We start from the raw sequence: 71906 nt of genomic DNA, 5'->3' as shown, positions 1-71906 counted from the left end.
CCACATCGCCGCCACTCTATTAAATTTTTTTAACCCCTTATCTGCCGACCGCCACCTACGTTATACTTATGTACCCCTAATCTACTGCCCCTAACACCGCTGACCCCTATATTATATTTATTAACCCCTAACCTGCCCCCCACAACGTCGCCGCCAGCTACCTACAATAATTAACCCCTAATCTGCCGACCGCAAAGCGCCGCTATTTACGTTATCCTTATGTACCCCTAATCTGCTGCCCCTAACACCGCCGACCCCTATATTATATTTATTAACCCCCAATCTGCCCCCCACAACGTCGCCTCCACCTGCCTACACTTATTAACCCCTATTCTGCCGACCGGACCGCACCGCTATTATAATAAAGTTATTAACCCCTAATCCGCCTCACTAACCCTATAATAAATAGTATTAACCCCTAATCTGCCCTCCCTAACATCGCCGACACCTAACTTCAAACATTAACCCCTAATCTGCCGACTGGAGCTCACTGCTATTCTAATAAATGTATTAACCCCTAAAGCTAAGTCTAACCCTAACACTAACACCCCCCTAAGTTAAATATAATTTAAATCTAACGAAATTAATTAACTCTTATTAAATAAATTATTCCTATTTAAAGCTAAATACTTACCTGTAAAATAAATCCTAATATAGCTACAATATAAATTATATTTATATTATAGCTATTTTAGGATTTATATTTATTTTACAGGTAACTTTGTATTTATTTTAACCAGGTACAATAGCTAAAATAGTTAAAATAATTACAAAATTACCTGTAAAATAAATCCTAACCTAAGTTACAATTAAACCTAACACTACACTATCAATAAATTAATTAAATAAAATACCTACAATTACCTACAATTAAACCTAACACTACACTATCAATACATTAATTAAATACAATACCTACAAATAAATACAATGAAATAAACTAACTAAAGTACAAAAAATAAAAAAGACCTAAGTTACAAAAAATAAAAAAATATTTACAAACATCAGAAAAATATTACAACAATTTTAAACTAATTACACCTACTCTAAGCCCCCTAATAAAATAACAAAGACCCCCAAAATAAAAAAATGCCCTACCCTATTCTAAATTACTAAAGTTCAAAGCTCTTTTACCTTACCAGCCCTGAACAGGGCCCTTTGCGGGGCATGCCCCAAAGAATTCAGCTCTTTTGCCTGTAAAAAAACACATACAATACCCCCCCCCCCAACATTACAACCCACCACCCACATACCCCTAATCTAACCCAAACCCCCCTTAAATAAACCTAACACTAAGCCCCTGAAGATCTTCCTACCTTATCTTCACCATACCAGGTTCACCGATCGATCCAGAAGAGCTCCTCCGATGTCCTGATCCAAGCCCAAGCGGGGGGCTGAAGAGGTCCATGATCCGGCTGAAGTCATCATCCAAGCGGGAGCTGAAGAGGTCCATTATCCGGCTGAAGTCTTCATCCAAGCGGGAGCTGAAGATGTCCATGATCCGGCTGAAGTCTTCTATCAACGGCATCTTCAATCGTCTTTCTTCGGGAGCCATCATCTTCCATCCGACGCGGAACATCCTCTTCTCCCTTCCTTTAAATGATGTCATCCAAGATGGCGTCCCTTGAATTCCGATTGGCTGATAGGATTCTATCAGCCAATCAGAATTAAGGTAGGAATATTCTGATTGGCTGATGGAATCAGCCAATCAGAATCAAGTTCAATCCGATTGGCTCATCCAATCAGCCAATCGGCTTGAACTTGATTCTGATTGGCTGATTCCATCAGCCAATCAGAATATTCCTACCTTAATTCCGATTGGCTGATAGAATCCTATCAGCCAATCGGAATTCGAGGGACGCCATCTTGGATGACATCATTTAAAGGAACCGTCATTCGGCGAGTAGGCGTCGGGAGAAGAGGATGTTCCGCGTCGGATGGAAGATGATGGCTCCTGAAGAAAGAAGATTAAAGATGCCGTTGATAGAAGTCTTCAGCCGGATCATGGACCTCTTCAGCTCCCGCTTGGATGAAGACTTCAGCCGGATCATGGACCTCTTCAGCTCCCGCTTGGATGATGACTTCAGCCGGATCATGGACCTCTTCAGCCCCCCGCTTGGGCTTGGATCAGGACATCGGAGGAGCTCTTCTGGATTGATCGGTGAACCTGGTATGGTGAAGATAAGGTAGGAAGATCTTCAGGGGCTTAGTGTTAGGTTTATTTAAGGGGGGTTTGGGTTAGATTAGGGGTATGTGGGTGGTGGGTTGTAATGTTGGGGGGGTATTGTATTTGTTTTTTTTACAGGCAAAAGAGCTGAATTCTTTGGGGCATGCCCCGCAAAGGGCCCTGTTCAGGGTTGGTAAGGTAAAAGAGCTTTGAACTTTAGTAATTTAGAATAGGGTAGGGCATTTTTTTATTTTGGGGGTCTTTGTTATTTTATTAGGGGGCTTAGAGTAGGTGTAATTAGTTTAAAATTGTTGTAATATTTTTCTGATGTTTGTAAATATTTTTTTATTTTTTGTAACTTAGTTCTTTTTTATTTTTTGTACTTTAGTTAGTTTATTTCATTGTCTTTATTTGTAGATATTGTATTTAATTAATGTATTGATAGTGTAGTGTTAGTTTTAATTGTAGGTAATTGTAGGTATTTTATTTAATTAATTTATTGATAGTGTAGTGTTAGGTTTAATTGTAACTTAGGTTAGGATTTATTTTACAGGTAATTTTGTAATTATTTTAACTATTTTAGATATTGTACCTGGTTAAAATAAATACAAAGTTACCTGTAAAATAAATATAAATCCTAAAATAGCTATAATATAATTATAATTTATATTGTAGCTATATTAGGATTTATTTTACAGGTAAGTATTTAGCTTTAAATAGGAATAATTTATTTAATAAGAGTTAATTAATTTCGTTAGATGTAAATTATATTTAACTTAGGGGGGTGTTAGTGTTAGGGTTAGACTTAGCTTTAGGGGTTAATACATTTATTAGAATAGCGGTGAGCTCCAGTCGGCAGATTAGGGGTTAATGTTTGAAGTTAGGTGTTGGCGATGTTAGGGAGGGCAAATTAGGGGTTAATACTATTTATTATAGGGTTAGTGAGGCGGATTAGGGGTTAATAACTTTATAATAATAGCGGTGCGGTCCGCTCGGCAGATTAGGGGTTAATAAGTGTAGGCAGGTGGAGGCGACGTTGTGGGGGGCAGATTAGGGGTTAATAAATATAATATAGGGGTCGGCGGTGTTAGGGGCAGCAGATTAGGGGTACATAGGGATAATGTAAGTAGCGGCGGTTTACGGAGCGGCAGATTAGGGGTTAAAAATAATATACAGGGGTCAGCGATAGCGGGGGCGGCAGAATAGGGGTTAATAAGTGTAAGGTTAGGGGTGTTTAGACTCGGGGTACATGTTAGGGTGTTAGGTGCAGACGTAGGAAGTGTTTCCCCATAGACAACAATGGGGCTGCGTTAGGAGCTGAACACGGCTTTTTTGCAGGTGTTAGGTTTTTTTTCAGCTCAAACAGCCCCATTGTTTTCTATGGGGGAATCGTGCACGAGCACGTTTTTGAGGCTGGCCGCGTCCGTAAGCAACTCTGGTATCGAGAGTTGCAGTGGCGTTAAATATGCTGTACGCTCCTTTTTTGGAGCCTAAGGCAGCCATTCTGTGGACTCTCAATACCAGAGTTATTTTATAGGTGCGGCCAGAAAAAAGCCAGCGTTAGCTACGCGGGTCGTTACCGACAAAACTCTAAATCTAGCCGTATTATAGCTACAATGTAACTAATAATTACATTGTAGCTATTTTAGGATTTATATTTATTTTACAGGCAACTTTGAATTTATTTTAACCAGGTACAATAGCTATTAAATAGTTATTTACTATTTAATAGCTACCTAGTTACAATAATTACAAAATTACCTGTAAAATAAATCCTAACCTAAGTTACAATTAAACCTAACACTACACTATCAATAAATTAATTAACTAAACTACCTACAATTACCTACAATTAAAACTAAACTAAATTACAAAAAAAACAAAAAACTAAATTACAGAAATTAAAAAAGATTACAAGAATTTTAAGATAATTACTCCTACTCTAAGCTCCCTAAAAAAATAACAAAGCCCCCCAAAATAAAAAAATGCCCTACCCTAATCTAAAATAAAAAGTTAACAGCTCTATTACCTTACCAGCCCTTAAAAGGGCTTTTTGCGGGGCATGCCCCAAAGTAAACAGCTCTTTTGCCTGTAAAAAAAACATACAATACCCCCCCAACATTACAACCCACCACCCACATACCCCTAATCTAACCCACCCAAACCCCCCTTAAAAAACCTAACACTAAGCCCCTGAAGACCCCTGAAGGTAATAGAGCTGTTAACTTTTTATTTTAGATTAGGGTAGGGCATTTTTTATTTTGGGGGCTTTGTTATTTTTTTAGGGGGCTTAGAGTAGGTGTAATTAGCTTAAAATTCTTGTAATCTTTTTTTATTTTCTGTTATTTAGTGTTTGTTTTTTTTGTAATTTAGTTTTGTTGATTTAATTGTAGGTAATTGTAGGTAGTTTAGTTAATTAATTTATTGATAGTGTAGTGTTAGATTTAATTGTAACTTAGGTTAGGATTTATTTTACAGGTAATTTTGTAATTATTGTAACTAGGTAGCTATTAAATAGTAAATAACTATTTATTAGCTATTGTACCTGGTTAAAATAAATTCAAAGTTGCCTGTAAAATAAATATAAATCCTAAAATAGCTACACTGTAATTATTAGTTATATTGTAGCTATATTAGGGTTTATTTTACAGGTAAGTAATTAGCTTTAAATAGGATTAATTTTTTTAATAAGATTTAATTTATTTCGTTAGAATAAAATTATATTTAATTTAGGGGGGTGTTAGGGTTAGGGTTAGACTTTTGCTTTAGGGGTTAATACATTTATTAGAGTAGCGGCGAGGTCCGGTCGGCAGATTAGGGGTTAATACTTGAAGTTAGGTGTCGCAGATGTTAGGGAGGGCAGATTAGAAAAAAGCCAGCGTTAGCTACGCGGGTCGTTACCGACAAAACTCTAAATCTAGCCGTATTATAGCTACAATGTAACTAATAATTACATTGTAGCTATTTTAGGATTTATATTTATTTTACAGGCAACTTTGAATTTATTTTAACCAGGTACAATAGCTATTAAATAGTTATTTACTATTTAATAGCTACCTAGTTACAATAATTACAAAATTACCTGTAAAATAAATCCTAACCTAAGTTACAATTAAACCTAACACTACACTATCAATAAATTAATTAACTAAACTACCTACAATTACCTACAATTAAAACTAAACTAAATTACAAAAAAACCCAAAAAACTAAATTACAGAAATTAAAAAAGATTACAAGAATTTTAAGCTAATTACTCCTACTCTAAGCTCCCTAAAAAAATAACAAAGCCCCCCAAAATAAAAAAATGCCCTACCCTAATCTAAAATAAAAAGTTAACAGCTCTATTACCTTACCAGCCCTTAAAAGGGCTTTTTGCGGGGCATGCCCCAAAGTAAACAGCTCTTTTGCCTGTAAAAAAAAATACAATACCCCCCCCAACATTACAACCCACCACCCACATACCCCTAATCTAACCCACCCAAACCCCCCTTAAAAAACCTAACACTAAGCCCCTGAAGACCCCTGAAGGTAATAGAGCTGTTAACTTTTTATTTTAGATTAGGGTAGGGCATTTTTTATTTTGGGGGCTTTGTTATTTTTTTAGGGGGCTTAGAGTAGGTGTAATTAGCTTAAAATTCTTGTAATCTTTTTTTATTTTCTGTTATTTAGTGTTTGTTTTTTTGTAATTTAGTTTTGTTGATTTAATTGTAGGTAATTGTAGGTAGTTTAGTTAATTAATTTATTGATAGTGTAGTGTTAGGTTTAATTGTAACTTAGGTTAGGATTTATTTTACAGGTCATTTTGTAATTATTGTAACTAGGTAGCTATTAAATAGTAAATAACTATTTATTAGCTATTGTACCTGGTTAAAATAAATTCAAAGTTGCCTGTAAAATAAATATAAATCCTAAAATAGCTACACTGTAATTATTAGTTATATTGTAGCTATATTAGGGTTTATTTTACAGGTAAGTAATTAGCTTTAAATAGGATTAATTTTTTTAATAAGATTTAATTTATTTCGTTAGAATAAAATTATATTTAATTTAGGGGGTGTTAGGGTTAGGGTTAGACTTTTGCTTTAGGGGTTAATACATTTATTAGAGTAGCGGCGAGGTCCGGTCGGCAGATTAGGGGTTAATACTTGAAGTTAAGTGTCGCAGATGTTAGGGAGGGCAGATTAGAAAAAAAGCCAGCGTTAGCTACGCGGGTCGTTACCGACAAAACTCTAAATCTAGCCGTATTATAGCTACAATGTAACTAATAATTACATTGTAGCTATTTTAGGATTTATATTTATTTTACAGGCAACTTTGAATTTATTTTAACCAGGTACAATCAGTGGCGACTCTAGGAACAAAATATAGGGGGGGCACATAGATATAACAGTCAAAACTGGGGGGGCACTAATAATTAGGCGGCTGCCTCGTGTAGGGTTACCACCTTTTCTTCAAGCCAAACCCGAACATTAGCGCCACGCTGCAATTTTTGGTATATGTGTGTATGTCAGTGTGTGTGTGTGTGTGTGTGTGTGTAAGTCAGTGTATGTATGTCTGTCAGTGTTTATGTGTGTGTATATATGTCAGTCTTTATGTTTTGTGTGTGTGTGTATATATGTCAGTATTTGTGTGTGTATATATATATGTCAGTGTTTATGTATATGTGTGTGTATATAAATGTCAGTGTTTATGTGTATATATGTCAGTGTTTATGTGGTGTGTGTGTATATATGTCAGTGTTTATGTGTATGTGTATATATATGTCAGTGTGTGTGTGTATGTGTATATATATATGTCAGTGTGTGTGTGTATGTGTATATATATGTCAGTGTGTGTGTGTGTCTATGTCAGTGTTTATGTGTGTGTGTGTGTGTGTATATGTCAGTCTTTATGTTTTGTGTGTGTGTATGTGTATATATATGTCAGTGTTATGTGTGTGTAAATATGTCAGTGTTTATGTGTGTGTGTATATATGTCAGTCTTTATGTGTCTGTGTATATGTCAGTCTTTATGTGTGTATATATAAGAGTTGCCACCTGTCCAGGATTGACCCGGACAGTTTGGGTTTTGAATTATGTGCCCAGGTTTATGATGAAGTTGTGATCCAGATTTAGCCATTTTATTCAGTTTTTTTTGATGATTGCCCTTTAGTGTTCTGGTTGGGCTTGAAGAAAAGGTGTCAATTCTAGTGTATATGCCAGTGTTTATGTGTGTGTATAAGACAGTTGGGTAATACTGAGGACTGGAAGAAAAATTGCTCACATTTAGTGGAGCCCTTTAAACCACAGGCTACTGCCAGTAGTGCATTGATATTCCTGAGCCTACCTAGGTATGACTTTCAACAAAGGATACAAAGAAAATTAGATAACAGAAGTTAGAAAGTTGTTTAAAATCACATCCCATGCTCTGAAATATGAAAGAAAATGTTGGGGTTTCCTGTCCCTTTAATTAGTAGTCAGTGTAAAAAAATATATTCTCTACTGTAGGTGTAATTTAGGATATTTTTGTTAAATGTGAATGTATGTACTAGAAAATAAATAAATACACACACACATTCACACAGCATACACATATATACATACACTACACAGCATACACACACAGCATACACATATACACACACACATTCACACACACACTACACAGCATACACAGTCACACACACTACACAGCATACACATTCACACACTACACAGCATACACATTCACACACTACACAGCATACACATATACACACACACACATTCACACACTACATAGCATACACACACACACATTCACACACTACATAGCATACACACACACACACATTCACACACTACATAGCATACACACACACACACATTCACACACTACACAGCATACACATATACACACACATTCACACACTACATAGCATACACACACACTACACAGCATACCCATATACACACACACACATTCACACACTACACAATGTGTGTGTGTGTATATGTGTATGCTGTGTAGTGTGTGAATGTGTATGCTGTGTAGTGTGTGTGAATATGTGTATACTGTGTAGTGTGTGTGAATATGTGTGTGCATATGTGTATGCTGTGTAGTGTGTGTGTGAATATGTGTGTATATATGTGTAGTGTGTGTATGTATATATGTGTATGCTGTGTGAATGTGTGTATTTATTTTCTAGTACATACATTCACATTTAGCAAAAATATCCTAAATTACACAAATTCCATATACACACACATATACACACATTCACACACTACACAGCACACACATATTCACTCACACTATATAGCATACACACGCACACAATCACACTGCACAGCATACACATTCACACACTACAGAGCATACACATATACACACAGACACTACATTGCATACACATACACACGTTCACACACTACACAGCATACACATTCACACACTACAAAGCATTCCACACACACTACATATACACACACAGCATACACATATACATGTACACACACACTACACAACATACACATAGATAAACACAGATAAGCACACACTAATACATAAACACAGATGTGCAGAAGCACACAGACACACAAACAGAGGTGCACACACATATACAAGACATACAAACATAGCCACACATAACAGACACACACATATAGACACATAGACACTGACTGTTTACAAATAAAAACATGGAAAACAATAAAAACTTTATGAAAAGCTTGAGTGAGAAACAATATGAGGAATAAATCAAGCAGTACAGTCACCTAATCCAATTTAGTGACTCCAGGAGCATCACTACTTACATATACATTAGCAACCCACTGAACTGCATGTAATGAGATTGCAGTTTTATGGCTGCTGGACCCACCATAAGGGTGTTAATGTAGGTCACTGCCCTTATAGCACTGCATAACATACAGGTTTTCCATTCCTAACAATGTGCTGCACTGTCTTGAAGAGCTCCCAGTCTCACTCATTGTGAACTAGTTGTGCTCTGCCTTCTTTGTATAAAAATTAATGAGTGCTGGCATATGTACCTTTAAACGATCTTTGTGTGGGAGACTTGAGCTGTATCCCCTTACAGGACCCTGCACGTACCGCTCTTGACACTCAGGCTGTTTGTTTTGATGTACATTTTTTATCTATGGTGCCGGCTCAGACACACGCCCCCACAGCCTGCAAAACAATTCCTGACTTCTCCCCTTACAGGACCCTGCTGCCTGCACGTAAAGCTCTTGACACTCAGGCCGTTTGTTTTGATGTACATTTTTTATCTATGGTGCCGGCTCAGACATGCGCCCCCACAGCCTACAAAACAATTCCAGACTTCTCTTAGTTACTGAGCTGTTCATTTTTGTTCTTGAACTTTGCAAAGAAATTTAGACAGTTGATCCAAATAGAACACATTTTATAGCTAAATAAAAAAAAAGTTTGCATATATATTACAGGACAAAATGTATGTAAATTGACACTGTCACTGTGTATCACCCAATGTCAGCACTGCGATATTTTAAAATATTGTTATAAACACACTTTATTATAAAATGCTGGTGAAATTATACAAATATGTCACAAATTAAAATAAACGCACACATGTAAACTTCAATGAAGGGAGGGGGCAGCAGGACAATTACCATGATTATCAGTGAGTCAGTGACAAATTCAATCTACATAGAAAGAGTTATTATTAAATCCGGTATTAGCAGTGTGATTGTAATACAATCACATTGCTAACACCGGATTTAATAATATTAAATGTACCTCAAATGTTATGCATTTTTTTTTAAAACTATTTACATAATGTTATGGTGCTCACTGCTTCGTAAATACACACTCACACAGTCACTCTATGTCAGATACCCACCTCCTGGACTAAAGACCTAGATCACTGGCGTCATGAAAGCGTCCTCAGAGACACTTTGCCACATCTGTTCCCCAGCCGCATGCCTCGCTGTCCGCACTGAGAGAGTCAGGCCAGTTTACACAGCACATGTAGTCACATGCGCCAATAACTGCACTGACTGACTGCGCCGGTATTGGGTGAAATTGTGGTCACATGATGACCATTTGGTGGAGGGCACAATAGGAATTAAAACACTTTTTTTTTTTTTTAAATCAACAATACTGCAGCCTGGGGCTGGCGGGGGGGCAAATGGTGGGGCAAGCCATTTTCTAGGGGGGGGGGCAAATGCCCCCCCTTGCCCCCCTGTAGTGACGCCACTGGGTACAATAGCTATTAAATAGTTATTTACTATTTAATAGCTACCTAGTTACAATAATTACAAAATTACCTGTAAAATAAATCCTAACCTAAGTTACAATTAAACCTAACACTACACTATCAATAAATTAATTAACTAAACTACCTACAATTACCTACAATTAAAACTAAACTAAATTACAAAAAAAAACAAAAAACTAAATTACAGAAATTAAAAAAGATTACAAGAATTTTAAGCTAATTACTCCTACTCTAAGCTCCCTAAAAAAATAACAAAGCCCCCCAAAATAAAAAAATGCCCTACCCTAATCTAAAATAAAAAGTTAACAGCTCTATTACCTTACCAGCCCTTAAAAGGGCTTTTTGCGGGGCATGCCCCAAAGTAAACAGCTCTTTTGCCTGTAAAAAAAACATACAATACCCCCCCCAACATTACAACCCACCACCCACATACCCCTAATCTAACCCACCCAAACCCCCCTTAAAAAACCTAACACTAAGCCCCTGAAGACCCCTGAAGGTAATAGAGCTGTTAACTTTTTATTTTAGATTAGGGTAGGGCATTTTTTATTTTGGGGGCTTTGTTATTTTTTTAGGGGGCTTAGAGTAGGTGTAATTAGCTTAAAATTCTTGTAATCTTTTTTTATTTTCTGTTATTTAGTGTTTGTTTTTTTTGTAATTTAGTTTTGTTGATTTAATTGTAGGTAATTGTAGGTAGTTTAGTTAATTAATTTATTGATAGTGTAGTGTTAGGTTTAATTGTAACTTAGGTTAGGATTTATTTTACAGGTAATTTTGTAATTATTGTAACTAGGTAGCTATTAAATAGTAAATAACTATTTATTAGCTATTGTACCTGGTTAAAATAAATTCAAAGTTGCCTGTAAAATAAATATAAATCCTAAAATAGCTACACTGTAATTATTAGTTATATTGTAGCTATATTAGGGTTTATTTTACAGGTAAGTAATTAGCTTTAAATAGGATTAATTTTTTTAATAAGATTTAATTTATTTCGTTAGAATAAAATTATATTTAATTTAGGGGGGTGTTAGGGTTAGACTTTTGCTTTAGGGGTTAATACATTTATTAGAGTAGCGGCGAGGTCCGGTCGGCAGATTAGGGGTTAATACTTGAAGTTAGGTGTCGCAGATGTTAGGGAGGGCAGATTAGGGGTTAATAAAATTTATTATAGGGTTTGCGAGGCGGGAGTGCGGCGGTTTAGGGGTTAATACATTTATTATAGTGGCGGCGAGGTCCGGTCGGCAGATTAGGGGTTAATAAGTGTAGGTAAGGTAGCGGCGACGTTGGAGGGGGCAGATTAGGGATTAATAAATATAATATAGGGGTCGGCGATGTTGTGGGCAGCAGATTAGGGGTACATAGGTATAATGTAGGTTGCGGCGGTGTACGGAGCAGCAGATTAGGTGTTAATAATAATAATATGCAGGGGTCAGCGATAGCGGGGGTGGCAGATTAGGGGTTAATAAGTGTAAGATTAGGGGTGTTTAGACTCGGGGTACATGTTAGGGTGTTAGGTGCAGACTTCGAAACTGTTTCCCCATAGGGAACAATGGGGCTACGTTAGGAGCTGAACGCTGCTTTTTTGCAGGTGTTAGGTTTTTTTTCAGCCCAAACTGCCATATTGTTTCCTATGGGGGAATCGTGCACGAGCACGTTTTTCAAGCTAGCCGCTTCCGTAAGCAACGCTGGTATTGAGAGTTGAAGTGGCGGTAAATATGCCTGTACGCTCCCTTTTTGGAGCCTAACGCATCCCTTCAGAGAACTCTCAATACCAGCGTTATTTAAAAGGTGCGGGGGGGAAAAAACACGCGTAGCTAACGCACCCCTTTGGCCGCAAAACTCTAAATCTAGGCCAGTATTTGCAGAGTTTTGGCAACAGGTAAACATGCAGTTTGAGAGTTTCACAGAATAAACAGTCTTTGCAATGTTTGGCAACAGGATATCAAGCAGTTTGAAGGTTTACACTGAATTAACAGTATTTGCAGAGTTTTGGCAACAGGTAAACATGCAGATTGAGAGATTCACAGAATAAATAGTACTTGCAATGTTCGGCAACAGGTTATCAAGAAGTTAGAGGATTAACCAGGATAGTCAGTCTTTGCAGAGTTTGGCAGTTAGAGAGATTCCACAGCGAAGTCCTCACAGGAGCCACAAAGAGTAACAAACAAACGGGCACTGAAGAAACAGGAAGCCCGGAATAAAAAGCCTAGTCGTAACATCATCAGGAAGGGGCGGCTCAGACTACCTGTCAATCAAGCACACATTGAGAACTGCCAGAGCTTCCCAGGGGCTGAGCGTGACATTCGATTTTCATGAAAAGTTTCTAAGACCATCCAAACTTCTCTCGTCTTGCCTCTCTCTTCAATCATCTGCACGCCCCTCGGTGGTGCAATGCATGGAAGTAGTTGGTCTCATGCTGACTACCATGGACATTATTCCTTTTGCTCGTTTTCATCTGCGACTTCTACAACTATGTATGCTCAGACAATGGAACGGCGATCATTCTGACCTATCCCAACATAGGTTTCCCTTGGCACAAGGTAAGAGTGCCTCAAATTATTTTGTTTCTCCAAAAAGGTTTGGAGAAAGGTTTGTCTTCTAGTTCTCTCAAGGGACAGAGTTCTGCCCTTTCTGTGTTTTTACACAAAAAGTTAGATAATCTTCTGGACATTCAGTCCTTTGTTCAAGCTCTGATTAGAATCAGGCCTGTATTTAAACCTGTTTAATCCCTCTTGGAGCCTTAATCTGGTTCTTCGTGTTCTTTAACAGGCTCCGTTTGAGCCTTTGCATTCAGTTGATATTAAACTTCTGTCTTGGAAGGTTTTGTTTTTCTTGGCTATTTCTTCTGCTCTTAGAGTTTCATTATCTGCCTTAGAGTGTGATCCACCCTATCTGATTTTCCACCACACGGATAAGGTGGTTCTGTGTACCAAGCTGGGTTTTCTTCCTAAGGTGATTTCTGACAGCAATATCAATCCGCAAATCGTAGTTCCTTCCTTTTGTCCTAATCCTTCTTCTCAAAAGGAGCGTGTGTTGCACAATCTGGATTTGACACGTGCCTTGAAATTCTATCTCCATGCTACTAAGTATTTTAGACAATCTTCTTCCTTGTCCGTGGTGTACGCAGTTAAGGGCAAGGGTCAGAAAGCCACTGCATCTACCCTTTCTTTTTGGCTAAGGAGTGTCATTCGTTTGGCTTATGAGGAAGCTGGTCAACAGCCTCCTGAGAGGATTATGGCACACTCTACCTGTGCTGTGTCATTGTCTTGGGCTTTATAAATGAAGCCTCTATGGAACAAATCTGTAAGGCGGCTACCTGGTCCTCTTTGCATACCTGCAAACATTTATTGTATGTTTTTGCCTCAGCTGAGGCTTCCTTTGGGAGAAAAGTACTTCAAGCGGTGGTTCCTTCAGATTATTTCCCCTCCCGATTCATTCTGTGTCCTCTCTAGCTTGGGTATTGGATTCCCAGCAGTAATGAATGAATTTGTAACCTTGCACTTACCTGATAAATTATTTTCTTTCCAGGCATGGAGAGTCCACGAACCCGCCTTGCTCTTTTTAAGGCAGAGTTTTTTCCTAATCTTCAGTCACCTTTATATCCCCTGTGTTTCTCCCATTTTTCCATCTCCTTGGCTGAATGACTGGGGGAGTATGGGAGATAGGGGGGAAACTTAATGCTTTGGCTGGGGTGTCTTTGCCTCTTCCTGGTGGCCAGGAAGTGAATTCCCAACAGTAATGAATGGATTTGTGGACTCTCCATGCCAGGAAAGAAAATAATTTATCAGGTAAGCATAAGTTTTGTTTTCCAGCTGGTGGTCAGAGGTTCTGTATTTAGTGAGTATCTGTCTGTGCTTTGGGTTGGTGACAATTGTGAGATACTCAGCTAGTCTGTACTCTCTCTGTAGTGACCTGTAACACTCCAGCTTGTTCTGTTACCCAGTCTGTTCCTCCCAGTGCCCAGTGTACCTCTCCTTCAGAGCTGTTTGTAAGGTGTTTGGTGACACATGTGAGATACTCAGCTAGTCTGTACTCTCTCTGTAGTGACCTGTAACACTCCCGCTTGTTCTGTTGCCTTATCTGTTCCTCCCAGTGCCCAGTGTACCTCTCCTTCAGAGCTGTGTGTAAGGTGTTTAGTGACAGATGTGAGATACTCAGCTAGTCTGTACTCTCTCTGTAGAGACCTGTAACACTCCATCTTGTTCTGTTACCCAGTCTGTACCTCCCAGTGCCCAGTGTACCTCTCCTTCAGAGCTGTGTGTAAGGTGTTTAGTGACACATGTGAGATACTCAATTGTTACGGTACCAACCAGATACCAAGGGTTAATACCAGATGAACAATGTCCTGCATAGGGAATCAGCAATTCACAACCCCAATCAGTTTCCCCCTCAACATGAGACCAGGCTCCACATTTCAGGTTTAAAACAGAATGTACTTTATTAAAGGCCATATGCCCAGTATTTATGCAGGTCAGACCCCAGGTGGGGGGTTTAAAGAATGTTGTACATTAGATGGAGGGAACACGCCCTTTGACAGGCCACAATAGAATACCTTGCTCAAGCTGATAACAACTTAAACACAAGACACACACTTGGCTTTTCTTATCACTAGGGGTCTGCTCTCTAGATGTGATTAAACAATGGAATGTTTATTACTTAAACGTAATTATAGCACACAATAGCTGAGGCCAGCAAACCTGTCTTTTAGAAAACAGCTTCTCAAAGCTACACAAGGTCAATTCTTTTAGTTCTGACCACAGGGTCTGTCACATAGCTTCCCCCCTTGTGGAACACTCCGGCAGACCCGGCTTGACCCTTTGGCGGGTCAACCTGGGGATGACCGGACTAGGAGGTGGTAGGCATGTCAGTTTGCCAGGACAATCCATCTGTATTCCCGTTATGAGAGAGAATTCCTGTCCATACAAACAAGGGTTCAACTTCCTCAGTGCCCAGACTAGGGCTAAACAGTCCTTCAAAATCCCATCAGCTTCTTTACGAGTTTTCTGTACCTGCTCTTTATAGGTATCCACAATCCCTTCATACTGACATAGGGTGCCCTTGAGTTGCTGCACCTCACTATGAGCCAGCGTCAGCTTCTCCTCAAGTGTCGCTAAGTTTGTCTTTAATGTTTCATGTCCCACTCTCAAGCTGGTGTTTTCTGCAGTCTCTCGGTGCAGCTTGTCTAGCAGAGATTCACGTTCTAAACGTGCTTTTTCCTCTGAGCTCCATTGTAACGGGACTTCCACGTATCAATAGCGGATAGAGATTTACTGAGCTCAGCGTCCTGGGGCTTAGCAGCAGGTGGGTCAGTCTCTGCTGCACGGATCTGGGCACGGGTAGTCACAGGGTTAACATCAGCGGGACCCATAGGAGCGTAGGCAGAAACAAGGGGGGCCAAGTTATTTCCAAGGAGAACATCAGCGGGTAAATCCTTCATGACCCCCACATTCACAGGTCTAGCGCCTACTCCCCAATCCAAATGTACCCTGGCAACAGGTAGGCGGAACACAGCGCCCCCTGCTACCCTCACAATCACAGTGTCTCCAGTGTGCTGTTTCTCAGACACCAAGTTCTTTTGAAGCAAGGTCGTGGTAGCACCAGTATCCCGTAGACCACTGACCTCCTTCCCATTCACTTTAACCAGTTGCCGGTTATTCCGGCGGGCAGCTTGCACAAGGTCTGCTTCATGTAGGATGCCCCAGCATTCTTGCGCCTCTACGTAGTGGGCCGCAGGCTGAGGGTTACGTGGGATTCCGCCGGCGGGTCTTCTCCAGGACTGTGCTTGGTTCGCTGCATTTAGGGGACACTCTGGTCTTTTGTGCCCAAGTTGCTTACATCTAAAGCACCAAATAGGCTGTGAGTAGCCCCGTGAATTGAACCGGGCTCTCTGAGGGTAGTTTGTGGCCGGAGGCCGTGTGGTATAGCGGTGCGCCAGGGTTTGGTAACTGGCAGCAGCTGGGGTGACTGGGGGTCTGTACTCCACTCTAGCAGGGGGCTTAGTGGTAGCAGTGTCCAGTTTGCGGGCATCCATATACTCATCTGCCAGGCGAGCAGCTTCATGCAGAGTGGAGGGTTTACGGTCCCAAACCCACTCTCTAACTCCTGCTGATAACTTGTCAAAGCAATGTTCCAACAGGAATAGCTGCAGCACCTCTTCCCCAGATACGGCTTGGCACCCCGCTATCCAGTGAGCTGCTGTGCGGTGCACCTTACATGCCCACTCAAGGTAGGAATCACCAGCTAATTTAACAGTGTCTCTGAACCGCCTCCGGTATGCCTCCGGTGTAACCGCATACCTGGAGAGCAGAGCCTCTTTCACAGTATTATAATCCCCAACTTCCTCATCTGGAATGGCCCGAAAAACCTCACTGGCCCGGCCGGATAATTTTCCGGATAATATCGTGACCCAGTCCTCTGCGGGTACCTTGTGTAGTGCACATTGCCTCTCAAAATCCGCAAGGTACCCATCAATCTCTCCTTCTGTTTCCAGGAAGTTTTTAAAAGCTGCAAAATTTACTTTTCTCTTTTCCACTGGGGTTGCTGTGACTTGGGCTGCTGCAGCGCTGCTTTGGCGAAGTAGGTTGGCCTCCACAGCTGCTATGACCCGGTCGATAATTTCGGCAGATGGGTTGGGGCCATAATATGCCAGTCTTATTTTAACCGCCCGATCAAAGCTTGCTTCTTCGGGGGTTCTGTCTGATATGCTGGGCCCATTGGTTCCTTCTGTCCCTGGTACTCTTTCCATCTTAGTCAGTATTGTAATAATCCCCCTCTTCTTGAGGTTACTGGCTTGTGTAGTTGCTCTTCTGGGCGATAAGGTTCATTCCGTCACTTGCCACCAATTGTTACGGTACCAACCAGATACCAAGGGTTAATACCAGATGAACAATGTCCTGCATAGGGAATCAGCAATTCACAACCCCAATCAGTTTCCCCCTCAACATGAGACCAGGCTCCACATTTCAGGTTTAAAACAGAATGTACTTTATTAAGGGCCATATGCCCAGTATTTATGCAGGTCAGACCCCAGGTGGGGGGTTTAAAGACTGTTGTACATTAGATGGAGGGAACACGCCCTTTGACATGATACAATAGAATACCTTGCTCAAGCTGATAACAACTTAAACACAAGACACACACTTGGCTTTTCTTATCACTAGGGGTCTGCTCTCTAGATGTGATTAAACAATGGAATGTTTATTACTTAAACGTAATTATAGCACACAATAGCTGAGGCCAGCAAACCTGTCTTTTAGAAAACAGCTTCTCAAAGCTACACAATGCCAATTCTTTTAGTTCTGACCACAGGGTCTGTCACACTCAGCTAGTCTGTACTCTCTCTGTAGTGACCTGTAACACTCCCTCTTGTTCTGTTACCCAGTCTGTACCTCCCAGTGCCCAGTGTACCTCTCCTTCAGAGCTGTTTGTAAGGTGTTTAGTGACACATGTGAGATACTCAGCTAGTCTGTACTCTCTCTGTAGTGACCTGTAACACTCCCGCTTGTTCTGTTACCCAGTCTGTACCTCCCAGTGCCCAGTGTACCTCTCCTTCAGAGCTGTTTGTAAGGTGTTTGGTGACACATGTGAGATACTCAGCTAGTTTGTACTCTCTTTGTAGTGACCTGTAACACTCCCTCTTGTTCTGTTACCCAGTCTGTTCCTCCCAGTGCCCAGTGTACCTCTCCTTCAGAGCTGTTTGTAAGGTGTTTGGTGATACTTGTGAGATACTCAGCTAGTCTGTACTCTCTCTGTAGTGACCTGTAACACTCCCGCTTGTTCTGTTACCCAGTCTGTACCTCCCAGTGCCCAGTGTACCTCTCCTTCAGAGCTGTTTGTAAGGTGTTTGGTGATACTTGTGAGATACTCAGCTAGTCTGTACTCTCTCTGTAGTGACCTGTAACACTCCTGCTTGTTCTGTTACCCAGTCTGTACCTCCCAGTGCCCAGTGTACCTCTCCTTCAGAGCTGTTTGTAAGGTGTTTGGTGACACTCTCTCATGGGCTGTGCTTTTGCTGATGTGGTTTTGCAGGTCTGATGTATATTCTCTAAATGCTTTTGATGCTGGGTCACAGAGTGCTTGGTGGTGAAGTGTACTGGTGACACTAGAATTTGTAAACCCTTTTTCTCCTGTTAAGTGTAGTCAGTCCACAGGTCATCATTACTTATGGGATATTAACTCCTCCCCAACAGGAAGTGCAAGAGGATCACCCAAGCAGAGCTGCTATATAGCTCCTCCCCTCTACGTCACACCCAGTCATTCTCTTGCACCCAACTAATAGATAGGATGTGTGAGAGGACTGTGGTGATTATACTTAGTTTTTATATCTTCAATCAAAAGTTTGTTATTTTAAACGGCACCGGAGTGTGTTGTTTTCTTCTCAGGCACAATTTGAAGAAGAATCTACCTGAGTTTTGTATGATCTTAGCGGACGTAACTAAGATCCATTTGCTGTTCTCGGCCATTCTGAGGAGTGAGGTAAACTTCAGATCAGGGGACAGCGAGCAGGTTCACCTGCAAAGAGGTATGTTGCAGTATATTATTTTCTAAGGAATGGAATTGACTGAGAAAATACTGCCAATACCGATATAATGTAAGTACAGCCTTAAATGCAGTAGTAGCAACTGGTATCAGGCTGATATGTATGTATGTTTACACTTCAGTATTCTGGGGAATGGCACTTCACTGGGATAATACTGTATGCATATAACTTTTAGCCTAACTTGCAGTGTGAACGACTAGCAGCAGGCTTTTAATGACATTTCATAAATTAGATTTTAAACGTTTGCTGGCATGTTAAATCGTTTAATTATCTGAGGTACTTGGTGAAAAATTGTTTTGGGCGTTATTTTCCACATGGCTGTCGTTTATTTTAAATTAAAACAGTTTCACTGAGCTTCCCTCACTGTTGTATGTGAGTGGGAGGGGCCTATTTTGGCGCTTTTGCTACGCATCAGAAATTCAGTCACAAGTCTGCCTTCTCTCCCTGCATGATCCAGAACGTCTCCACAGAGCTCAGGGGTCTTCAAAACTTATTTTGAGGGAGGTAATCACTCACAGCAGACCTGTGAGACTGTGCTTTGACTGTGATAAAAACGCTTATATTTTCAATTATTATACGTTTTTTCTGATATTAAGGGTTAATCATCCATTGCTAATGAGTGCAATCCTTTGCTAAATTTATGCTTTTACCGGGTAAATTTGGTTTTTATAACTAATCCGGTTCATTGTTATTCAACTGTCATAGTTTTTTTCTGTGCTTCTTAAAGGCACAGTAACGTTTTACATATTGCTTGTAAATTTAGTTGAAAAGTATTTCCAAGCTTGCTAGTCTACTTGCTAGTTTGTTAAACATGTCTGACTCAGAGGAATCTCTCTGTGCAATATGTGCAAAAGCCAAGGTGGAGCCCAATAGAAATTTATGTACTAATTGCATTGATGCTACTTTAAATAAAAATCAATCTGTACATGTTGAACATCATTCACCAGACAACGAGGGGGAAGTTATGCCGACTAACTTGCCTCACGTGTCAGTACCTGCATCTCCCGCTCGGGAGGTGCGTGATATTGTAACGCCAAGTACATCAGGGCGGCCATTACAAATCACTCTACAGGACATGGCTAATGTTATGACTGAAGTTTTGTCTAAATTGCCAGAACTTAGGGGTAAACGAGATCACTCTGGGGTGAGAACAGAGTGCGCTGATAATGCTAGGGTCATGTCTGATACTGCGTCACAATTTGCAGAACATGAGGACGGAGAGCTTCATTCTGCGGGTGACGGATCTGATCCAAATAGACTGGATTCAGACATTTCAAATTTTAAGTTTAAGCTAGAAAACCTCTGTGTACTGCTAGGGGAGGTATTAGCGGCTCTGAATGATTGTAACACAGTTGCAATCCCAGAGAAAATGTGTAGGTTAGATAAATATTTTGCGGTACCGACGAGTACTGACGTTTTTCCTATACCTAAGAGACTTACTGAAATTGTTACTAAGGAGTGGGATAGACCCGGTGTGCCTTTCTCACCCCCTCCTATATTCAGAAAAATGTTTCCAATAGACGCCACCACACGGGACTTATGGCAAACGGTCCCTAAGGTGGAGGGAGCAGTTTCTACTTTAGCTAAGCGTACCACTATCCCGGTGGAGGATAGCTGTGCTTTTTCAGATCCAATGGATAAAAAGTTAGAGGGTTACCTTAAGAAAATGTTTGTTCAACAAGGTTTTATATTGCAACCCCTTGCATGCATTGCGCCTGTCACGGCTGCGGCAGCATTTTGGTTTGAGTCTCTGGAAGAGACCCTTGACTCAGCGCCAATAGATGAGATTTCACACAAGCTTAAAACCCTTAAGCTAGCTAATTCATTTATTTCTGATGCCGTAGTACATTTAACTAAACTTACGGCTAAGAATTCCGGATTTGCCATTCAGGCACGCAGAGCACTGTGGCTAAAATCCTGGTCAGCTGATGTTACTTCTAAATCTAAATTACTTAACATACCTTTCAAGGGGCAGACTTTATTCGGGCCCGGTTTGAAAGAAATTATCGCTGATATTACAGGAGGTAAAGGCCATGCCCTGCCTCAAGACAGAGCCAAACCTAGGGCTAGACAGTCTAATTTTCGTGCCTTTCGTAACTTCAAGGCAGGAGCAGCATCAACTTCCTCTGCTCCAAAACAGGAAGGAGCTGTTGCTCGCTACAGACAAGGCTGGAAACCTAACCAGACCTGGAACAAGGGCAAGCAGGCCAGAAAACCTGCTGCTGCCCCTAAGACAGCATGAAGTGAGGGCCCCCGATCCAGGAACGGATCTAGTGAGGGGCAGACTTTCTCTCTTCGCCCAGGCTTGGGCAAGAGATGTCCAGGATCCCTGGGCGTTAGAGATCATATCTCAGGGATATCTTCTGGACTTCAAAGCTTCTCCCCCAAAAGGGAGATTTCATCTTTCAAGGTTGTCAACAAACCAGATAAAGAAAGAGGCGTTTCTACGCTGTGTACAAGACCTTTTACTAATGGGAGTGATCCATCCGGTTCCGCGGTCGGTACACGGACAAGGGTTTTACTCAAATCTGTTCGTGGTTCCCAAGAAAGAGGGAACCTTCAGACCAATCTTGGATTTAAAGATCCTAAACAAATTCCTAAGAGTTCCATCGTTCAAAATGGAAACTATTCGGACAATCTTTCCCATGATCCAAAGAGGTCAGTACATGACCACAGTGGATTTAAAGGATGCTTACCTTCACATACCGATTCACAAAGAACATTACCGGTATCTAAGGTTTGCCTTCCTAGACAGGCATTACCAGTTTGTAGCTCTTCCATTCGGGTTGGCTACGGCTCCAAGAATCTTCACAAAGGTTCTGGGCTCTCTTCTGGCGGTACTAAGACCGCGAGGAATTTCGGTGGCTCCGTACCTAGACGACATTCTGATACAAGCGTCAAGCTTTCAAACTGCCAAGTCTCATACAGAGTTAGTACTGGCATTTCTAAGGTCGCATGGGTGGAAAGTGAACGAAGAGAAGAGTTCTCTCTTACCACTCACAAGAGTTCCCTTCTTGGGGACTCTTATAGATTCTGTAGAAATGAAGATTTACCTGACAGAAGACAGGTTAACAAAGCTTCAAAATGTTTGCCGTGTCCTTCATTCCATTCAACACCCGTCAGTGGCTCAATGCATGGAGGTAATCGGCTTAATGGTAGCGGCAATGGACATAGTTCCTTTTGCACGCCTGCATCTCAGACTGCTGCAATTGTGCATGCTAAGTCAGTGGAATGGGGATTACTCAGATTTGTCCCCTACTCTGAATCTGGATCAAGAGACCAGAAATTCTCATCTATGGTGGCTTTCTCGGCCACATCTGTCCAGGGGGATGCCCTTCAGCAGGCCAGACTGGACAATTGTAACAACAGACGCCAGCCTACTAGGTTGGGGCGCTGTCTGGAATTCCCTGAAGGCTCAGGGATCATGGACTCAGGAGGAGAGTCTCCTTCCAATAAACATTCTGGAATTGAGAGCAGTTCTCAATGCCCTTCTGGCTTGGCCTCAGTTAACAACTCGGAGGTTCATCAGGTTTCAGTCGGACAACATCAAGACTGTAGCTTACATCAACCATCAAGGAGGGACAAGGAGTTCCCTAGCGATGATGGAAGTATCAAAGATAATTCGCTGGGCAGAGTCTCACTCTTGCCACCTGTCAGCGATCCACATTCCAGGAGTGGAGAACTGGGAGGCGGATTTCCTAAGTCGCCAGACTTTTCATCCGGGGGAGTGGGAACTTCATCCGGAGGTCTTTGCCCAAATACTTCGACGTTGGGGCAAACCAGATATGGATCTCATGGCGTCTCGCCAGAACGCCAAGCTTCCTTGCTACGGGTCCAGGTCCAGGGACCCGGGAGCGGTCCTGGTAGATGCTTTGACAGCACCTTGGACCTTCGGGATGGCTTATGTGTTTCCACCCTTCCCGATGCTTCCTCATTTGATTGCCAGGATCAAACAGGAGAAAGCATCGGTGATTCTAATAGCGCCTGCGTGGCCACGCAGGACATGGTATGCAGATCTAGTGGACATGTCATCCTGTCCACCTTGGTCTCTGCCTCTGAGACAGGACCTTCTAATTCAGGGTCCTTTCAAACATCAAAATCTAATTTCTCTGAAGCTGACTGCATGGAAATTGAACGCTTGATTTTATCAAAGCGTGGATTTTCGGAGTCAGTAATCGATACTTTAATACAGGCTAGGAAACCTGTTACCAGGAAGATTTACCATAAGATTTGGCGTAAATACTTACACTGGTGCGAATCCAAGAGTTACTCATGGAGTAAGGTTAGGATTCCTAGGATATTGTCTTTTCCACAAGAGGGTTTAGAAAAGGGTTTATCTGCAAGTTCTTTAAAGGGACAGATCTCAGCTCTGTCCATCCTTTTACACAAACGTCTGTCAGAAGTTCCAGACGTTCAGGCTTTTTGTCAGGCTTTGGCTAGGATTAAGCCTGTGTTTAAGACTGTAGCTCCACCATGGAGCTTAAACTTAGTTCTTAACATTTTACAGGGTGTTCCGTTTGAACCCCTTCATTCCATTGATATCAAGTTGTTATCTTGGAATGTTCTGTTTTTAATGGCTATTTCCTCGGCTCGTAGAGTCTCTGAGTTATCAGCCTTACATTGTGATTCTCCTTATCTGATTTTTCATTCAGATAAGGTAGTTCTGCGTACTAAACCTGGGTTCTTACCTAAGGTAGTTACTAACAAGAATATCAATCAAGAGATTGTTGTTCCATCATTGTGCCCTAACCCTTCTTCAAAGAAGGAACGACTTCTACACAATCTGGACGTAGTCCGTGCCCTGAAATTTTATTTACAGGCAACTAAAGATTTTCGCCAAACTTCTTCCCTGTTTGTCGTTTATTCTGGTCAGAGGAGAGGTCAAAAAGCATCTGCTACCTCTCTATCCTTTTGTCTTCGTAGCATAATACGTTTAGCCTATGAGACTGCTGGACAGCAACCTCCTGAAAGGATTACAGCTCATTCTACTAGAGCTGTGGCTTCCACTTGGGCCTTTAAGAATGAGGCCTCTGTTGAACAGATTTGCAAGGCTGCAACTTGGTCTTCTCTTCATACTTTTTCCAAATTTTACAAATTTGACACTTTTGCTTCTTCGGAGGCTGTTTTTGGGAGAAAGGTTCTTCAGGCAGTGGTTCCTTCCGTATAAAGATCCTGCCTGTCCCTCCCGTCATCCGTGTACTTTAGCTTTGGTATTGGTATCCCATAAGTAATGATGACCCGTGGACTGACTACACTTAACAGGAGAAAACATAATTTATGCTTACCTGATAAATTCCTTTCTCCTGTAGTGTAGTCAGTCCACGGCCCGCCCTGTTTTTTATGGCAGGTCTAAATTTTAAATTATACTCCAGTCACCACTGCACCCTATAGTTTCTCCTTTCTCGTTTGGTTCTCGGTCGAATGACTGGTTGTGACGTAGAGGGGAGGAGCTATATAGCAGCTCTGCTTGGGTGATCCTCTTGCACTTCCTGTTGGGGAGGAGTTAATATCCCATAAGTAATGATGACCCGTGGACTGACTACACTACAGGAGAAAGGAATTTATCAGGTAAGCATAAATTATGTTTTTGCATTGGTAGCAGCAATGGGAATCTCCCCAGCTCTGCTCTTCACCCATTGTTAAGGGCACTTCTGTATACCCGCAGTGCATATTTACAGAACTGGAGATGTGCAATTTCAGTGAGAGTTTTGTCCAATTTTTGGTAGTTCTGAGTCAGTGTTGGGCCCCAGACCTCACAGCCATACAACAGGGTTGGTACAATGGTGGTTTAGACTGGCTAGCGGCTTCTTGATTGCATGGAAGGCTATTTATTGGCATTCAGCTTGTGGGGTATGCAACAACTGGAGGAAGCCGTATTTGTCATTGATAGTCTACATACAGTAGAAGATGCGGGCGGAGGATCAGCGGTATGTTTACCATAATGCAATGGTAAATATTTTTAAAATGAAATGTGTTTGTAAAGTTTAATGAATAAAAGTGTTTTTAAGATTATTTTTAGATACGGTGCAGTAATTCATTAAACTTTACAATCACTTTAAGAGACATTGTGCATACAGACTATGACACTGCTAGACCCAGTTTATTTACAAAACCGTACAAAAGAAAACCTTTGTATTAATTATATATAAGTTATACATAGACTAATTTCCTTTTAAGTCTGAATGAATACACCATGCAGGGGATGTTGTTACATTTGTCTCGCTCTATACAAGGTTTTGTCTTCTGACCTCACCACCAACTTTAGTGAATCCAGGCTGCTATGTACGGCTGTGTTTGCTTATCAGTGTTTTTTTCTATTCCTTTAGGTCAACACAACACAGCAAAGATGTCGTCTACATCACAGAAGCACCGTGATTTTGTGGCTGAGCCCATGGGCGAGAAATCCGTGCAGTGCCTGGCTGGCATCGGGGATGTTCTGGGGAAGAGGATGAAGGATAAAGGCTTTGAGAAGGTAGCTGCAGTGGGCTTGTCATATTTGTAAAGGCATAGGAATTAGGTACAGTATGTGCATTATAATCCTTAGTGAGGGTTGAATTCGACAGTAAGCAGCGGCTTGTTTCCTTCGGATATTTTCATAGCCAGATTGATTCCTGTAAAATATCCGAACTGTGCAAATCCAGATATTTAGAGTGGAGATCTTTAACAAGATTTAATCTGGCTACGTAAATATCCTAAGGGCACGAGCTTCCGCATTCGGATCCTCACAATGGATCCAAATGTACACCCCTAACAAGATAATGTTACTGGGATAAATACTAAACCCTCTGCCTTTTACTTACACCCCCATCTTCATGTGCTCCTGCCCACTGGGAGTAGATGCCAGGAGTGTGCCGCTGCTGGAAATGAGCGTAGTGTAGGTCTGATATGCCGGCAGCTTTACTGACAATAAAAACAGCTGCACTTATTCCTTTTTCTGTTGTTAAATGGTCACATTAAGAAAATAAAACAATTAGAGACCAGCGCAAAATGAATTGAATACAAACACCTATATATAAGGAAGATTCCCAATATTACTTCCAAAAGGACAAAAATTTAAATATAATACAAAATATAAGTGCGCAAAGTGGATGCTAAAGTAAACAATTAAAAAGGGGTTTTAAAATAAACTCAGAATTCTGAATGTTTGACCATGTGCAAAAATGTAAATCTAATATATTCAAATGCAGAGAGGTTTTTTATAGGTCCTCACACCAAAGGGTTAAAATTAATTCCCATATACTTCGATTCAATTAAATTAGTGGTGAATACAAACGTGAAACAAACCACATATGATTAAAATATATATTGTATTTTATAATGCTTAAAAACATGAAATAAACAATTTGAAAATACTCTTTCTAAAATTATGAATCTAACATTTATTTATTTAATACAATTGATAGTGACCGGCCCTAACTTATAAAACACATCTAAATTAATAACACATCTAAATTAATACCACATAAATTGATAAAAGGACAAATATGATCACAAAATAAAGTGTAAGTTTTAAGGACTCAGATGGAAACTTTGTAATTAGTCCCAAAAGGAAAGTCCCAAACGATGTCCTTCCCAAGCTTTCCACAAAAGCACAATGCACGATGATAAGCAAGAAAAATCTTCTGATTCCTCCCAGCTGGTCCTGAGCAGCGTCTAGGTGGGAGACAGAAGCGTCCACTTGAAATTGGTGTATATAGTTTATACAACAAACAAATATCGGTACTTACACATAGGTACCGAAAGATCAGCGCCGTGCCCGATTCTCATCAAACACAGGTGTCCCAGTGTGTATAGGATCCACACAGGCTCTTCTCACAGCCTTAACACCAGCTCACTACAGAGAGTAGCCCAGAGTGATGTAAAAATTAAGGCGCCAAACAGGATACACCTGTGAAAGGTGGATAAAAACTACAAAAAAGTTGTTTTAAAATTCAAATTCAAATTCATAAATTCAAATTCATAGAGTGACCAATGTTCAATATTAATATAGTTCAACTGAGCAACGCGTTTCAATTCCTTTTTCAAGTTTGTTGTATAAACTATATACACCAATTTCAAGTGGACGCTTCTGTCTCCCACCTAGACGCTGCTCAGGACCAGCTGGGAGGAATCAGAAGATTTTTCTTGCTTATCATCGTGCATTGTGCTTTTGTGGAAAGCTTGGGAAGGACATCGTTTGGGACTTTCCTTTTGGGACTAATTACAAAGTTTCCATCTGAGTCCTTAAAACTTACACTTTATTTTGTGATCATATTTGTCCTTTTATCAATTTATGTGGTATTAATTTAGATGTGTTATTAATTTAGATGTGTTTTATAAGTTAGGGCCGGTCACTATCAATTGTATTAATAAATAAATGTTAGATTCATAATTTTAGAAAGAGTATTTTCAAATTGTTTATTTCATGTTTTTAAGCATTATAAAATACAATATATATTTTAATCATATGTGGTTTGTTTCATGTTTGTATTCACCACTAATTTAATTTAATCGAAGTATATGGGAATTAATTTTAACCCTTTGGTGTGAGGACCTATAAAAAACCTCTCTGCATTTGAATATATTAGATTTACATTTTTGCACATGGTCAAACATTCAGAATTCTGAGTTTATTTTAAAACCCCTTTTTAATTGTTTACATTAGCATCCACTTTGCGCACTTATATTTTGTATTATATTTAAATGGTCACATTAGCAATCAGGTGATTAACCGTACCAAAATGACTAGGCAGATAGGCAGCTTCTGTAAACGACACTGAGCCTCATGTGTGCGCTGTTAGATGTGATCTCTGCTTTCTAATACAAGGAGAAGATGTTTGTCTTTGAATCACCCTTCCCCAAAGTATACAAAGGCTTCATAAATATCACATCAGAAAGTTTTCAGCATTATTAGCTACTCTGTAAACACGTACTGTTATCATATCACTAGTTCCCAAGCTCCTCCTTCTATTGTATACAAGTATATTACCCCTCTCTCTCTCCCTCCCCAGGCCTATGTTGTCCTCGGTCAGTTCCTTGTGTTGTATACAAGTATATTACCCCTCTCTCTCCCTCCCCAGGCCTATGTTGTCCTCGGTCAGTTCCTTGTGTTGTATACAAGTATATTACCCCTCTCTCTCCCTCCCGAGGCCTATGTTGTCCTTGGTCAGTTCCTTGTGTTGTATACAAGTATATTACCCCTCTCTCTCTCCCTCCCCAGGCCTATGTTGTCCTCAGTCAGTTCCTTGTGTTGTATACAAGTATATTACCCCTCTCTCTCCCTCCCAAGGCCTATGTTGTCCTCAGTCAGTTCCTTGTGTTGTATACAAGTATATTACCCCTCTCCCTCCCTCCCCAGGCCTATGTTGTCCTCGGTCAGTTCCTTGTGTTGTATACAAGTATATTACCCCTCTCTCTCCCTCCCCAGGCCTATGTTGCCCTCAGTCAGTTCCTTGTGTTGTATACAAGTATATTACCCCTCTCTCTCCCTCCCTCCCCAGGCCTATGTTGTCCTCGGTCAGTTCCTTGTGTTGTATACAAGTATATTACCCCTCTCTCTCCCTCCCTCCCCAGGCTTGTGTTGTCCTCGGTCAGTTCCTTGTGTTGTATACAAGTATATTACCCCTCTCTCTCTCTCCCTCCCCAGGCCTATGTTGTCCTCGGTCAGTTCCTTGTGTTGTATACAAGTATATTACCTCTCTCTCCCTCCCCAGGCTTATGTTGTCCTCGGTCAGTTCCTTGTGTTGTATACAAGTATATTACCCCTCTCTCTCTCCCTCCCCAGGCCTATGTTGTCCTCGGTCAGTTCCTTGTGTTGTATACAAGTATATTACCCCTATCCCTCCCTCCCCAGGCCTATGTTGTCCTCAGTCAGTTTCTTGTGTTGTGTACAAGTATATTACCCCTCTCTCTCCCTCCCCAGGTCTATGTTGTCCTCGGTCAGTCTCTTGTGTTGTATACAAGTATATTACCTCTCTCTCCCTCCCCAGGCCTATGTTGTCCTTAGTCAGTTCCTTGTGTTGTATACAAGTATATTACCCCTCTCTCTCTCTCCCTCCCCAGGCCTATGTTGTCCTCGGTCAGTTCCTTGTGTTGTATACAAGTATATTACCCCTCTCTCTCCCTCCCCAGGCCTATGTTGTCCTCGGTCAGTTTCTTGTGTTGTATACAAGTATATTACCCCTCTCTCTCCCTCCCCAGGCCTATGTTGTCCTCAGTCAGTTCCTTGTGTTGTATACAAGTATATTACCCCTCTCTCTCCCTCCCCAGGCTTATGTTGTCCTCGGTCAGTTCCTTGTGTTGTATACAAGTATATTACCTCTCTCTCCCTCCCCAGGCTTATGTTGTCCTCGGTCAGTTCCTTGTGTTGTATACAAGTATATTACCCCTCTCTCTCCCTCCCCAGGCTTATGTTGTCCTCGGTCAGTTCCTTGTGTTGTATACAAGTATATTACCCCTCTCTCTCCCTCCCCAGGCCTATGTTGTCCTCCGTCAGTTCCTTGTGTTGTATACAAGTATATTACCCCTCTCTCTCCCTCCCTCCCCAGGCCTATGTTGTCCTCGGTCAGTTCCTTGTGTTGTATACAAGTATATTACCTCTCTCTCCCTCCCCAGGCTTATGTTGTCCTCGGTCAGTTCCTTGTGTTGTATACAAGTATATTACCCCTCTCTCTCTCCCTCCCCAGGCCTATGTTGTCCTCGGTCAGTTCCTTGTGTTGTATACAAGTATATTACCCCTCTCCCTCCCTCCCCAGGCCTATGTTGTCCTCAGTCAGTTTCTTGTGTTGTATACAAGTATATTACCCCTCTCTCTCCCTCCCCAGGCCTATGTTGTCCTCGGTCAGTCTCTTGTGTTGTATACAAGTATATTACCTCTCTCTCCCTCCCCAGGCCTATGTTGTCCTTAGTCAGTTCCTTGTGTTGTATACAAGTATATTACCCCTCTCTCTCTCTCCCTCCCCAGGCCTATGTTGTCCTCGGTCAGTTCCTTGTGTTGTATACAAGTATATTACCCCTCTCTCTCCCTCCCCAGGCCTATGTTGTCCTCGGTCAGTTTCTTGTGTTGTATACAAGTATATTACCCCTCTCTCTCCCTCCCCAGGCCTATGTTGTCCTCGGTCAGTTCCTTGTGATGTATACAAGTATATTACCCCTCTCTCTCCCTCCCCCAGGCCTATGTTGTCCTCGGTCAGTTCCTTGTGTTGTATACAAGTATATTACCCCTCTCTCTCCCTCCCCAGGCCTATGTTGTCCTCGGTCAGTTCCTTGTGTTGTATACAAGTATATTACCACTCTCTCTCCCTCCCCAGGCCTATGTTGTCCTCGGTCAGTTCCTTGTGTTGTATACAAGTATATTACCCCTCTCTCTCTCTCCCTCCCCAGGCTTATGTTGTCCTCAGTCAGTTCCTTGTGTTGTATACAAGTATATTACCCCTCTCTCTCCCTCCCCAGGCTTATGTTGTCCTCGGTCAGTTCCTTATGTTGTATACAAGTATATTACCTCTCTCTCTCCCTCCCCAGGCCTATGTTGTCCTCGGTCAGTTCCTTGTGTTGTATACAAGTATATTACCTCTCTCTCTCCCTCCCCAGGCCTATGTTGTCCTCGGTCAGTTCCTTGTGTTGTATACAAGTATATTACCCCTCTCTCTCCCTCCCCAGGCTTATGTTGTCCTCGGTCAGTTTCTTGTGTTGTATACAAGTATATTACCCCTCTCTCTCCCTCCCCAGGCTTATGTTGTCCTCGGTCAGTTCCTTGTGTTGTATACAAGTATATTACCCCTCTCTCTCTCCCTCCCCAGGCCTATGTTGTCCTCGGTCAGTTCCTTGTGTTGTATACAAGTATATTACCCCTCTCTCTCCCTCCCCAGGCCTATGTTGTCCTCGGTCAGTTCCTTGTGTTGTATACAAGTATATTACCTCTCTCTCCCTCCCCAGGCTTATGTTGTCCTCGGTCAGTTCCTTGTGTTGTATACAAGTATATTACCCCTCTCTCTCTCTCCCTCCCCAGGCCTATGTTGTCCTCGGTCAGTTTCTTGTGTTGTATACAAGTATATTACCCCTCTCTCTCCCTCCCCAGGCCTATGTTGTCCTCGGTCAGTTCCTTGTGTTGTATACAAGTATATTACCTCTCTCTCCCTCCCCAGGCTTATGTTGTCCTCGGTCAGTTCCTTGTGTTGTATACAAGTATATTACCCCTCTCTCTCTCTCCCTCCCCAGGCATATGTTGTCCTCGGTCAGTTTCTTGTGTTGTATACAAGTATATTACCCCTCTCTCTCCCTCCCCAGGCCTATGTTGTCCTCGGTCAGTTCCTTGTGTTGTATACAAGTATATTACCCCTCTCTCTCTCCCTCCCCAGGCTTATGTTGTCCTCGGTCAGTTCCTTGTGTTGTATACAAGTATATTACCCCTCTCTCTCTCTCCCTCCCCAGGCCTATGGTTGTCCTCGGTCAGTTCCTTGTGTTGTATACAAGTATATTACCCCTCTCTCTCCCTCCCCAGGCCTATGTTGTCCTCGGTCAGTTCCTTGTGTTGTATACAAGTATATTACCTCTCTCTCCCTCCCCAGGCTTATGTTGTCCTCGGTCAGTTCCTTGTGTTGTATACAAGTATATTACCCCTCTCTCTCTCCCTCCCCAGGCCTATGTTGTCCTCGGTCAGTTCCTTGTGTTGTATACAAGTATATTACCCCTCTCCCTCCCTCCCCAGGCCTATGTTGTCCTCAGTCAGTTTCTGTGTTGTGTACAAGTATATTACCCCTCTCTCTCCCTCCCCAGGCCTATGTTGTCCTCGGTCAGTCTCTTGTGTTGTATACAAGTATATTACCTCTCTCTCGCTCCCCAGGCCTATGTTGTCCTTAGTCAGTTCCTTGTGTTGTATACAAGTATATTACCCCTCTCTCTCTCTCCCTCCCCAGGCCTATGTTGTCCTCGGTCAGTTCCTTGTGTTGTATACAAGTATATTACCCCTCTCTCTCCCTCCCCAGGCCTATGTTGTCCTCGGTCAGTTTCTTGTGTTGTATACAAGTATATTACCCCTCTCTCTCCCTCCCCAGGCCTATGTTGTCCTCAGTCAGTTCCTTGTGTTGTATACAAGTATATTACCCCTCTCTCCCCTCCCCAGGCCTATGTTGTCCTCGGTCAGTTCCTTGTGTTGTATACAAGTATATTACCCCTCTCTCTCTCCCTCCCCAGGCCTATGTTGTCCTCGGTCAGTTCCTTGTGTTGTATACAAGTATATTACCCCTCTCTCTCCCTCCCCAGGCTTATGTTGTCCTCTGTCAGTTCCTTGTGTTGTATACAAGTATATTACCCCTCTCTCTCCCTCCCCAGGCTTATGTTGTCCTCGGTCAGTTCCTTGTGTTGTATACAAGTATATTACCCCTCTCTCTCCCTCCCTCCCCAGGCCTATGTTGTCCTCAGTCAGTTCCCTGTGTTGTATACAAGTATATTACCCCTCTCTCTCCCTCCCTCCCCAGGCCTATGTTGTCCTCGGTCAGTTCCTTGTGTTGTATACAAGTATATTACCCTCTCTCTCTCCCCTCCCCAGGCTATGTTGTCCTCGGTCAGTTCCTTGTGTTGTATACAAGTATATTACCCCTCTCTCTCTCCCTCCCCAGGCCTATGTTGTCCTCGGTCAGTTCCTTGTGTTGTATACAAGTATATTACCCCTCTCTCTCCCCTCCCCAGGCCTATGTTGTCCTCGGTCAGTTTCTTGTGTTGTATACAAGTATATTACCCCTCTCTCTCCCTCCCCAGGCCTATGTTGTCCTCGGTCAGTTCCTTGTGTTGTATACAAGTATATTACCCCTCTCACTCCCTCCCAGGCCTATGTTGTCCTGGAGTCAGTTCCTTGTGTTGTATACAAGTATATTACCCCTCTCTCTCTCCCTCCCCAGGCCTATGTTGTCCTCGGTCAGTTCCTTGTGTTGTATACAAGTATATTACCCCTCTCTCTCCCTCCCCAGGCCTATGTTGTCCTCGGTCAGTTCCTTGTGTTGTATACAAGTATATTACCCCTCTCTCTCCCTCCCCAGGCCTATGTTGTCCTCGGTCAGTTCCTTGTGTTGTATACAAGTATATTACCCCTCTCTCTCTCCTCCCTCCCCAGGCTTATGTTGTCCTCAGGTCAGTTCCTTGTGTTGTATACAAGTATATTACCCCTCTCTCTCCCTCCCCAGGCTTATGTTGTCCTCGGTCAGTTCCTTGTGTTGTATACAAGTATATTACCTCTCTCTCTCCCTCCCCAGGCCTATGTTGTCCTCAGTCAGTTCCTTGTGTTGTATACAAGTATATTACCTCTCTCTCCCTCCCCAGGCCTATGTTGTCCACGGTCAGTTCCTTGTGTTGTATACAAGTATATTACCCTCTCTCTCTCCCTCCCCAGGCTTATGTTGTCCTCAGGTCAGTTTCTTGTGTTGTATACAAGTATATTACCCCTCTCTCTCCCTCCCCAGGCTTATGTTGTCCTCGATCAGTTCCTTGTGTTGTATACAAGTATATTACCCTTCTCTCTCTCCCTCCCCAGGCCTATGTTGTCCTCGGTCAGTTCCTTGTGTTGTATACAAGTATATTACCCCTCTCTCTCCCTCCCCAGGCCTATGTTGTCCTCGGTCAGTTCCTTGTGTTGTATACAAGTATATTACCTCTCTCTCCCTCCCCAGGCTTATGTTGTCCTCGGTCAGTTCCTTGTGTTGTATACAAGTATATTACCCCTCTCTCTCTCCCTCCCCAGGCCTATGTTGTCCTCGGTCAGTTCCTTGTGTTGTATACAAGTATATTACCCCTCTCTCTCCCTCCCCAGGCCTATGTTGTCCTCAGTCAGTTTCTTGTGTTGTATATTACCCCTCTCTCTCCCTCCCCAGGCCTATGTTGTCCTCGGTCAGTCTCTTGTGTTGTATACAAGTATATTACCTCTCTCTCGCTCCCCAGGCCTATGTTGTCCTTAGTCAGTTCCTTGTGTTGTATACAAGTATATTACCCCTCTCTCTCTCTCCCTCCCCAGGCCTATGTTGTCCTCGGTCAGTTCCTTGTGTTGTATACAAGTATATTACCTCTCTCTCCCTCCCCAGGCTTATGTTGTCCTCGGTCAGTTCCTTGTGTTGTATACAAGTATATTACCCCTCTCTCTCTCCCTCCCCAGGCCTATGTTGTCCTCGGTCAGTTCCTTGTGTTGTATACAAGTATATTACCCCTCTCTCTCCCTCCCCAGGCCTATGTTGTCCTCGGTCAGTTTCTTGTGTTGTATACAAGTATATTACCCCTCTCTCTCCCTCCCCAGGCCTATGTTGTCCTCGGTCAGTTCCTTGTGATGTATACAAGTATATTACCCCTCTCTCTCCCTCCCCAGGCCTATGTTGTCCTCGGTCAGTTCCTTGTGTTGTATACAAGTATATTACCCCTCTCTCTCCCTCCCCAGGCCTATGTTGTCCTCGGTCAGTTCCTTGTGTTGTATACAAGTATATTACCCCTCTCTCTCCCTCCCCAGGCCTATGTTGTCCTCGGTCAGTTCCTTGTGTTGTATACAAGTATATTACCCCTCTCTCTCCCTCCCCAGGCCTATGTTGTCCTCGGTCAGTTCCTTGTGTTGTATACAAGTATATTACCCCTCTCTCTCTCTCTCCCTCCCCAGGCTTATGTTGTCCTCAGTCAGTTCCTTGTGTTGTATACAAGTATATTACCCCTCTCTCTCCCTCCCCAGGCTTATGTTGTCCTCGGTCAGTTCCTTATGTTGTATACAAGTATATTACCTCTCTCTCTCCCTCCCAGGCCTATGTTGTCCTCGGTCAGTTCCTTGTGTTGTATACAAGTATATTACCTCTCTCTCTCCCTCCCCAGGCCTATGTTGTCCTCGGTCAGTTCCTTGTGTTGTATACAAGTATATTACCCCTCTCTCTCCCTCCCCAGGCTTATGTTGTCCTCGGTCAGTTTCTTGTGTTGTATACAAGTATATTACCCCTCTCTCTCCCTCCCCAGGCTTATGTTGTCCTCGATCAGTTCCTTGTGTTGTATACAAGTATATTACCCCTCTCTCTCTCCCTCCCCAGGCCTATGTTGTCCTCGGTCAGTTCCTTGTGTTGTATACAAGTATATTACCCCTCTCTCTCCCTCCCCAGGCCTATGTTGTCCTCGGTCAGTTCCTTGTGTTGTATACAAGTATATTACCTCTCTCTCCCTCCCCAGGCTTATGTTGTCCTCGGTCAGTTCCTTGTGTTGTATACAAGTATATTACCCCTCTCTCTCTCCCTCCCCAGGCCTATGTTGTCCTCGGTCAGTTCCTTGTGTTGTATACAAGTATATTACCCCTCTCCCTCCCTCCCCAGGCCTATGTTGTCCTCAGTCAGTTCCTTGTGTTGTATACAAGTATATTACCCCTCTCGTCTCCCTCCCCAGGCTATGTTGGTCCCTCGAGTCAGTTCTTGTGTTGTATACAAGTATATTACCCCTCTCTCTCCCTCCCTCCCTCCCCAGGCCTATGTTGTCCTCGGTCAGTTCCTTGTGTTGTATACAAGTATATTACCCCTCTCTCTCCCTCCCCAGGCCTATGTTTGTCCTCGGTCAGTTTCTTGTGTATGGTATAAAAGTATATTACCACCTCTCTCTCCCCTCCCCAGGCCTATGTTGTGCCTCGGATTCAGGTCCTTCGGTGTTGGATACATAGTATATTGACCTCCTCTCTCTCCCTCCCCAGGGCCTACGTATGTGTCCTCTGTCAGTTCCCTTGTGTTGTATGTACAAGCTATATTACCTCTCTCTCTCCCGTCCCCAGCTTATCGTTGTCCTCAGTCAGTTCTTGGTGTTGTATACAAGTATATATTACCCCTCTTCTCGTCCCTCCCCAGGCCTTATGATTGTCCTCAGGTCATGTTCCTTGAGTTGTATAGCAAGTATATTACCCCCTCTCTCTCTCCCTCCCCAGGCCTATGTTGTCCTCGGTCAGTTCCTTGTGTTGTATACAAGTATATTACCCCTCTCTCCTCCCTCCCCAGGCCTATGTTGTCCTCAGTCAGTTTCTTGTTGTTGTATACAAGTATATTACCCCTCTCTCTCCCTCCCCAGGCCTATGTTGTCCTCGGTCAGTCTCTTGTGTTGTATACAAGTATATTACCCTCTCTCTCCCTCCCCACGCCTATGTTGTCCTTAGGTCAGTTCCTTGTGTTGTATACAAGTATATTACCCCTCTCTCTCTCCCTCCCCAGGCCTATTTTGTCCTCGGTCAGTTCCTTGTGTTGTATACAAGTATATTACCCCTCTCTCTCCCTACCCAGGCCTATGTTGTCCTCGGTCAGTTCCTTGTGTTGTATACAAGTATATTACCCCTCTCTCTCCCTCCCCAGGCCTATGTTGTCCTCGGTCAGTTCCTTGTGTTGTATACAAGTATATTACCCCTCTCTCTCCCTCCCCAGGGCCTATGTTGTCCTCGGTCAGTTCCTTGTGTTGTATACAAGTATACTTACCCCCTTCTCCCTCCCTCCCCAGGCCTATGTTGTCCTCGGTCAGTTCCTTGTGTTGTTTACAAGTATATTACCCCTCCTCTCTTCCTCTCCCTCCCCAGGCCTTTATGTTGTCCTCAGTCAGTTCCTTGTGTTGTATACAATGTATATTACCCCTCTCTCTCCTCCCCTCAGCGCTTATGTTGTCCTCGGTCAGTGCCTTGTGTTGTATACAAGTCATATTACCCTCTCTCTCACCCTCCCCAGGCCTATGTTGTCCTCGGGTCAGTTCCTTGTGTTTGTATACAAGTTATATTACCCCTCGCTCTCTCCCTCCCCAGGCCTATGTTGTCCTCCAGGTCAGTTCCTTGTGTTGTATACAAGTATATTACCCTCTCTCTCTCTCTCCCTCCCCAGGCTTGTGTTGTCCTCGGTCAGTTCCTTGTGTTGTATTACAAGTATATTAACCCCTCTCTCTCCCTCCCCAGGCCTATGTTGTCCTCGGTCAGTTCCTTGTGTTGTATACAAGTATATTACCCCTCTCCCTCCCTCCCCAGGTCTATGTTGTCCTCAGTCAGTTCCTTGTGTTGTATACAAGTATATTACCCCTCTCTCTCCCTCCCTCCCTCCCCAGGCCTATGTTGTCCTCGGTCAGTTCCTTGTGTTGTATACAAGTATATTACCCCTCTCTCTCCCTCCCCAGGCCTTATGTTGTCCTCGGTCAGTTCCTTGTGTTGTATACAAGTATATTACCCCTCTCTCTCCCTCCCCCCAGGCTTATGTTGTCCTCGGTCAGTTCTCTTGTGTTGTATACAAGTATATTACCCCTCTCTCTCCCTCCCCAGGCTTATGTTGTCCTCGGTCAGTTCCTTGTGTTGTATACAAGTATATTACCCCTCTCTCTCCCTCCCCAGGCCTATGTTGTCCCTCGGTCAGTTCCTTGTGTTGTATACAAGTATATTACCCTCCTCTCTCCCTCCCCCAGGGCCTATGTTGTCCTCGGTCAGTTCCTTGTGTTGTTACATGTATATTACCCCTCTCTCTCCCTCCCCTGGCCTATGTTGTCCTCAGGTCAGTTCCTGTGTTGTATACAAGTATATTACCCTCTCTCTCTCCCTCCCCAGGCTCTATGTTGTCCTCGGTCAGTTCCTTGTGTTGTATTCAAGTAATATTACCCTCTCTCTCCCTCTCCCCAGGCCTATGTTGTCCTCGGTCAGTTCCTTGTGTTGTATAGAAAGTATATTAACCCTCTCTCTCCCTCCCCAGGCCTATGTTGTCCTCAGGTCAGTTTCTTGTGTTGTATACAAGTATATTACCCCTCTCCTCTCCCTCCCCAGGCCTATGTTGTCCTCAGTCAGTTTCTTGTGTTGTATATTACCCCTCTCTCTCCCTCCCCAGGCCTATGTTGTCCTCGGTCAGTTCCTTGTGTTGTACTACAAGTATATTACCCCCTCTCTCTCCCTCCCCAGGCCTATAGTTGTCCTCGGTCAGTTCCTTGTGTTGTATACAAGTATATTACCCCTCTCTCTCCCTCCCCAGGCTTATGTTGTCCTCGGTCAGTTCCTTGTGTTGTATACAAGTATATTACCCCTCTCTCTCTCTCCCTCCCCAGGCCTATGTTGTCCTCGGTCAGTTCCTTGTGTTGTATACAAGTATATTACCCCTCTCCCTCTCTCCCCAGGTCTATGTTGTCCTCAGTCAGTTCCTTGTGTTGTATACAAGTATATTACCCCTCTCTCTCCCTCCCTCCCCAGGCCTATGTTGTCCTCGGTCAGTTCCTTGTGTTGTATACAAGTATATTACCCCTCTCTCTCCCTCCCCCAGGCCTATGTTGTCCTCGGTCAGTTCCTTGTGTTGTATACAAGTATACTACCCCTCTCTCTCCCTCCCTCCCCAGGCTTATGTTGTCCTCGGTCAGTTCCTTATGTTGTATACAAGTATATTACCCCTCTCTCTCCCTCCCCAGGCTTATGTTGTCCTCGGTCAGTTCCTTGTGTTGTATACAAGTATATTACCCCTCTCTCTCCCTCCCCAGGCCTATGTTGTCCTCGGTCAGTTCCTTGTGTTGTATACAAGTATATTACCCCTCTCTCTCCCTCCCCAGGCCTATGTTGTCCTCGGTCAGTTCCTTGTGTTGTATACAACTATATTACCCCTCTCTCTCCCTCCCCAGGCCTATGTTGTCCTTGGTCAGTTCCTTGTGTTGTATACAAGTATATTACCCCTCTCTCTCTCTCCCTCCCCAGGCTTATGTTGTCCTCGGTCAGTTCCTTGTGTTGTACACAAGTATATTACCCCTCTCTCTCCCTCCCCAGGCCTATGTTGTCCTCGGTCAGTTCCTTGTGTTGTATACAAGTATATTACCCTTCTCTCTCTCTCCCCAGGCCTATGTTGTCCTCGGTCAGTTCCTTGTGTTGTATACAAGTATATTACCCCTCTCTCTCTCTCCCTCCCCAGGCCTATGTTGTCCTCGGTCAGTTCCATGTGTTGTATACAAGTATATTACCCCTCTCTCTCCCTCCCTCCCCAGGCCTATGTTGTCCTCGGTCAGTTCCTTGTGTTGTATACAAGTATATTACCTCTCTCTCTCCCTCCCTCCCCAGGCCTATGTTGTCCTCGGTCAGTTCCTTGTGTTGTATATAAGTATATTACCCCTCTCTCTCCCTCCCTCCCCAGGCCTATGTTGTCCTCAGTCAGTTCCTTGTGTTGTATACAAGTATATTACCCCTCTCTCTCCCTCCCCAGGCCTAAGGTTGTCCTCAGTCAGTTCCTTTGGGTTGTATACAAGTATATTACCCCTGACTCTCCTTCCTCCCAGTCCTATGTTGTCCTCAAGTCAGTTCCTTGTGTTGTATATACAAGTATATTACCCCTCTCTCTCTCTCCCTCCCCAGGGCTTATGTTGTCCTGGAGCTCAGTTCCTTGTGTTGTATACAAGTATATTACCTCCTGACTCTCCCTCCCCAGGGCCTATGTTCGTCCTCAGTCAGTTACCCTTGTGTTGTATACCAAGTATATTACCCCTCTCCTCTCCTCCTCCCCAGGCCTATGTTGTCCTCGGTCAGTTCCTTGTGTTGTATACAAGTATATTACCCCTCTCTCTCCCTCCCCAGGCCTATGTTGTCCCTCAGTCAGTTCCTTGTGTTGTATACAAAGTATATTACCCCCTCTCTCTCCCTCCCCCCAGGCCTATGTTGTCCTCAGTCAGTTCCTTGTGTTGTATACAAGTATATTACCCCTCTCCCTCCCTCCCCAGGCCTATGTTTGTCCTCGGTCAGTTCCTTGTGTTGTATACAAGTATATTACCCCTCTCTCTCTCCCTCCCCAGGCCTATGTTGTCCTCGGTCAGTTCCTTGTGTTGTATACAAGTATATTACCCCTCTCTCTCCTCCCCAGGCCTTATGTTGTCCTCAGTCAGTTCCTTGTGTTGTATACAAGTATATTACCCCTCTCTCTCCCTCCCCAGGCTATGTTGTCCTCGGTCAGTATTCCTTGTGTTGTATACAAGTATATACCCCCTCTCTCTCCTCCCTCCCCAGGCCTATGTTGTCCTTGGCTACAGTTCCTTGTGTTGTATACAAGTATATTACCCCTCTCTCTCTCCCTCCCCAGGGCCTATGTTGTCCTCACGTCAGTTCCTTGTGTTGTATACAAGTATATACACCCTCTCTTCCCTCCCCAGGCCTATGTTGTCCTCTGGTCAGTTCCCCTTGTGTTGTATACAAGTATATTACCCCTCTCTCTCCCTCCCCAGCGATAGTGTTGTCCTCAGGTCAGTGCCCTTGTGTTGTATACAAGTATATTACCCCTCTCTCTCCCTCCCCAGGGCTTATGTTGTCCTCGGTCAGTTCCTTGTGTTGTATACACAGTATATTACCCTCTCTCTCCCTCCCCAGGCCTATGTTGTCCTCAGTCAGTTCTTGTGTTGTATACAAGTATAGTACCCTCTCTCTCCCTCCCCAGGCTTATGTTGTCCTCAGTCAGTTCCTTGTGTTGTATACAAGTATTTTACCCCTCTCTCTCCCTCCCCAGGCTTATGTTGTCCTCGGTCAGTTCCTTGTGTTGTATACAAGTATATTACCCCTCTCTCTCTCTCCCTCCCCAGGCCTATGTGTCCTCGTCAGTTCCTTGTGTGTATACAAGTATATTACCCCTCTCGCTCCTCCCCAGGCTTATGTTGTCCTCGGTCGAGTTCCTGGTGTTGTATACAAGTATATTTACCCCTCGGCTCTCTACCCGACCCCAGGCCTATGTTGGTCCTCGAGGTCAGTTTCCTTGTGTTGTATACAAGTGATATTACCCCTCTCTCTCCCTCCCCAGGCCTATGTTGTCCTCGGTCAGTTCCTTGTGTTGTATACAAGTATATTACCCCTCTCTCTCCCCTCCCCAGGCATATGTTGTCCTCGGTCAGTTCCTTGTGTTGTATACAAGTATATTACCTCTTATCTCTCCCTCCCTCCCAGCCTATGTTTGTCCTCTGGTCAGTTCCTTGTGTTGTATACGAAGTATATTACTCCTCTCTCTCCCTCCCCAGGCTTATGTTGTCCTCGGTCAGTTCCTTGTGTTGTATACAAGTATATTACCCCTCTCTCTCCCTCCCCAGGCCTATGTTGTCCTCGGTCAGTTCCTTGTGTTGTATACAAGTATATTACCCCTCTCTCTCCCCCCCCAGGCCTATGTTGTCCTCGGTCAGTTCCTTGTGTTGTATACAAGTATATTACCCCTCTCTCTCCCTCCCCAGGCTATGTTGTCCTCGGTCAGTTCCTTGTGTTGTATACAAGTATATTACCCCTCTCTCTCCCTCCCTCCCTCCCCAGGCCTATGTTGTCCTCGGTCAGTTCCTTGTGTTGTATACAAGTATATTACCCCCTCTCTCTCCCTCCCCAGGCCTATGTTGTCCTCAGTCAGTTCCTTGTGTTGTATACAAGTATATTACCCCTCTCTCTCCCTCCCCAGGCCTATGTTGTCCTCAGTCAGTTCCTTGTGTTGTATACAAGTATATTACCCCTCTCTCTCCCTCCCCAGGCCTATGTTGTCCTCGGTCAGTTCCTTGTGTTGTATACAAGTATATTACCCCTCTCTCTCTCCCTCCCCAGGCCTATGTTGTCCTCAGTCAGTTCCTTGTGTTGTATACAAGTATATTACCCCTCTCTCTCCCTCCCCAGGCCTATGTTGTCCTCAGTCAGTTCCTTGTGTTGTATACAAGTATATTACCCCTCTCCCTCCCCAGGCCTATGTTGTCCTCGGTCAGTTCCTTGTGTTGTATACAAGTATATTACCCCTCTCTCTCCCTCCCAGGCCTATGTTGTCCTCAGTCAGTTCCCTTGTGTTGTATACAAGTATATTACCCCTCTCTCTCCCTCCCCAGGCTTATGTTGTCCTCGGTCAGTTCCTTGTGTTGTATACAAGTATATTACCCCTCTCTCTCTCCCTCCCCAGGCCTATGTTGTCCTTGGTCAGTTCCTTGTGTTGTATACAAGTATATTACCCTCTCTCCTCCCTCCCCAGGCTTGTGTTGTCCTCGGTCAGTTCCTTGTTTTGTATACAAGTATATTACCCCTCTCTCCTCCCTCCCCAGGCCTATGTTGTCCTCGTCAGTTCCTTGTGTTGTATACAAGTATATTAGCCCTCTCCCCTCCCTCCCCAGGCTTGTGTTGTCCTCGGTCAGTTCCTTGTGTTGTATACAAGTATATTACCCCTCTCTCTCTCCCTCCCCAGGCCTATGTTGTCCTCAGGTCAGTTCCTTGTGTTGTATACAAGTATATTACCCCTCTCTCTCCCTCCCCAGGCCTATGTTGTCCTCAGGTCAGTTCCTTGTGTTGTATACAAGTATATTACCCTCTCTCTCCTCCTCCCCAGGCCTATGTTGTCCTCGGTCAGTTCCTTGTGTTGTATACAAGTATATTACCCCTCTCTCTCCTCCCCAGGCCTATGTTGTCCTCAGTCAGTTCCTTGTGTTGTATACAAGTATATTACCCCCTCTCTCTCCCTCCCCAGGCCTATGTTGTCCTCGGTCAGTTCCTTGTGTTGTATACAAGTATATTACCCCTCTCTCTCCCTCCCCCAGGCCTATGTTGTCCTCGGTCAGTTTCCTTGTGTTGTATACAAGTATATTACCCCTCTCTCTCCCTCCCCAGGCTATGTTGTCCTCGGTCAGTTCCTTGTGTTGTATACAAGTATATTACCCCTCTCTCTCCCTCCCCAGGCCTATTGTGTCCCTCGGTCAGTTCCTTGTGTTGTATACAAGTATATTACCCCTCTCTCTCCCTCCCCCAGGCCTATGTTGTCCTCGGTCAGTTCCTTGTGTTGTATACAAGTATATTACCCTCTCTCTCTCCCTCCCCAGGCTTATGTTGGTCCTCGGCCAGTTCTTGTGTTGTATACAAGTATATTACCTCTCTCTCCCTCCCCAGGCTTATGTTGTCCTCGGTCAGTTCCTTGTGTTGTATACAAGTATATTACCTCTCTCTCTCCCTCCCCAGGCCTATGTTGTCCTCGGTCAGTTCCTTGTGTTGTATACAAGTATAGTACCCCTCTCTCTCCCTCCCCAGGCCTATGTTGTCCTCGGATCAGTTCCTTGTTGTTGTATACAAGTATATTACCCCTCTCTCTCCCTCCCCAGGCCTATGTTGTCCTCAGTCAGTTCCTTGTGTTTGTATACAAGTATAGTACCCCTCTCTCCCTCCCCAGGCCTATGTTGTCCTCGGTCAGTTCCTTGTGTTGTATACAAGTATATTACCCCTCTCTCTCTCTCCCTCCCCAGGCTTATGTTGTCCTCAGTCAGTTCCTTGTGTTGTATACAAGTATATTACCCCTCTCTCTCCCTCCCCAGGCTTATGTTGTCCTCGGTCAGTTCCTTGTGTTGTATACAAGTATATTACCCTCTCTCTCTCCCTCCCCAGGCCTATGTTGTCCTCGGTCAGTTCCTTGTGTTGTATACAAGTATATTACCCTCTCTCTCTCCCTCCCCAGGCCTATGTTGTCCTCGGTCAGTTCCTTGTGTTGTATACAAGTATATTACCCCTCTCTCTCCCTCCCCAGGCTTATGTTGTCCTCGGTCAGTTCCTTGTGTTGTATACAAGTATATTACCCCTCTCTCTCCCTCCCCAGGCTTATGTTGTCCTCGTCAGTTCCTTGTGTTGTATACAAGTATATTACCCTCTCTCTCTCCCTCCCCAGGCCTATGTTGTCCTCGGTCAGTTCCTTGTGTTGTATACAAGTATATTACCCCTCTCCTCTCCCTCCCCAGGCCTATGTTGTCCTCGGTCAGTTCCTTGTGTTGTATACAAGTATATTACCTCTCTCTCCCCTCCCCAGGCTTATGTTGTCCTCGGTCAGTTCCTTGTGTTGTATACAAGTATATTACCCCTCTCTCTCTCCCTCCCCAGGCCTATGTTGTCCTTCGGTCAGTTTCCTTGTGTTGTATACAAGTATATTACCCCTCTCCCTCCCTCCCCAGGCCTATGTTGTCCTCAGTCAGTTTCTTGTGTTGTATACAAGTATATTACCCCTCTCTCTCCCTCCCCAGGCCTATGTTGTCCTCGGTCAGTCTCTTGTGTTGTATACAAGTATATTACCTCTCTCTCCCCTCCCCAGGCCTATGTTGTCCTTAGTCAGTTCCTTGTGTTGTATACAAGTATATGACCCCTCTCTCTCTCCCTCCCTCCCCAGGCCTATGTTGTCCTCGTCAGTTCCTTGTGTTGTATACAAGTATATTACCCCTCTCTCTCCCTCCCCAGGCCTATGTTGTCCTCGGTCAGTTCCTTGTGTTGTATACAAGTATATTACCCCTCTCTCTCCCTCCCCAGGCTTATGTTGTCCTCAGTCAGTTCCTTGTGTTGTATACAAGTATATTAACCCTCTCTCTCCCTCCCCAGGCTTATGTTGTCCTCGGTCAGTTCCTTGTGTTGTATACAAGTATATTACCCCTCTCTCTCTCCCTCCCCAGGCCTATGTTGTCCTCGGTCAGTTCCTTGTGTTGTATACAAGTATATTACCCCTCTCTCTCCCTCCCCAGGCCTTATGTTGTCCTCGGTCAGTTCTTGTGTTGTATACAAGTATATTACCCCTCTCTCTCCCTCCCCAGGCCTATGTTGTCCTCGGTCAGTTCCTTGTGTTGTATACAAGTATATTACCCTCTCTCTCCCTCCCCAGGCCTATGTTGTCCTCGTCAGTTCCTTGTGTTGTATACAAGTATATTACCCCCTCTCTCTCCCTCCCCAGGCCTATGTTGTCCTCGGTCAGTTCTTGTGTTGTATACAAGTATATTACCTCCCCCCTCTCCCTCCCCAGGCCTATGTTGTCCTCGGTCAGTTCCTTGTGTTGTATACAAGTATATTACCCCTCTCTCTCCCTCCCCAGGCCTATGTTGTCCTAGGTCAGTTCCTTGTGTTGTATACAAGTATATTACCCCTCTCTCTCCCTCCCCAGGCCTATGTTGTCCTCGGTCAGTTCCTTGTGTTGTATACAAGTATATTACCCCTCTCTCTCCCTCCCCAGGGCCTATGTTGTCCTCGGTCAGTTCCTTGTGTTGTATACAAGTATATTACCCCCTCTCTCTCCCTCCCCAGGCCTATGTTGTCCTCAGTCAGTTCCTTGTGTTGTATACAAGTATATTACCCCTCTCTCTCCCTCCCCAGGCTTATGTTGTCCTCAGGTCAGTTCCTTGTGTTGTATACAAGTATATTACCCCTCTCCTCTCCCTCCCCAGGCCTATGTTGTCCTCGGTCAGTTCCTTGTGTTGTATACAAGTATATTACCCCTCTCTCTCCCTCCCCAGGCCTATGTTGTCCTCGGTCAGTTCCTTGTGTTGTATACAAGTATATTACCCCTCTCTCTCTCCCTCCCCAGGCCTATGTTGTCCTCGGTCAGTTCCTTGTGTTGTATACAAGTATATTACCCCTCTCTCTCCCTCCCCAGGCTTATGTTGTCCTCGGTCAGTTCCTTGTGTTGTATACAAGTATATTACCCCTCTCTCTCCCTCCCCAGGCCTATGTTGTCCTCGGTCAGTTCCTTGTGTTGTATACAAGTATATTACCCCTCTCTCTCCCTCCCCAGGCCTATGTTGTCCTCGGTCAGTTCCTTGTGTTGTATACAAGTATATTACCCTCTCTCTCTCCTCCCCAGGCCTATGTTGTCCTCGGTCAGTTCCTTGTGTTGTATACAAGTATATTACCCCTCTCTCTCCCTCCCCAGGCCTATGTTGTCCTCAGTCAGTTCCTTGTGTTGTATACAAGTATATTACCCCTCTCCCTCCCTCCCCAGGCCTATGTTGTCCTCGGTCAGTTCCTTGTGTTGTATACAAGTATATTACCCCTCTCTCTCCCTCCCCAGGCCTATGTTGTCCTCAGTCAGTTCCTTGTGTTGTATACAAGTATATTACCCCTCTCTCTCTCCCTCCCCAGGCCTATGTTGTCCTCAGTCAGTTCCTTGTGTTGTATACAAGTATATTACCCCTCTCTCTCCCTCCCCAGGCTTATGTTGTCCTGGAGTCAGTTCCTTGTGTTGTATACAAGTATATTACCCCTCTCTCTCTCCCTCCCCAGGCCTTATGTTGTCCTCGGTCAGTTCCTTGTGTTGTATACAAGTATATTACCCCTCTCTCTCCCTCCCCAGGCCTATGTTGTCCTCGGTCAGTTCCTTGTGTTGTATACAAGTATATTACCCCTCTCTCTCCCTCCCCAGGCCTATGTTGTCCTCGGTCAGTTCCTTGTGTTGTATACAAGTATATTACCCCTCTCTCTCTCCCCTCCCCAGGCCTATGTTGTCCTCGGTCAGTTCCTTGTGTTGTATACAAGTATATTACCCCTCTCTCTCCCTCCCCAGGCCTATGTTGTCCTCAGTCAGTTCTTGTGTTGTATACAAGTATATTACCCCTCTCTCTCCCTCCCCAGGCCTATGTTGTCCTCGGTCAGTCTCCTTGTGTTGTATACAAGTATATTACCCTCTCTCTCCCTCCCCAGGCCTATGTTGTCCTAGTCAGTTCCTTGTGTTGTATACAAGTATATTACCCCTCTCTCTCCCTCCCTCCCCAGGCCTATGTTGTCCTCGGTCAGTTCCTTGTGTTGTATACAAGTATATTACCCCTCTCTCTCCCTCCCCAGGCCTATGTTGTCCTCGGTCAGTTCCTTGTGTTGTATACAAGTATATTACCCCTCTCTCTCCCTCCCCAGGCCTATGTTGTCCTCGGTCAGTTCCTTGTGTTGTATACAAGTATATTACCCCTCTCTCTCCCTCCCCCAGGCCTATGTTGTCCTCAGTCAGTTCCTTGTGTTGTATACAAGTATATTACCCTCTCTCTCTCCCTCCCCAGGCCTATGTTGTCCTCGGTCAGTTCCTTGTGTTGTATACAAGTATATTACCCCTCTCTCTCCCTCCCCAGGCCTATGTTGTCCTCAGTCAGTTCCTTGTGTTGTATACAAGTATATTACCCTCTCTCTCCCTCCCCAGGCCTATGTTGTCCTCGGTCAGTTCCTTGTGTTGTATACAAGTATATTACCCCTCTCTCTCCCTCCCCAGGCCTATGTTGTCCTCAGTCAGTTCCTTGTGTTGTATACAAGTATATTACCCCTCTCTCTCTCCCTCCCCAGGCCTATGTTGTCCTCGGTCAGTTCCTTGTGTTGTATACAAGTATATTACCCCTCTCTCTCCCTCCCCAGGCCTATGTTGTCCTCGGTCAGTTCCTTGTGTTGTATACAAGTATATTACCCCTCTCTCTCCCTCCCCAGGCCTATGTTGTCCTCGGTCAGTTCCTTGTGTTGTATACAAGTAAATTACCCCCTCTCTCTCCCTCCCCAGGCCTATGTTGTCCTCGGTCAGTTCCTTGTGTTGTATACAAGTATATTACCCCTCTCTCTCCCTCCCCAGGCTTATGTTGTCCTCGGTCAGTTCCTTGTGTTGTATACAAGTATATTACCCTCTCTCTCCTCCCTCCCCAGGCCTATGTTGTCCTCGGTCAGTTCCTTGTGTTGTATACAAGTATATTACCCCTCTCTCCTCTCCCTCCCCAGGCCTATGTTGTCCTCAGTCAGTTCCTTGTGTTGTATACAAGTATATTACCCCTCTCTCTCCCTCCCTCCCCAGGCTTATGTTGTCCTCGGTCAGTTCCTTGTGTTGTATACAAGTATATTACCCCTCTCTCTCCCTCCCCAGGCCTATGTTGTCCTCGGTCAGTTCCTTGTGTTGTATACAAGTATATTACCCCTCTCTCTCTCCCTCCCCAGGCTTATGTTGTCCTCGGTCAGTTCCTTGTGTTGTATACAAGTATATTACCCCTCTCTCTCCCTCCCCAGGCCTATGTTGTCCTCGGTCAGTTCCTTGTGTTGTATACAAGTATATTACCCCTCTCTCTCCCTCCCCAGGCCTATGTTGTCCTCGAGTCAGTTCCTTGTGTTGTATACAAGTATATTACCCTCTCTCTCCCTCCCCAGTCTATGTTGTCCTCAGTCAGTTCCTTGTGTTGTATACAAGTATATTACCCCTCTCTCTCCCTCCCCAGGCCTATGTTGTCCTCGGTCAGTTCCTTGTGTTGTATACAAGTATATTACCCCTCTCCTCTCCCTCCCCAGGCCTATGTTGTCCTCGGTCAGTTCCTTGTGTTGTATACAAGTATATTACCCCTCTCTCTCCCTCCCCAGGCCTATGTTGTCCTCGGTCAGTTCCTTGTGTTGTATACAAGTATATTACCCCTCTCTCTCCCTCCCCAGGCCTATGTTGTCCTCGGTCAGTTCCTTGTGTTGTATACAAGTATATTACCCCTCTCTCTCTCCCTCCCCAGGCCTATGTTGTCCTCGGTCAGTTCCTTGTGTTGTATACAAGTATATTACCCCTCTCTCTCCCTCCCTCCCCAGGCCTATGTTGTCCCAGTCAGTTCCTTGTGTTGTATACAAGTATATTACCCTCTCTCTCTCCCTCCCCAGCCTATGTTGTCCTCAGTCAGTTCCTTGTGTTGTATACAAGTATATTACCCCTCTCTCTCCCTCCCTCCCCAGGCCTATGTTGTCCTCGGTCAGTTCCTTGTGTTGTATACAAGTATATTACCCCTCTCTCTCTCTCCCTCCCCAGGCTTATGTTGTCCTGGAGTCAGTTCCTTGTGTTGTATACAAGTATATTACCCCTGACTCTCCCTCCCCAGGCCTATGTTGTCCTCAGTCAGTTCCTTGTGTTGTATACAAGTATATTACCCCTCTCTCTCTCTCCCTCCCAGGCTTATGTTGTCCTCGGTCAGTTCCTTGTGTTGTATACAAGTATATTACCCCTCTCTCTCTCTCCCTCCCCAGGCCTATGTTGTCCTCGGTCAGTTCCTTGTGTTGTATACAAGTATATTACCCCTCTCTCTCTCCCTCCCCAGGCCTATGTTGTCCTCAGTCAGTTCCTTGTGTTGTATACAAGTATATTACCCCTCTCTCTCCCTCCCCAGGCCTATGTTGTCCTCGGTCAGTTCCTTGTGTTGTATACAAGTATATTACCCCTCTCTCTCCCTCCCCAGGCCTATGTTGTCCTCAGGTCAGTTCCTTGTGTTGTATACAAGTATATTACCCCTCTCTCTCCCTCCCCAGGCCTATGTTGTCCTCGGTCAGTTCCTTGTGTTGTATACAAGTATATTACCCCTCTCTCTCCCTCCCCAGGCCTATGTTGTCCTCGGTCAGTTCCTTGTGTTGTATACAAGTATATTACCCCTCTCTCTCCCTCCCCAGGCCTATGTTGTCCTCAGTCAGTTCCTTGTGTTGTATACAAGTATATTACCCCTCTCTCTCCCTCCCCAGGCCTATGTTGTCCTCGGTCAGTTCCTTGTGTTGTATACAAGTATATTACCCTCTCTCTCCCTCCCCCCGGCTATGTTGTCCTCGGTCAGTTCCTTGTGTTGTATACAAGTATATTACCCCTCTCTCTCCCTCCCCAGGCCTATGTTGTCCTCGGTCAGTTCCTTGTGTTGTATACAAGTATATTACCCCTCTCTCTCCCTCCCCAGGCCTATGTTGTCCTCAGTCAGTTCCTTGTGTTGTATACAAGTATATTACCCCTCTCTCTCCCTCCCCAGGCCTATGTTGTCCTCAGTCAGTTCCTTGTGTTGTATACAAGTATATTACCCCTCTCTCTCCCTCCCAGGCTCTATGTTGTCCTCGGTCAGTTCCTTGTGTTGTATACAAGTATATTACCACTCTCTCTCCCTCCCCAGGCCTATGTTGTCCTCGGTCAGTTCCTTGTGTTGTATACAAGTATATTACCCCTCTCTCTCCCTCCCCAGGCTCTATGTTGTCCTTAGGTCAGTTCCTTGTGTTGTATACAAGTATATTACCCCTCTCTCTCCCTCCCCAGGCTTATGTTGTCCTCGGTCAGTTCCTTGTGTTGTATACAAGTATATTACCCCTCTCTCTCTCTCCCTCCCCAGGCCTATGTTGTCCTCGGTCAGTTCCTTGTGTTGTATACAAGTATATTACCCCTCTCTCTCCCTCCCCAGGCTTATGTTGTCCTCGGTCAGTTCCTTGTGTTGTATACAAGTATATTACCCCTCTCTCTCCCTCCCCAGGCCTATGTTGTCCTCGGTCAGTTCCTTGTGTTGTATACAAGTATATTACCCCTCTCTCTCCCTCCCCAGGCCTATGTTGTCCTCGGTCAGTTCCTTGTGTTGTATACAAGTATATTACCCCTCTCTCTCCCTCCCCAGGCTTATGTTGTCCTCGGTCAGTTCCTTGTGTTGTATACAAGTATATTACCTCTTTCTCTCCCTCCCTCCCCAGGCCTATGTTGTCCTCGGTCAGTTCCTTGTGTTGTATACAAGTATATTACCCCTCTCTCTTTCCCTCCCCAGGCCTATGTTGTCCTCAGGTCAGTTCCTTGTGTTGTATACAAGTATATTACCCCTCTCTCTCCCTCCCCAGGCCTATGTTGTCCTCAGTCAGTTCCTTGTGTTGTATACAAGTATATTACCCCTCTCTCTCCCTCCCCAGGCCTATGTTGTCCTCGGTCAGTTCCTTGTGTTGTATACAAGTATATTACCCCTCTCTCTCCCTCCCCAGGCCTATGTTGTCCTCAGTCAGTTCCTTGTGTTGTATACAAGTATATTACCCCTCTCCCTCCCTCCCCTAGGCCTTATGTTTGTCCTCGGGTCAGCTTCCATGTGTTGTATACAAGTATATTATTACCCTCTCTCTCTCTCCTCCCCAGGGCCTATGTTGTCCTCAGTCAGTTCCTTGTGTTGTATACAAGTATATTACCCCTCTCTCTCTCTCTCCTCCCCAGGCCTATGTTGTCCTCGGTCAGTTCCTTGTGTTTGTATACAAGTATATTACCCCTCTCTCTCTCTCCTCCCCAGGCCCTATGGTTGTCCTCAGTCAGTTCCTTGTGTTGTATACAAGTATATTACCCCTCTCTCTCTCCCTCCCCAGGCCCTATGTTGTCCTCAGTCAGTTTCCTTGTGTTGTATACAAGTATATTACCCCTCTCCCTCCCTGCCCAGGCCTTATGTTGTCGTCGGTCAGTTCCTTGTGTTGTTACAAGTATATTACCCCTCTCTCTCCCCCCCAGGCCTATGTTGTCCTCAGTCAGTTCCTTGTGTTGTATACAAGTATATTACCCCTCTCTCTCCCTCCCCAGGCTTATGTTGTCCTCGGTCAGTTCCTTGTGTTGTATACAAGTATATTACCCCTCTCTCTCCCTCCCCAGGCCTATGTTGTCCTTGGTCAGTTCCTTGTGTTGTATACAAGTATATTACCCCTCTCTCTCCCTCCCCAGGCTTGTGTTGTCCTCGGTCAGTTCCTTGTTTTGTATACAAGTATATTACCCCTCTCTCTCCCTCCCCAGGCCTATGTTGTCCTCAGTCAGTTCCTTGTGTTGTATACAAGTATATTAGCCCTCTCCCTCCCTCCCCAGGCTTGTGTTGTCCTCGGTCAGTTCCTTGTGTTGTATACAAGTATATTACCCCTCTCTCTCTCCCTCCCCAGGCCTATGTTGTCCTCGGTCAGTTCCTTGTGTTGTATACAAGTATATTACCCCTCTCTCTCCCTCCCCAGGCCTATGTTGTCCTCAGTCAGTTCCTTGTGTTGTATACAAGTATATTACCCCTCTCTCTCCCTCCCTCCCCAGGCCTATGTTGTCCTCGGTCAGTTCCTTGTGTTGTATACAAGTATATTACCTCTCTCTCCCTCCCCAGGCTTATGTTGTCCTCGGTCAGTTCCTTGTGTTGTATACAAGTATATTACCCCCTCTCTCTCTCCCTCCCCAGGCCTATGTTGTCCTCGGTCAGTTCCTTGTGTTGTATACAAGTATATTACCCTTCTCCCTCCCTCCCCAGGCCTATGTTGTCCTCAGTCAGTTTCTTGTGTTGTATACAAGTATATTACCCCTCTCTCTCCCTCCCCAGGCCTATGTTGTCCTCAGTCAGTTCCTTGTGTTGTATACAAGTATATTACCCCTCTCTCTCCCTCCCCAGGCCTATGTTGTCCTCAGTCAGTTCCTTGTGTTGGATACAAGTATATTACCCCTCTCTCACCCTCCCCAGGCCTATGTTGTCCTTGGTCAGTTCCTTGTGTTGTATACAAGTATTTTACCCCTCTCTCACCCTCCCCAGGCCTATGTTTGTCCCTCGGTCAGTTCCTTGTGTTGTATACAGTATATTACCCATCTCTCTCCCTCCCCAGGCCTATGTTGTCCTCAGTCAGTTCCTTGTGTTGTATACAAGTATATTACCCCTCTCTCTCCATCCCCAGGCCTATGTTGTCCTCGGGTCAGGTTCCCTTGTGTTGTATACAAGTATATTACCCCCCCTCTCTCTCCCTCCCCAGGCCTATGTTGTCCTCGGTCAGTTCCTTGTGTTGTATACAAGTATATTACCCCTCTCTCTCCCTCCCCAGGCTTATGTTGTCCTTGGTCAGTTCCTTGTGTTGTATACAAGTATATTACCCCTCTCTCTCCCTCCCCAGGCCTATGTTGTCCTCAGTCAGTTCCTTGTGTTGTATACAAGTATTTACCCCTCTCTCTCCCTACCCAGGTTATATGTTGTCCTTGGTCAGTTCCTTGTGTTGTATACAAGTATATTAACCATCTACTCCTCCCTCCCCAGGCTTGTGTTGTCCTACGGTCAGTTCCTTGTGTTGTATAACAAGTTATATTACCCCTCTATCATACTCCTCCCCAGAGGCCTATGTTGTCCTCGGGTCAGTTCCTATGCTGTCTGTATACAAGTATATTACCCTCTCTCTCCCCTCCCAGGACATATGTTGTCCTCATTTCAGTTCCTTGTGTTGTATACAAGTAATTTACCCCTCTCTCACCCTCCCCCAGGCCTATGTTGTCCTCAGTCAGTTCCTTGTGTTGTATACAAGTATTTTACCCCTCTCTCACCCTCCCCAGCCTATGTTGTCCTCGGTCAGTTCCTTGTGTTGTATACAAGTAATATTACCCCTCTCTCTCCCTCCCCAGGCTTATGTTGTCCTCGGTCAGTTCCTTGTGTTGTATACAAGTATATTACCCCTCTCTCTCCCTCCCCAGGCCTTATGTTGTCCTCAGTCAGTTCCTAGTGTTGTATACAAGTATATTACCCCTCTCTCTCCATCCCCAGGCCTATGTTGTCCTCGGTCAGTTCCTTGTGTTGTATACAAGTATATTACCCCTCTCTCTCCCTCCCAGGCCTATGTTGTCCTCGGTCAGTTCCTTGTGTTGTATACAAGTATATTACCCCTCTCTCTCCCTCCCCAGGTTTATGTTGTCCTTGGTCAGTTTCCTGTGTTGTATACAAGTATATTACCCCTCTCTTCTCCCTCCCCAGGCCTATGTTGTCCTCAGTCAGTTCCTTGTGTTGGATACAAGTATATTACCCCCTCTCTCACCCTCCCCAGGCCTATGTTGTCCTCGGTCAGTTCCTTGTGTTGTATACAAGTATATTTACCCTCCTCTCACCCTCCCCAGGCCTATGTTGTCCTCTGTCAGTTCCTTGTGTTGTATACAAGTATATTACCCCTCTCTCTCCCTCCCCAGGCCCTATGTTGTCCTCGGTCAGTTCCTTGTGTTGTATACAAGTATATTACCCCCTCTCTCTCCCTCCCCAGGCCTTACGTTGTCATCAGTCAGTTCTTGTGTTGTATACAAGTATATTACCCCTCTCTCTCCCTCCCCAGGCCCTATGTTGTCCTCAGTCAGTTCCTTGTGTTGTATACAAGTATATTACCCTCTCTCTCCTACCCAGGCCTATGTTGTCCCTCGGTCAGTTCTTGTGTTGTATACATGTATATTACCCCTTCTCACCCTCCCCAGGCCTATGTTGTCCTCGGTCAGTTCCTTGTGTTGTATACAAGTATATTACCCTCTCTATCTCCTCCCCAGGCTTATGTTGTCCTTGGTCAGTTCCTTGTGTTGTATACAAGTATATTACCCCTCTCTCTCCCTCCCCAGGCCTATGTTGTCCTCAGTCAGTTCCTTGTGTTGTATACAAGTATATTACCCTCTTCTCTCGATCCCCAGGCCCTATGTTGTCCTCGGTCAGTTCCTTGTGTTGTATACAAGTATATTACCCACTCTCTCCCCTCCCCAGGCCTATGTTGTTGTCCTCGGTCCGTTCCTTGTGTTGTATACAAGTATATTTACCCCTCTCTCTCCCTCCCCAGGCTTATGTTGGTCCTGGTCTGTTCCTTGTGTTGTATACAAGTATATTACCCCTCTCTCTCCCTCCCAGGCTTGTGTTGTCCTCGGTCAGTTCCTTGTGTTGTATACAAGTATATTACCCCTCTCTCTCCCTCCCAGGCCTATGTTGTCCTCGGTCAGTTCCTTGTGTTGTATACAAGTATATTACCCCTCTCTCTCCCTCCCCAGGCCTACGTTGTCCTCAGTCAGTTCCTTGTGTTGTATACAAGTATATTACCCCTCTCTCTCCCTCCTCAGGCCTATGTTGTCCTCAGTCAGTTCCTTGTGTTTGTATACAAGTAATATTACCCCCTCTCTCTCCCTCCCCAGGCCTATGTTGTCCTCAGTCAGTTCCTTGTGTTGGATACAAGTATATTACCCCTCTCTCACCCTCCCCAGGCCTATGTTGTCCTCGGTCAGTTCCTTGTGTTGTATACAAGTATTTTACCCCTCTCTCACCCTCCCCAGGCCTATGTTGTCCTCGGTCAGTTCCTTGTGTTGTATACAAGTATATTACCCCTCTCTCTCCCTCCCCAGGCCTATGTTGTCCTCGGTCAGTTCCTTGTGTTGTATACAAGTATATTGACCCCTCTCTCTCCCTCCCCAGGCCTATGTTGTCCTCGGTCAGTTCCTTGTGTTGTATACAAGTATATTACCCTCTCTCTCCCTCCCAGGTCTTATGTTGTCCTTGGTCCAGTTCGCTTGTGTTGTATACAAGTATATTACCCCTCTCTCTCCCTCCCCAGGCCTATGTTGTCCTCAGTCAGTTCCTTGTGTTGGAATACAAGTATATTTACCCCTCTCTCACCCTCCCCAGGCCTATGTTGTCCTCTGGTCAGTTCCTTGTGTTGTATACAAGTATTTACCCCTCTCTCACCCTCCCCAGGCCTATGTTGTCCTCGGTCAGTTCCTTGTTTTGTATACAAGTATATTACCCCTCTCTCTCCCTCCCCTCCCCAGGCCTATGTTGTCCTCGGTCAGTTCCTTGTGTTGTATACAAGTATATTACCACCTCTCTCTCCCTCCCCCAGGCCTATGTTGTCCTCGGTCCAGTTCCTTGTGTTGTATACAAGTATATTACCCCTCTCTCTCCCTCCCCAGGCTTACGTTGTCCCCTCAGTCAGTTCTTGTGTTGTATACAAGTATATTACCCCTCTCTCTCTCCCTCCCCAGGGTTATGTTGTCCACTCAGTCAGTTCCTTGTGTTGTATACAAGTATATTACCCTCTCTCTCCATCCCCAGGCCTATGTTGTCCTCGGTCAGTTCCTTGTGTTGTATACCATGTATATTACCCCTCTCTCCTCCCTCCCCAGGCACTATGTTGTCCTCGGTCAGTTCCTTGTGTCTGTATACAAGTATATTACCCCTCTCTCTCCCTCCCCAGGCTTATGTTGTTCCTTCGGGTCAGTTTCCTTGGTGTTGTATACAAGTATATTACCCCCTCTCCTACTCTCCCTCCCCCAGGCCTATGTTGTCCTCAGTCAGTTCCTTGTGTTGTATACAAGTATATTACCCCTCTCTCTCCATCCCCAGGCCTATGTTGTCCTCGGTCAGTTCCTTGTGTTGTATACAAGTATATTACCCCTCTCTCTCCCTCCCCAGGCCTATGTTGTCCTCTGTCCGTTCCTTGTGTTGTATACAAGTATATTACCCCTCTCTCTCCCTCCCCAGGCTTATGTTGTCCTTGGTCAGTTCCTTGTGTTGTATACAAGTATATTACCCCTCTCTCTCCCTCCCCAGGCTTGTGTTGTCCTCGGTCAGTTCCTTGTGTTGTATACAAGTATATTACCCCTCTCTCTCCCTCCCCAGGCCTATGTTGTCCTCGGTCAGTTCCTTGTGTTGTATACAAGTATATTACCCCTCTCTCTCCCTCCCCAGGCCTATGTTGTCCTCATTCAGTTCCTTGTGTTGTATACAAGTATATTACCCCTCTCTCACCCTCCCCAGGCCTATGTTGTCCTCAGTCAGTTCCTTGTGTTGTATACAAGTATTTTACCCCTCTCTCACCCTCCCCAGGCCTATGTTGTCCTCGGTCAGTTCCTTGTGTTGTATACAAGTATATTACCCCTCTCTCTCCCTCCCCAGGCTTATGTTGTCCTCGGTCAGTTCCTTGTGTTGTATACAAGTATATTACCCCTCTCTCTCCCTCCCCAGGCCTATGTTGTCCTCAGTCAGTTCCTTGTGTTGTATACAAGTATATTACCCCTCTCTCTCCATCCCCAGGCCTATGTTGTCCTCGGTCAGTTCCTTGTGTTGTATACAAGTATATTACCCCTCTCTCTCCCTCCCCAGGCCTATGTTGTCCTCGGTCAGTTCCTTGTGTTGTATACAAGTATATTACCCCTCTCTCTCCCTCCCCAGGTTTATGTTGTCCTCGGTCAGTTCCTTGTGTTGTATACAAGTATATTACCCCTCTCTCTCCCTCCCCAGGCTTATGTTGTCCTCGGTCAGTTCCTTGTGTTGTATACAAGTATATTACCCCTCTCTCTCCCTCCCCAGGCTTATGTTGTCCTCGGTCAGTTCCTTGTGTTGTATACAAGTATATTACCCCTCTCTCTCCCTCACCAGCCCTATGTTGTCCTCGGTCAGTTCCTTGTGTTGTATACAAGTATATTACCCCTCTCTCTCTCCCTCCCCAGGCCTATGTTGTCCTCAGTCAGTTCCTTGTGTTGTATACAAGTATATTACCCCTCTCTCTCCCTCCCCAGGCTCATGTTGTCCTCGGTCAGTTCCTTGTGTTGTATACAAGTATATTACCCCTCTCTCTCCCTCCCCAGGACTTATGTTGTCCGCAGTCAGTTCCTTTTGTTGTATACAAGTATATTACCCTCTCTCGTCTCCCTCCCCAGGCCTATGTTGTCCTCGGTCAGTTCCTTGTGTTGTATACAAGTAAGGACCCCTCTCTCTCTCCCTCCCCAGGTCTATGTTGTCCTCAGTCAGTTCCTTGTGTTGTATACAAGTATATTACCCCTCTCTCTCCCTCCCCAGGCCTATGTTGTCCTCGGTCAGTTCCTTGTGTTGTATACAAGTATATTACCCCTCTCTCTCCCTCCCCAGGCTTATGTTGTCCTCGGTCATTTCCTTGTGTTGTATACAAGTATATTACCCCTCTCTCTCTCTCCCTCCCCAGGCTTGTGTTGTCCTCGGTCAGTTCCTTGTGTTGTATACAAGTATATTACCCCTCTCTCTCCCTCCCCAGGCTTATGTTGTCCTCGGTCAGTTCCTTGTGTTGTATACTATGTTGTCCTCGTTCAGATCCTTGTGTTGTATACAAGTATATTACCCCTCTCTCTCCCTCCCGAGGCCTATGTTGTCCTTGGTCAGTTCCTTGTGTTGCATATAAGTATATTACCCCTATATCTCCCTCCCGAGGCTTATGTTGTCCTCAGTCAGTTCCTTGTGTTGTATACAAGTATATTACCCCTCTCCCTCCCTCCCCAGGCCTATGTTGTCCTCAGTCAGTTCCTTGTGTTGTATACAAGTATATTACCTCTCTCTCTCCCTCCCCAGGCCTATGTTGTCCTTGGTCAGTTCCTTGTGTTGTATACAAGTATATTACCCCTCTCTCTCCCTCCCCAGGCCTATGTTGTCCTCGGTCAGTTCCTTGTGTTGTATACAAGTATATTACCCCTCTCTCTCCCTCCCGAGGCCTATGTTGTCCTTGGTCAGTTCCTTGTGTTGCATACAAGTATATTACCCCTCTCTCTCCCTCCCCAGGCCTATGTTGTCCTCAGTCAGTTCCTTGTGTTGTATACAAGTATATTACCCCTTACTCTCCCTCCCCAGGCCTATGTTGTCCTCAGTCAGTTCCTTGTGTTGTATACAAGTATATTACCCCTCTCTCTCTCTCCCTCCCCAGGCTTATGTTGTCCTCGGTCAGTTCCTTGTGTTGTATACAAGTATATTACCCCTCTCTCTCCCTCCCCAGGCCTATGTTGTCCTCAGTCAGTTCCTTGTGTTGTATACAAGTATATTACCCCTCTCTCTCCCTCCCCAGGCCTATGTTGTCCTCAGTCAGTTCCTTGTGTTGTATACAAGTATATTACCCCTCTCCCTCCCTCCCCAGGCCTATGTTGTCCTCGGTCAGTTCCTTGTGTTGTATACAAGTATATTACTCCTCTCTCTCCCTCCCCAGGCCTATGTTGTCCTCGGTCAGTTCCTTGTGTTGTATACAAGTATATTACCCCTCTCTCTCCCTCCCCAGGCTTATGTTGTCCTCGGTCAGTTCCTTGTGTTGTATACAAGTATATTACCCCTCTCCCTCCCTCCCCAGGCCTATGTTGTCCTCGGTCAGTTCCTTGTGTTGTATACAAGTATATTACCCCTCTCTCTCCCTCCCCAGGCTTATGTTGTCCTCGGTCAGTTCCTTGTGTTGTATACAAGTATATTACCTCTCTCTCCCTCCCCAGGCCTATGTTGTCCTCGGTCAGTTCCTTGTGTTGTATACAAGTATATTACCCCTCTCCCGATCCCTCCCAGGCCTATGTTGGTCCCTCAGGATCAGTTCCTTGTTTGTATATCAAGAGTATGATTACCCTCTCTCTCTCACCTCCCCAGGGCCTATGTTGTCCTCGGTCAGTTCCGTGTGTTGTATACAAGTATATTACCCCTCTCTCTCCCTCCCCAGTCGTTATGTTGCGTCCTGCTGGTCAGTCTTCCTTGTGTTGTATACAAGTATATTACACCCTTCTCTCCCTCCCTCCCAGGCCTGGGTGTGTCCCTCGCTCAGTTTCATTGTGTTGGTATACAAGTATATTACCCCTCTCACTCCCATCCCCTGGCCTATGTTTGCCCTCGGTCAGTATCCCTGTGTGTTGTATACAAGTATATTAACCCCTCTCTCTCCCTCCCCAGGCCTAGTTGTCCTCAGTCAGTTCCGTGTGTTTGTATACAAGGTATATTACCCCTCTCTCTCCTCCTCCCAGGCCTATGTTGTCCTCGTCAGTTCCTTGTGTTTGTATACAAGTATATTACCCCTCTCTCTCCCTCCCCAGGCCTATGTTGTCCTCAGGTCAGTTCCGTTGTGTTGTATACAATATATTACCCCTCTCTCTCCCTCCCTCCAGGCCTATGTTGTCCTCGTCAGTTCCTTGTGTTGTATACAAGTATATTACCCCTCTTCTCTCCCTCCCCAGGCCTATGTTGTCCTCAGGTCAGTTCCTTGTGTTGTATACAAGTATATTACCCCTCCTCTCTCCCTCCCCAGCCTATGTTGTCCTCAGGTCAGTTCCTTGTGTTGTATACAAGTATATTACCCCTCTCTCTCCCTCCCCGGCCTATGTTGTCCTCGGTCAGTTCCTTGTGTTGTATACAAGTATATTACCCCTCTCTCTCTCCCTCCCCAGGCCTATGTTGTCCTCAGTCAGTTCCTTGTGTTGTATACAAGTATATTACCCCTCTCTCTCCCTCCCCAGGCTCATGTTGTCCTCGGTCAGTTCCTTGTGTTGTATACAAGTATATTACCCCTCTCTCTCCCTCCCCAGGCCTATGTTGTCCTCAGTCAGTTCCTTGTGTTGTATACAAGTATATTACCCCTCTCTCTCCCTCCCCAGGCTTACGTTGTCCTCAGTCAGTTCCTTGTGTTGTATACAAGTATATTACCCCTCTCTCTCCCTCCCCAGGCTTATGTTGTCCTCGGTCAGTTCCTTGTGTTGTATACAAGTATATTACCCCTCTCTCTCTCTCCCTCCCCAGGCCTATGTTGTCCTCGGTCAGTTCCTTGTGTTGTATACAAGTATATTACCCCTCTCTCTCCCTCCCCAGGCTTATGTTGTCCTCGGTCAGTTCCTTGTGTTGTATACAAGTATATTACCCCTCTCTCTCCCTCCCCAGGCCTATGTTGTCCTCGGTCAGTTCCTTGTGTTGTATACAAGTATATTACCCCTCTCTCTCCCTCCCCAGGCTTATGTTGTCCTCGGTCAGTTCCTTGTGTTGTATACAAGTATATTACCCCTCTCTCTCCCTCCCCAGGCTTATGTTGTCCTCGGTCAGTTCCTTGTGTTGTATACAAGTATATTACCCTATCTCGTCCCTCCCGAGGCCTATGTTGTCCTTGTCAGTTCTTGTGTTGCATACAAGTATATTACCCGCTCTCTCTCTCCCTCCCTCAGGCCTATGTTGTCCTCAGTCAGTTCTTGTGTTGTATACAAGTATATATACCCCTTCTCTCCCTCACCGCAGGCTCTATGTTGTCCGCAGGTCAGTTCCTTGTGGTTGTATACAAGTATATTTACCCCTCTCTCTGTCTCTCTCGTCCCCAGGCCTTATGTTGGTCCTCAGCAGTTCCTTTGTGTTGTATACAGTATATTACCCCTCTCTCCTCTCCCTCCCCAGGCCTATGAGTTGTCCTCAGGTCAGTTCCTTGGGTTGTTGTATACAAGTATATTACCCCTCTCTCTCCCTCCCCAGGCTGGTGTTGTCCTCGGTCAGTTCCTTGTGTGTATACAAGTATATTACCCATCTCGCTCCCTCCCCAGGCCTATGTTGTCCTCGGTCAGTTCCTTGTGTTGTATACAAGTATATTACCCCTCTCTCTCCCTCCCCAGGCTTATGTTGTCCTCGGTCAGTTCCTTGTGTTGTATACAAGTATATTACCCCTCTCTCTCTCTCCCTCCCCAGGCTTGTGTTGTCCTCGGTCAGTTCCTTGTGTTGTATACAAGTATATTACCCCTCTCTCTCCCTCCCCAGGCTTATGTTGTCCTCGGTCAGTTCCTTGTGTTGTATACAAGTATATTACCCCTCTCTCTCTCTCCCTCCCCAGGCCTATGTTGTCCTCGGTCAGTTCCTTGTGTTGTATACAAGTATATTAACCCTCTCTCTCCCTCCCCAGGCCTATGTTGTCCTTGGTCAGTTCCTTGTGTTGTATACAAGTATATTACCCCTCTCTCTCCCTCCCCAGGCCTATGTTGTCCTCGGTCAGTTCCTTGTGTTGTATACAAGTATATTACCCCTCTCTCTCCCTCCCCAGGCCTATGTTGTCCTCAGTCAGTTCCTTGTGTTGTATACAAGTATATTACCCCTCTCTCTCCCTCCCGAGGCCTATGTTGTCCTTGGTCAGTTCCTTTTGTTGTATACAAGTATATTACCCCTCTCTCTCCCTCCCCAGGCCTATGTTGTCCTCGGTCAGTTCCTTGTGTTGTATACAAGTATATTACCCCTCTCTCTCCCTCCCCAGGCCTATGTTGTCCTCAGTCAGTTCCTTGTGTTGTATACAAGTATATTACCCCTCTCTCTCCCTCCCCAGGCCTATGTTGTCCTGGAGTCAGTTCCTTGTGTTGTATACAAGTATATTACCCCTCTCTCTCCCTCCCGAGGCCTATGTTGTCCTCGGGTCAGTTCCTTGTGTTGTATACAAGTATATTACCCCTCTCTCCTCCCTCCCCAGGCCTATGTTGTCCTCGGCAGTTCCTTGTGTTGTATACAAGTATATTACCTCTCTCTCTCCCTCCCCAGGCCTATGTTGTCCTCAGTCAGTTCCTTTTGTTGTATAAAGTATATTACCCCTCTCTCTCTCTCCCTCCCCAGGCCTATGTTGTCCTCAGCCAGTTCCTTGTGTTGTATACAAGTATATTACCCCTCTCTCTCCCTCCCGAGGGCCTATGTTGTCCTCGGGTCAGTTCCTTGTGTTGTATACAAGTATATTACCTCTCTCTCTCCCTCCCCAGGCCTATGTTGTCCTCGGTCAGTTCCTTGTGTTGTATACATGTATATTACCCCTCTCTCTCCCTCCCCAGGCCTATGTTGTCCTCAGTCAGTTTCTTGTGTTGTATACAAGTATATTACCCCTCTCTCTCCCTCCCCCAGGCCTATGTTGTCCTCGGTCAGTTCCTTGTGTTGTATACAAGTATATTACCCCTCTCTCTCTCCTCCCTCCCCAGGCATATGTTGTCCTCGAGTCAGTTCCTTGTGTTGTATACAAGTATATTACCTCTCTCTCTCCCTCCCCAGGCTTACGTTGTCCTCGGTCAGTTCCTTGTGTTGTATACAAGTATATTACCCCTCTCTCTCCCTCCCCAGGCCTATGTTGTCCTCGGTCAGTTCCTTGTGTTGTATACAAGTATATTACCCCTCTCTCTCCCTCCCGAGGCCTATGTTGTCCTTGGTCAGTTCCTTGTGTTGCATATAAGTATATTACCCCTCTCTCTCCCTCCCCAGGCCTATGTTGTCCTCGGTCAGTTCCTTGTGTTGTATACAAGTATATTACCCCTCTCTCTCCCTCCCCAGGCCTATGTTGTCCTCGGTCAGTTCCTTGTGTTGTATACAAGTATATTACCCCTCTCTCTCCCTCCCCAGGCCTATGTTGTCCTCAGCCAGTTCCTTGTGTTGTATACAAGTATATTACCCCTCTCTCTCCCTCCCGAGGCCTATGTTGTCCTCGGTCAGTTCCTTGTGTTGTATACAAGTATATTACCTCTCTCTCTCCCTCCCCAGGCCTATGTTGTCCTCGGTCAGTTCCTTGTGTTGTATACAAGTATATTACCCCTCTCTCTCCCTCCCTCCCTCCCTCCCCAGGCCTATGTTGTCCTCAGTCAGTTTCTTGTGTTGTATACAAGTATATTACCCCTCTCTCTCCCTCCCCAGGCCTATGTTGTCCTCGGTCAGTTCCTTGTGTTGTATACAAGTATATTACCCCTCTCTCTCTCTCCCTCCCCAGGCCTATGTTGTCCTCGGTCAGTTCCTTGTGTTGTATACAAGTATATTACCCCTCTCTCTCCCTCCCCAGGCTTACGTTGTCCTCGGTCAGTTCCTTGTGTTGTATACAAGTATATTACCCCTCTCTCTCCCTCCCCAGGCTTATGTTGTCCTCGGTCAGTTCCTTATGTTGTGTACAAGTATATTACCCCTCTCTCTCCCTCCCGAGGCCTATGTTGTCCTTGGTCAGTTCCTTGTGTTGCATATAAGTATATTACCCCTCTCTCTCCCTCCCCAGGCCTATGTTGTCCTCGGTCAGTTCCTTGTGTTGTATACAAGTATATTACCCCTCTCTCTCCCTCCCCAGGCCTATGTTGTCCTCGGTCAGTTCCTTGTGTTGTATACAAGTATATTACCCCTCTCTCTCCCTCCCCAGGCCTATGTTGTCCTCGGTCAGTTCCTTGTGTTGTATACAAGTATATTACCCCTCTCTCTCCCTCCCAAGGCTTATGTTGTCCTCAGTCAGTTCCTTGTGTTGTATACAAGTATATTACCTCTCTCTCTCCCTCCCCAGGCCTATGTTGTCCTTGGTCAGTTCCTTGTGTTGTATACAAGTATATTACCCCTCTCTCTCCCTCCCCAGGCCTATGTTGTCCTCGGTCAGTTCCTTGTGTTGTATACAAGTATATTACCCCTCTCTCTCCCTCCTGAGGCCTATGTTGTCCTTGGTCAGTTCCTTGTGTTGCATACAAGTATATTACCCCTCTCTCTCCCTCCCCAGGCCTATGTTGTCCTCGGTCAGTTCCTTGTGTTGTATACAAGTATATTACCCCTCTCTCTCCCTCCCCAGGCTTATGTTGTCCTCGGTCAGTTCCTTGTGTTGTATACAAGTATATTACCCCTCTCTCTCTCTCCCTCCCCAGGCTTATGTTGTCCTCAGTCAGTTCCTTGTGTTGTATACAAGTATATTACCCCTCTCTCTCCCTCCCCAGGCTTATGTTGTCCTCGGTCAGTTCCTTATGTTGTATACAAGTATATTACCTCTCTCTCTCCCTCCCCAGGCCTATGTTGTCCTCGGTCAGTTCCTTGTGTTGTATACAAGTATATTACCCCTCTCTCTCCCTCCCGAGGCCTATGTTGTCCTCAGTCAGTTCCTTGTGTTGTATACAAGTATATTACCCCTCTCTCTCCCTCCCCAGGCCTATGTTGTCCTCGGTCAGTTCCTTGTGTTGTATACAAGTATATTACCCCTCTCTCTCCCTCCCGAGGCCTATGTTGTCCTTGGTCAGTTCCTTGTGTTGCATATAAGTATATTACCCCTCTCTCTCCCTCCCGAGGCCTATGTTGTCCTCAGTCAGTTCCTTGTGTTGTATACAAGTATATTACCTCTCTCTCTCCCTCCCCAGGCCTATGTTGTCCTTGGTCAGTTCCTTGTGTTGTATACAAGTATATTACCCCTCTCTCTCCCTCCCCAGGCCTATGTTGTCCTCGGTCAGTTCCTTGTGTTGTATACAAGTATATTACCCCTCTCTCTCCCTCCCGAGGCCTATGTTGTCCTTGGTCAGTTCCTTGTGTTGCATACAAGTATATTACCCCTCTCTCTCCCTCCCCAGGCCTATGTTGTCCTCGGTCAGTTCCTTGTGTTGTATACAAGTATATTACCCCTCTCTCTCCCTCCCCAGGCTTATGTTGTCCTCGGTCAGTTCCTTGTGTTGTATACAAGTATATTACCCCTCTCTCTCTCTCCCTCCCCAGGCCTATGTTGTCCTCGGTCAGTTCCTTGTGTTGTATACAAGTATATTACCCCTCTCTCTCCCTCCCGAGGCCTATGTTGTCCTCAGTCAGTTCCTTGTGTTGTATACAAGTATATTACCCCTCTCTCTCCCTCCCCAGGCCTATGTTGTCCTCGGTCAGTTCCTTGTGTTGTATACAAGTATATTACCCCTCTCTCTCCCTCCCGAGGCCTATGTTGTCCTTGGTCAGTTCCTTGTGTTGCATATAAGTATATTACCCCTCTCTCTCCCTCCCCAGGCCTATGTTGTCCTTGGTCAGTTCCTTGTGTTGTATATAAGTATATTACCTCTTTCTCTCCCCAGGCTTACGTTGTCCTCGGTCAGTTCCTTTTGATGAAGAAAAAAGAGGACCCGTTTAAGAAGTGGCTGAAGGACACCTGTTCTGCCGATGCCAAGCAGGCGGGGGATTGTTATGGCTGCCTAAAAGAGTGGTGTGACGCCTTCTTGTAAACTGACCACACTCACTCCCTTTAACACCTATCCAAACCCGGCCACAGACAGATCCACAACCCCTGACATCCCAACCACGAGACCTTGTAGAGTTGATGAGACACATTATGTTGCTAGTGCTGGATGAAGACCCCTTTAAATATTCCCTTCAATTGACACTCAAGCAATTAATTTATTGTAATATTAAAGTGATTGTAACCTTTAATCAAATACTGCCTAGTATATAACATCTGGCGTCCAGCTCGTGGGGAACGCAACGCTTGGAGGAAGCCGGATTCATCATCAATCTGCTAAATACAGTCTGAGATATGGGTGGAGGAACAGCGCAATGTTTGCTATCACTCAATGGTAAATATTTTAAAAATGAAGCTTCTTTCAAAATCTTAATGAATTAAAGTGCCCCTGTTTTAAAGTTTAATTTGATACACTGGGCAGTAATTGATTTAAGGTTACAATCACTTTTAGGCTACACCAGTGCTGACTACCCAGAAATATTTACTGACTCTATCTAAGCCTCTGCAAACTGCTCCCTTATCTCAGTTCTTTTGACAGACTTGCATTTTAGCCAATAAGTGCTGACTCCTAGCCAACTCCACGAGCGTGAGCACAATGTTTTTTATATAGCACACATGGACTCGCGCCCTTTAGCTGTGAAAAACTGTCAAAATGCCCTGAGATAAGAGGCGGCCTTCATGGGTTTAGAAATTAGTATATGAGCCTACCTATGTTTAGCTTTTAACAAAGAATACAAAGAGAACAAAGCAAATGTGATGATAAAAGTAAATAGGAAAGTTGTTTAAAATTACATGCCCTATCTGAAATGTGAAATGTTTTTGTAAGATTTTTTTATTAATCCAGTAGATCAGCTGCTATGGTACAAAACGTCATTGAGGATGAGGGCTGTATCATTAGATTTATAGTCACTACTGTAAAGATGTAAACACCACCAGTGTTACAAAGGGATATTTAACTCCAGACAATTTTGTGTAAAATACAATACATTTTGTGCAGCTTCATAGAACCTAAACTTGTTTTGCATGTGATTCCTGTTTAACTTTGAAAGTACCTTTTATTTTCTATCTAACATGTTGGGGCCTATTTATGAAATATCTGTCCGACATGATACGATCAGCGGATCAGGTCCAACAGAGATTGCTGAATGCGGAGAGCAATACCCTCTCCGCATTCAGCATTGCACCAGCAGCTCTTGTGAACTGCTGGTGCAACGCCGCCGCCGTATTCGATCGGGTTGATTTTATGCGATCTCTGTCCGCCTCCTCAGAGCAGGTGGACAGGTTATGGAGTAGCCGTCTTTAGACCGCTGCTTCATAACTGCTGTTTCTGGCGAGTCTGAAGGCTCGCCAAAAACACGGCTCTTGGAGCTTGATAAATGGGCCCCGTTGTGTCTATATGATAAATGGGCCCCGTTGTGTCTATATGATAAATGGGCCCCGCTGTGTCTATATGATAAATGGGCCCCGCTGTGTCTATATGATAAATGGGCCCCGTTGTGTCTATATGATAAATGGGCCCCGCTGTGTCTATATGATAAATGGGCCCCGCTGTGTCTATATGATAAATGGGCCCCGCTGTGTCTATATGATAAATGGGCCCCGCTGTGTCTATATGATAAATGGGCCCCGCTGTGTCTATATGATAAATGGGCCCCGTTGTGTCTATATGATAAATGGGCCCGCTGTGTCTATATGATAAATGGGCCCCGCTGTGTCTATATGATAAATGGGCCCCGCTGTGTCTATATGATAAATGGGCCCCGCTGTGTCTATATGATAAATGGGCCCCGCTGTGTCTATATGATAAATGGGCCCCGTTGTGTCTATATGATAAATGGGCCCCGCTGTGTCTATATGATAAATGGGCCCCGCTGTGTCTATATGATAAATGGGCCCCGTTGTGTCTATATGGGCCCCGTTGTGTCTATATGATAAATGGGCCCCGCTGTGTCTATATGATAAATGGGCCCCGCTGTGTCTATATGATAAATGGGCCCCGTTGTGTCTATATGGGCCCCGTTGTGTCTATATGATAAATGGGCCCCGTTGTGTCTATATGATAAATGGGCCCCGCTGTGTCTATATGATAAATGGGCCCCGTTGTGTCTATATGATAAATGGGCCCCGCTGTGTCTATATGATAAATGGGCCCCGTTGTGTCTATATGATAAATGGGCCCGCTGTGTCTATATAATAAATATGAACGCTGTGTCTATATGATAAATGGGTCCCGTTATGTCTATATGATAAATGGGCCCCGCTGTGTCTATATGATAAATGGGCCCCGCTGTGTCTATTTGATAAATGGGCCCCGTTGTGTCTATATGGGCCCCGTTGTGTCTATTTGATAAATGGGCCCCGTTGTGTCTATATGGGCCCCGTTGTGTCTATATGACCTGAAAAGGGGTTTCTCCCAGATCTGATTAACGGCACAGTGTGAGTTTTGCCAATAAATACTATTTTATTTCTCCGGTTTAATAGGAAAACATTTTAAACTCTCCACAAAAATAAAATAAATGGTTGTATAAGTTTAGTGCGATGCTGTGGCCTTTTCGGTTGTATTTAAATCACATATGCGATAGAATGAAAAAATATAAGTGTTAAAGGGAAATGAACCCAAATTTTTTTTTTTGTGTTTCAAATCAGCAATTTTAAACAACTTTCTAATTTACTTTTATTATCTAATTAGCTTTATTCTCTTGATATCCTTTGTTGAAAAGTATATCTAAATAGGCTCAGTAACTGCTCACCCATGTGTATTGCTATTTCTTCAACAAAGAATACCTAAAGAATGAAACAAATTAGAAAAAGGTAAATTGGAAAGTTGTTTACAATTCTATTCTCTATCTGAATCATGAAAGAAAAGTTTGGGTTTCATGTCCCTTTAATTATAAAAGTAAATACCTTCTCACTCCCCTCCACATGCTGTTGTTTAAAGGGACAGTAAATTAAAAATGAAACTTTAACAATCAAGCAAGAACATAGAATTTAAAAGTTTTCCAATTTGCATCTATTTAATTTGTTCTCTTGGTATTCTTTGTTGAAAAACATACCTAGGTAGGCTCAGGAGCACCAGTGCACTGATGGGAGCTAGCTGCTGATTGGTGGCTGCGAATATATTCCTCTTGTCATTGGCTCACCTGTAGTAGTGTTCAGTAGTGCATTGCTGCTTCTTCAATACCAATAGAATGAAACAAATTTGATAATAGAAATAAATTGGAAAGTTATTTTAAAATTGTTCTAATGAAGAAAAAAAATCATGTCTCTTTAATGATTATTTCAGCAAAGAAAATAATTAAACTTTATTAAAACATACACTAAACTGACTTTATTTTTGAGGGTGGCTTCCTATTATCTCAAAGCTACAAAGCTACATGTGAGAGCACCAGCCTTTAGTACGGTTACAAAATCACCATGTTTAAATTCTGCTGTTTCTTAAACACTTGATGCCGTTAGAATGTTCCATACCGTTCTAAAAGCACAGGGCTAAAACTCTGTTAGGACGTTCCATACCGTTCTAAAAGCACTGGGCTATAACTCCATTAGGACGTTCCATACTGTTCTAAAAGCACTGGGCTATAACTCCGTTAGGACGTTCCATACTGTTCTAAAAGCACTGGGCTATAACTCCGTTAGGACGTTCCATACTGTTCTAAAAGCACTGGGCTATAACTCCGTTAGGACGTTCCATACTGTTCTAAAAGCACTGGGCTATAACTCCGTTAGGACGTTCCATACTGTTCTAAAAGCACTGGACTATAACTCCATTAGGACGTTCCATACTGTTCTAAAAGCACAGGGCTAAAACTCCGTTAGGACGTTCCATACTGTTCTAAAAGCACAGGGCTAAAACTCTGTTAGAATGTTCCATACTGTTCTAAAAGCACTGGGCTATAACTCCGTTAGGACGTTCCATACTGTTCTAAAAGCACTGGGCTATAACTCCGTTAGGACGTTCCATGCTGTGCTAAAAGCTCTGGGCTATAACTCCATTAGGACGTTCCATACTGTTCTAAAAGCACTGGGCTATAACTCCGTTAGGACGTTCCATACCGTTCTAAAAGCACTGGGCTATAACTCTGTTAGGACGTTCCATGCTGTGCTAAAAGCTCTGGGCTATAACTCCGTTAGGACGTTCCATACCGTTCTAAAAGCACTGGGCTATAACTCTGTTAGGACGTTCCATGCCGTGCTAAAAACTCTGGGCTATAACTCAGTTAGGATGTTCCATGCTGTTCTAAAAGCAATGGGCTATAACTCCGTTAGGAGGTTCCATGCCATCCTAAAAGCATGTGGCTATAACTCAGTTAGGATGTTCCATGCCGTGCTAAAAGCTCTGGGCTATAACTCAGTTAGGACGTTCCATGCCGGACTAAAAGCACTGGGTTATAACTCCGTTAGGACGTTCCATGCCGGACTAAAAGCACTGGGCTATAACTCCGTTAGGACGTTCCATGCCGGACTAAAAGCACTGGGCTATAACTCCGTTAGGACGTTCCATGCTGGGCTAAAAGTGCTGGGCTATAACTCCGTTAGGACGTTCCATGCCGGACTAAAAGCACTGGGCTATAACTCCGTTAGGACGTTCCATGCTGGGCTAAAAGTGCTGGGCTATAACTCCCTTAGGACATTCAATGCTGTGCTAAAAGCACTGGGCTATAACTCCGTTAGAAAGTTCCATGCCGGACTAAAAGCACTGGGCTATAACTCCGTTAGGAAGTTCCATGCCGGACTAAAAGCACTGGGCTATAGATAACATTGTGCTCACTCCCGTGGAGTTACTTATGAGAGGTCACTGATTGGCTAAAATGCAAGTCTGACAAAAGAACGGAGATAAGGGAGCAGTCTGCAGAGGTTTAGATACAAGGTAATAACAGAGGTAAAAGGTATACTAATATAACCGTGTTAGTTATACAAAACTAGGGAGTGGGAAATAAAGGGATTATCTATCTTTCTTCTGTTATGTGTGATCAGTCCACGGGTCATCATTACTTCTGGGATATAACTCCTCCCCAACAGGAAATGCAAGAGGATTCACCCAGCAGAGCTGCATATAGCTCCTCCCCCCTACGTCAGTCCCAGTCATTCTCTTGCACCCAACGACTAGATAGGATGTGTGAGAGGACTATGGTGATTATACTTAGTTTTTATGACTTCAATCAAAAGTTTGTTATTTTACAATAGCACCGGAGCGTGTTATTACTTCTCTGGCAGAGTTTGAGGAAGAATCTGCCAGAGTTTTTTTACTATGATTTTAACCGGAGTAGTTAAGATCATATTGCTGTTCTCGGCCATCTGAGGGAGGTAAAGGCTTCAGATCAGGGGACAGCGGGCAGATGAATCTGCATTGAGGTATGTAGCAGTTTTTATTTTCTGAATGGAATTGATGAGAAAATCCTGCCATACCGTTATAATGACATGTATGTATACACTTCAGTATTCTGGGGATGGTATTTCACCGGAACTACTCTGTTAAAGGTCACTAATCCTTTTAATAAGTATTTATCATGTTAAACGTTTTTGCTGGAATGTAGAATCGTTTACATTGCTGAGGTACTGTGTGAATAAATATTTGGGCATTATTTTCCACTTGGCAGTTGTTTGCTTTTAATTGTGACAGTTTCGTTTCTCTTCACTGCTGTGTGGGAGAGGGAGGGGCCGTTTTTGGCGCTCTTTGCTACGCATCAAAAAATTCCAGTCAGTTACTCTTATATTTCCTGCATGATCCGGTTCATCTCTGACAGATCTCAGGGGTCTTCAAACTTCTTTGGAGGGAGGTAGATTCTCTCAGCAGAGCTGTGAGAATTTTTATAGTGACTGTGAATAAAAACGTTGCTTTGTATTTTTTATGTCAAATTTAATTATTGTTATTTTACTAATGGGAACAAACCTTTGCTAAAAGTTGTGTTGTTTTAAAGTTTGATGCTATAACTGTTTTTTTCAGTTAATTATTCAACTGTCATTTAATCGTTTAGTACCTCTTTGAGGCACAGTACGTTTTTGCTAAAAAAGATTATAACCAAGTTGTAAGTTTATTGCTAGTGTGTTAAACATGTCTGACTCAGAGGAAGATATCTGTGTCATTTGTTCCAATGCCAAGGTGGAGCCCAATAGAAATTTATGTACTAACTGTATTGATGCTACTTTAAATAAAAGTCAATCTGTACAATGTGAACAAATTTCACCAAACAGCGAGGGGAGAGTTATGCCGACTAACTCGCCTCACGCGGCAGTACCTGCATCTCCCGCCCGAGAGGTGCGTGATATTATGGCGCCTAGTACATCTGGGCGGCCATTACAGATAACATTACAAGATATGGCTACTGTTATGACTGAAGTTTTGTCTAAATTACCAGAACTAAGAGGCAAGCGTGATCACTCTGGGGTGAGAACAGAGTGCGCTGACAATGCTAGGGCCATGTCTGATACTGCGTCACAGCTCGCAGAGCATGAGGACGGAGAGCTTCATTCTGTGGGTGACGGTTCTGATCCAAACAGATTGGACTCAGATATTTCAAATTTTAAATTTAAATTGGAGAACCTCCGTGTATTACTAGGGGAGGTCTTAGCAGCTCTCAACGATTGTAACACCGTTGCAATACCAGAGAAACTGTGTAGGTTGGATAAATACTTTGCGGTACCGGCGAGTACTGACGTTTTTCCTATACCTAAGAGACTAACTGAAATTGTTACTAAGGAGTGGGATAGACCCGGTGTGCCGTTCTCACCCCCTCCAATATTTAGAAAGATGTTTCCAATAGACGCCACCACTCGGGACTTATGGCAAACGGTCCCTAAGGTGGAGGGAGCAGTTTCTACTTTAGCTAAGCGTACCACTATCCCGGTGGAGGATAGCTGTGCTTTTTCAGATCCAATGGATAAAAAATTAGAGGGTTACCTTAAGAAAATGTTTGTTCAACAAGGTTTTATATTGCAACCCCTTGCATGTATCGCGCCGATTACGGCTGCGGCAGCATTTTGGATTGAGTCGCTGGAAGAGAACCTTAGTTCATCTACGCTAGACGACATTACGGACAGGCTTAGAGTCCTTAAACTAGCTAATTCTTTC

General features: G+C 44.6%; 1 protein-coding gene across 1 annotated transcript; it reads left to right on the top strand.

Moving 5' to 3' along the window:
- Positions 1-25254: 25254 nt before the first annotated feature.
- On the top strand, positions 25255-64892 carry LOC128635725 (barrier-to-autointegration factor B-like). Its single transcript, XM_053688845.1, has 2 exons — positions 25255-25396; positions 64677-64892. Exons 1-2 carry the CDS (start codon positions 25271-25273, stop codon positions 64821-64823), a joined length of 273 nt encoding a protein of 90 aa, XP_053544820.1. The 5' UTR covers positions 25255-25270; the 3' UTR covers positions 64824-64892.
- Positions 64893-71906: the final 7014 nt, after the last annotated feature.

The sequence above is a fragment of the Bombina bombina genome, chromosome 7 (assembly GCF_027579735.1).
Source record: "Bombina bombina isolate aBomBom1 chromosome 7, aBomBom1.pri, whole genome shotgun sequence".
In the NCBI taxonomy this organism is placed as follows: Eukaryota; Metazoa; Chordata; class Amphibia; order Anura; family Bombinatoridae; genus Bombina; species Bombina bombina.
This window is presented reverse-complemented; position numbering and strand designations above follow the sequence as displayed.

What these genes read in the sequence shown, in the direction of transcription:
- LOC128635725 (XM_053688845.1), top strand. Translation starts at nt 25,271, where the DNA reads ATGTCGTCTACATCACAGAAGCACCGTGATTTTGTGGCTGAGCCCATG. An exon ending in AGGATAAAGGCTTTGAGAAG is followed by an intron (nt 25,397 to 64,676) that starts GTAGCTGCAGTG and finishes TTCTCTCCCCAG; the next exon opens with GCTTACGTTGTCCTCGGTCA.